The sequence below is a fragment of the Mus caroli genome, unplaced genomic scaffold (genome assembly GCF_978045245.1).
Source record: "Mus caroli unplaced genomic scaffold, Mus_caroli_1 scaffold_10, whole genome shotgun sequence".
In the NCBI taxonomy this organism is placed as follows: Eukaryota; Metazoa; Chordata; class Mammalia; order Rodentia; family Muridae; genus Mus; species Mus caroli.
In genome coordinates this window covers 32,786,716-32,858,804 of record NW_028227265.1, presented here as the reverse complement: position 1 = coordinate 32,858,804, position 72,089 = coordinate 32,786,716, and positions in this window count along the sequence as shown.

Sequence of the window (72,089 nt, the reverse complement as noted above, 5' to 3'; positions counted from 1 at the left end):
TCGGCAAAACCATCAAAGAAAATGCAAAATGCAAAAAAAATACTAACTCAAAACATGCAGGAAATCCAGGACACAATGAGAAGACCAAACCTATGGATAATAGGAGTAGATGAGAATGAAGTCTTTCAACTTAAAGGGCCAGCAAATATCTTCAACAAAATTATAGAAGAAAAATTACCAAACCTAAAGAAAGAGATGCCCATGAACATACAAGAAGCCTACAGAACTCCAAATAGACTGGACCAGAAAAGAAATTCCTCCCGACACATAATAATCAGAACAATAAATGCACTAAATAAAGATAGAATATTAAAAGCAGTAAGGGAAAAAGGTCAAGTAACATATAAAGGCAAGCCTATCAGAATTACACCAGATTTTTCACCAGAAACTATGAAAGCCAGAAGATCCTGGACAGATGTTCTACAGACACTAAGAGAACATAAATGCCAGCCCAGGATACTATACCCAGCCAAACTTTCAATTACCATAGATGGAGAAACCAAAGTATTCCAGGACAAAACCAAATTCACACATTATCTATCCACGAATCCAGCCTTTCAAAGGATAATAACAGAAAAAAAATATACAAGGACGGAAACCATGCCCTAGAAAAAGCAAGAATGTAATCCTTCAACAAACCTAAAAGCAGACAGTCATAAGAACAGAATGCCAACTCTAACAACAAAAATAATAGAAAGCAACAATTGCTTTTACTAATATCTTTTAATATCAATGGATTCAATTCCCCCCAAAAAAGACATAGATTAAGAGACTGGTTTCACAAACAGAACCCAACATTTTGCTGCTTACAGGAAACCCATCTCTGGAAAAAAGATGGACACTACCTCATAATGAAAGGCTGGAAAACAATTTTCCAAGCAAATGGTCTAAAGAAACAAGTTGGAGTAGCCTTTCTAATATCTAATAATATCGACTTCCATCCCAAAGTTATCAAAAAAGAGAAGGAGGGACATTTCTTACTCAAAGGTAAAATCTCCCAAGAGTACCTCACAATTCTGAATATCTATGCTCCAAATGCAAAGGCAGCCACATTTGTTAAAGAAACCTCAGTAAAGCTCAAAGCACACATTGCATCTCACACAATAATAGTGGGAGACTTCAACACACCACTTTAATCAATGTACAAATCATGGAAACAGAAACTAAACAGGGACACAGTGAAACTAACAGAAGTTATGAAACAAATGGATTTAACAGATATCTACAGAACATTTTATCCTAAAACAAAAGGATATACCTTCTTCTCAGCACCTCACGGAACTTTCTCCAAAATTGACCATATGATTGGTCACAAAACAGGCCTCAACATATACAAAAATATTCAAATTGTCCCATGCATCCTATCATATCTCCATGGACTAAGGCTGATCTTCAATAATAACATAAATAATAGAAAGCCAACATTCATGTGGAAATTGAATAACACTCTTCTCAATGATACCTTGGTCAAGGATGTAATAAAGACAGAAATTAAAGACTTTTTACAGTTTAATGAAAATGAAGCCACAACATACCCAAACTTATGGGACACAATGAACACATTTCCAAGAGGAAAACTCATACCTCCGAGTGCCTCCAAAAAGAAACTAGAGAGCACACACTAGCTTGACAACACACCTAAAAGCTCTAGAACAAAAGGAAGCAAATTCACGGAAGAGGAGTAGATGGCAGGAAATAATCAAACTTAGAGGCGAAAACAATCAAGTGGAAACAAGAAGAACTATTCAAAGAATCAACCAAAGGAGGACCTGGTTCTTTGAGAAAATCAACAAGATAGATAAAGCCTTAGCCAGACTCACTAGAAGGCACAGGGAGAGCATCCTAATTAACAAAATCAGAAATGGAAAAGGAGACATAACAACAGATCCTGAAGAAATCCAAAACACCATCAGATCCTTCTACAAAAGGCTATACTCAACGAAACTTGAAAACCTGGATGGAATGGACACATTTCTAGACAGATACCAGATACTAAAGTTAAATCCGGATCAAGTTAATGATCTAAACAGGCCTATATCCCCTCAAGAAATAGAAACAGTCATTAATAAAAAAAAAAAAAGCCCAAGACCAGATGGGTTTAGTGCAGAGTTCTATCAGACCTTCAAAGAAGATCTAATTCCAGTTCTTCACAAACTATACCATAAAGTAGAAGTAGAAGGTACTCTACCCAACTCATTCTATGAAGCCAAAATTACTCAATAAAATTCTCACTAACTGAATCCAAGAACAGATCAAAACAGTCATCCATCCTGACCAAGTAGGTTTCATTCCAGGGATGCAGGGATGTTTTAATATAAGGAAATCCATCAATGTAATCTACTATATAAACTAACTCAAAGACAAAAACCACATGACCATCTCCTTAGACTGGGAGAAAGCATTTGACAAAATCCAACACCCATTGATGATAAAAGTCTTGGAAAGGTCAGGAATTCAAGTCCCATACCTAAACATGTTAAAAACAAACTACAGCAAACTAGTAGCCAGCATCAAAGTAAATGGTGAGGAGCTGAAAGCAATCCCACTAAAATCAGGAACTAGACAAGGCTGCCCACATTCTCCCTCCCTATTCAACAGAGTACTTGAAGTCCTAGCCAGAGCAAAGGAGATCAAGGTGATACAAATTGGAAAGTAAGAAGTCAAAATATCCCTTTTTGCAGACGATATGATAGTATATATAAGTGACCCTAAAAATTCCACCAGAGAACTCCTAAACCTGATGAACAGCTTCAGTGACATAGCTGGATATAAAATTAACTCAAACAAGTCAATGGCCTTTCTGTACACAAAGGATAAACTGGCTGAGAAAGAAATTAGGGGAACAATACCCTTCTCAATAGTCACAAATAATATAAAATACCTTTGCGTGACTCTAACTAAGGAAGTGAAAGATCTGTATGATAAGAACTTCAAGTCTCTGAAGAAAGAAATTAAAGAAGATCTCAGAAGATGAAAAGATCTCCTATTCTCTTGGATTGGCAGGATCAACATTGTAAAAATGGCTATCTTGCCAAAAGCAAGCTACAGATTCAATGCAATCCCCATTAAAATTCCAACTCAATTCTTCAAGGAATTAGAAAGGGCAATCTGCAAATTAATCTGGAATAACAAAAACCTAGGATAGCAAAAACTCTTCTCTATGATAAAAGAACCTCTGGGGGAATCATCATGCCTGACCTAAAGCTGTACTACAGAGCAATTGTGATTAAAAACTGCATGGTATTGTATTAGTCAGGGTTCTCTAGAGTCACAGAATTTATGGATAGTCTCTATATAGTAAAGGAATTTATTGATGAATTACAGTCTGCATCCCGGTTCCCAACAATGGTTCAGTGAATGGAAGTTCAAGGATCTAACAGTTACTCAGTCTCACACAGCACACAGGTGAAGGGGCAAGAGCAAGCTTCTCTTCTTCCAATGTCCTTATATTGTCTCCAGCAGAAGGTGTTGCCCAGATTTAAGGTGTATTCCACCACACCTTTAATCCCAGATGAAAAGTGTAGCCCATATTATAGGTGTGTTCCACCACGCCTTTAATCCCAGATGATCTTGAACTCCAGAGATTTAATCTTCTAGAATTCATAGCCACTATGCCTCAAGATATCCCTACCAAGATCCAGATCAGAAACTTCTATCTCCAAGCCTCCAGATAAGGGTCACTGGTGAGTCTTCCAATTCTGGATTGTAGTTCATTCCAAATATAGTCAAGTTGAAAACCAGGAATGGCCACTACAATACTGGTATAGCGACAGACAAGTAGACCAATGGAATAGAATTGAAGACCCAGAAATGAACACACACACCTATGGTCACTTGATCTATGACAAGGGAGCTAAAATGATCCAGTGGAAAGAAGACAGCATTTTCAACAAATGGTGCTGCCACAACTGGCAGTTATCATGTAGAAGAATGCGAATTGATCCATTCCTATCTCCTTGTACTAAGTTCAAATCTAAGTCTATCAAGGAACTCCACATAAAACCAGAGACAGTGAAACTTATAGAGGAGAAAGTGGGGAAAAGCCTCGAAGATATGGGCACAGGGGAAAAATTCCTGAATAGAACAGCAATGGCTTGTGCTGTAAGATTTAGAATTGACAAATGGGACCTCATAAAATTGCAAAGCTTCTGTAAGGCTAAAGACACTGTCAATAAGACAAAAAGGCCACTAACATATTGGGAAAGGATCTTTACCTATCCTAGATCAGATAAGGGACTAATATCCAATATATACAAAAAGCTCAAGAAGCTGGACCCCAGAAAATCAAATAACCCCATTAAAAATGAGGCTCAGATCTAAACAAAGAATTCTCACCTGAGGAATACTAAATGGCTGAGAAGCACCTGAAAAAATGTTCAGGATCCTTAATCATCAGAAAAATGCAAATCAAAGCAACCCTGAGATTCCACCTCACACCAGTCAGAATGGCTAAGATCAAAAACTCAGGTGACAGCACATGCTGGTGAGGATGTGGAGAAAGAAAGACACTCCTCCACTGTTGGTGGGATTGCAAGCTTGTACAACCACTCTGGAAATCAGTCTGGTGATTCCTCAGAAAACCGGACATAGTATTACCGGAGGATCCAGCAATACCTCTCCTGGGCATATATCCAGAAGATGTTCTAACTGGTAAGAAGGACAAATGCTCCACTATGTTCATAACAACCTTATTTATAATAGCCAGAAGCTGGAAAGAACCCAGATGTCCCTCAACAGAGGAATGGATACAGAAAATGTGGTACATTTACACAATGGAATACTACTCAGCTATTAAAAAGAATGAATTTATGAAATTCCTAGCCAAATGGATGGACCTGGAGGGCATCATCCTGAGTGAGGTAACACAATCACAAAAGAACTCACATGATATGTACTCACTGATAAGTGGATATTAGCCCAGAAACTTAGAATACCCAAGATACAAGATACAATCTGCAAAACCCATGAAACTCAAGAAGAATGAAGACCAAAGTGTGGACACTGTGCCTCTTCTTAGAATTGGGAACAAAACACCCATGGAAGGAGTTACAGAGACAAAGTTTGGAGCTGAGACAAAAGGCTGGACCATCTAGAGACTGCTATACCCGGATATCCATCCCATAATCAGCCTCCAAAAGCTGACACCATTGCATACACTAGCAAGATTTTGTTGAAAGGACCCAGATATAGCTGTCTCTTGTGAGGCTATGCTGGGGCCTAGCAAACACATTAGTGGATGCTCACAGTCAGGTATTGGATGGATTACAGAGCCCCCAATGGAGGAGCTAGAGAAAGTACCCAAGGAGCTAAAGGGATCTGCAACCCTAAAGGTGGAACAACAATATGAACTAACCAGTACCCCCTCAGGTCTCGTGTTTCTAGCTGCATATGTATCAGAAGATGGCCTAGTCGGCTATCATTGGAAAGAGAGGCCCATTGGTCCTGAAATCTTTATATGCCTCATTACAGGGGAATGCCAGGGCCATGAAGTGGGAGTGGGTGCAGGGAGGCGAGTGTGGGGGGAGGGTAAGGGGGGATTTTGGGGATAGCATTGGAAATGAAATGAAGAAAATACCTAATTAAAAATTGTAAAAAAAAAAAATCAGAGACACATTTATTCCTTCGCTCAGGAATCCCAAGAAAACCCTAAACTGGAAGCCATAATATTCACACAGAAGACCTGGTGCAGACCCATGCAGACCCTGTGCATGCTGCCTTAGTCTCTGAGAGCTCATACCAGCTTTGATTATGTTGATTTGAGGGCTCTGTTTTCTTGTTGTCCTCCATCTCCTGTGACTCATACACTGTTTCTGCGTCCTCTTCAGTTGCCCTGAGCCCTGAGGGAGGGATTTGATGGAGACATCCCAAACAGGACTGAGTGTTCCAAAGTCTCTCACTCCGCACAAATGTCTGGCTTGGGTCTCCATATTTGTTTCTGTCTGATGCAGGAGGAATTATGTTGTATGATGGCTGAGCAAGGCACTGATCTCTGACTGCAGCAAAACGTCTCAGGAGTCATTTTGTTGCTATGATTATATATATATAGTTGTATTTGGCTTTATCCTAAATCTCTGGGCTATCTAGTCTCAGCTTCTTAGCTACCTAACCAGTGTTGGGCATAGGTTCCATCTCATGGAGTGAATCTTAAGGCAAATCAAACATCAGTTGGTTTCCTCCACAAGTTTTGTGCCATCGCTGCTCTAGCATATCTTGCAGGCAGGATACAACATCTTTTGAAATGTTTACTCCACTGGAGATGCATACTGACTTTATCCATCCATATTTTGATGTATACCTTGGGATTTTTCCTCTATTAGTTATTATAATTAATGGTCCAGTGAACATGAGTATGTAAATACCTCCTGGGGACACTGATTTTGGTTTCTTTGGTGTGTGAATAATGGTAGGATTTTTGGATTGCATATAAATTCCATCTTTATTTTTCCAAGAACTGTCCATACTATATTTTGCTGTGCTAATTTACATTGTTACCATGAGTGCTTAAAGCTCCGTTTTGACCTCAACATCATGTTGCTGTTTTTCATATTTTTGATAACAGCTGTTCTAACCAGTATGAAGTGGGATTTCATTGTGTTCTTAACTCACATTTTCCTCCTGAGTTGTATTGAATATTTTATCATATATCTGTTGGTCATTTATATGTCTTCTTTGATAGATGTCAACACAAGTCACTTTGCAATTCAGGTATTTGTTTTCCTACTGGTTTGCTGTTTGAGGTTTTATGTATTTTAGTTTCTGATTCTATCAGCTCTATGGTTTGCACATGTTTGCTCCCATTTAAAGATCATCTATTGATGAATTCCTTGGCTGTGAGAAAATCTGAAATTTATACATTCCATTTTTCTTTTCCTTCTTTCATTTTTCTTTCTTTCTTTTTTTTTTTTTGTTGGTTGTGTTCTTGGGATAGTAACAAAAAGGAAAAAAAATCATTGCTTAGAACAACATTAATCAGCCTTTTTTCCCTTTTATATTTGTTTAGCAGTTTTATAGTTTGAAGTTGTTTGCATTTAACTCTTTAATCCTTTTAGAAATCTGAGTTCTTTTTTAAGATTTTATGTGCACGCATGATGTGTTTAAATGTTAATGTGTGTAACTGTGTACGAGGGTGAGTATGCATGAACGTGATCTGTGTATGGGAGTTGCAGGACAGCTGTAGTTGTCAGCCCTTGCCTTCAGTGTGTTTGAGACAGGTTCTCTCACTTCATGCTAAGGCTCACTGGGATTACAAATACACACAACTGCATCTGGCTTTACAGGGCTCCTGGAGATCTGAACTCATCCTCATCACCTCTACAGAGCAAGGCCTGATTGCTTTGCTCTTCATTTTAACACTCTGCCAACATTTATTGAGGCGACCATCTTCCTCATTATGACTTTTGTCATCTGTCAAAAATGAATGGCCTCACATGTATGAACCTATGTTCTAGCCTCTGGTTCTTTTCCATTTCTTTATGGTTTTGTTTTTATGACAGTACTGCAGTGTTTGGGTGCCTGCAATATCATAGTAGCTTTTGAAATCAGATGACATGATATTTCTAGCTATATCTTTTGTACTGAATGTTGCTTTGATTTTGAAGTTTGTTCTGTGGTTCTGTATAAATTTTATTTTATCTTTCGATGACCAAGACACAGGATATTTATTCCACCTAAAACTTTGATGAGTATAAATTATGATAAATGCAAGTAATTTTTAAACAAAAAATATGAAATTAATTTCAGTGGGACATAAATAAGAAAAGTAAATAATGTGGAATACTGTGCACATAGTTAAGAAACATACTAATGATAAAAATTTTGACATTTTATTTCATATATATTTACTTCATTAAGACAATACATTAATTAACAGTTTCAATGTGTAAAATGATATTGCCTCTAAAATTTAAGGGTGTTAGGACAGTTAAAGGATAATTAACAAAGACCTAAAAGTTTTAATATTTTTTGAAGAATATAGGCATTGTCCCTCTTAGGAATAAATGTGTATATCAACCCTAGTTAATCAATAATAGAATCGTGTATGGTACATTACCACACAACCATACATATTTTAGTTAAAATTTTGCTTTATTTATTCCTGGATTGCAACCTTTTCTTCCCATTTTGTTCACCTCCTTCATTTACAACATAATCACAACTAGAAGGCATGCATAGTGTCAATTCCAATTCACATGTGAATTTGAATAAGAGAAATTTCAAAAGGTCTCATTCCCACATGAAAAGATATAGGCTATCAATGGCTGCTATGGCAGATCGAATCAATCTTCTCAAGAGACGAGCTCCATCAAATGTGGTCAGCACTGAAAATATGTGAATATAAGCAATAAAAATGGACTAATCACATTGTCTTTACATGCATACATACATACATACATACACACATACATACATACATATATACATACATATCTTATATGTATATGTGTATGTCAAATAATAATCATTGAATCAGAGATCTTGAATATGGGAGAGAGTGGTGCTAGAGAAACAATATGGGAAGAATTGGAGTCTAGAGAGAATGGTTGAAAAAATGTAATGTAGTATTCCTGTATGAATTTCACAAAAAATGAAAAAAAAAACATGTAATAAGATAAAACAAAACTATCTATTCAGAGGTAGACAAGACAAATGCACAGAAGAATGAGCCCAAGAGAAGGCTCAAGAATCAGAGACACACTTTTCCCACACTCAGGAATCCCATGAAAACACTAAACTGGCATCATAAAAGTATACATAGAGGACCTGGTGCGGACCCATGCAGGGGTCCTACGTTTCCTGCCTCAATCTCCGTGAGTTTAAATGAGCTTTGATACTATTGATTTAGAGGGACTTCTTTTCTTGGTGTTCTTCATGTCTCTGGCTCTTACATGGTTTCTGTCTCCTCTTTAGTAGGGTTCCCTGAGCCCTCAGGGGAAGGATTTGATGGAGGCACCCCTTTTAGGGCTGAGTGTTCCAAGGTCCCTCACTCTGTGGCTAATGTCTGTCTGTGGGTCTTTATATTGTTTCCATCTGACTCAGGAAGAAGCCTCTTTGATGATGGCTGAGTAAGACTCTGGTCTGTGAATAGAGCAGAATATCGCCAAGAGTCTTTTATTGAGACATACTTTTCTTTTTTAAGAATAGTAGTATTTGGTCCTAACCTAGGTCCTTGGACTATATAGTCTCAACTTCTTGGTCACCCAAGAAGTGTCAGATATGAGTTTTATCTCCTAGACTGAGCCTTAAGTCAAATCAGATACTGGTTGAGAATTCCTATTGCCTAGCATATTGTGCCAGCAGGACACCATTGTAAGACAAAAGGGTTTGTGCCTGGCTTGTTTGAGTTTCTCATTCCACAGTATGGAGATTAACTTCTTACACCAAGGACAATAGCTGTAATTGTAAAAGTTCTGTCCAGAAACTTGGAGAAGGCCAAGAACTTAGCTACATGGTATCTGTATGAATTTTAAATAGTCTTTCCAGGTTAAATTTATTCACCTATGGGTTTTAGCCTGAATTTTATCTTTTAAGAGAACGTTTATTTTTCTGTTCATATGATTTTTGTTTTTTTTTTCATTTTATATACATAAGAGCTATACTTTTATAATTGTTATAAGCCTACTTATATCCTATTTTTTGTTTTATAATTTTTGAGATTTTGCTATCCATGGTTTTCTGTGCTTTCCCTTGATTTTCTGTGCAGTTGACACATTAGTTTACCTGAGAGCTGATATAGTTACCTCTACTAGTTGAAAAGAGGTGAGTGGTTCTCTTTGCAAACTTGGGAGTAATCTACCTTCCTAAGATCTGTTGTAGCTGAACTTTTGGATACTTTCTGGGTTCCTTTTTCTTATAGCCTTCTCCGCCCTTCTTCTTCACTTTTAACCCCTTAACACTAGGAAGGAGAGAAAGAAGGACAGAGGGAGAGAGAGAGAAAAAAAATTCCCTGAATAAAGCCAGGGATAGGAAAGGGATGGTAACATCATTAGACTACTTCCTGCAGATTATGGATGTTGAGTTACTTGGGGCAAGTTTGATATTTGCTGTCAAGATATCTAATTTCTGCTTCTAATCTCTTTGTGCATGGCTATTTGTCAAACTGCAGCAAGCCAAATTCAATCACTAGCCAGTCAGACATCCCATTTTATAGGGACTCTAGCATTTATGTGTCCTCTGAAAGGTTTCCAGAATTCCAAAGTCACACACTAACAGAAACTATCTTCAGTTGTCAAAACTATGCTTCTGCTAGAGCACGAGGCAAATCATAGTCAGCTGCTATGGACAGTCTGAAGAAGCTCCATATCCCACACCTGGGATTAAAATGAAAACACATTCTCAAACTATTTCTGTGTATTTCAAAGAAGCCAAACTTCTCACTACAAACCATAATTTAAAGTATGCCACAGTTACTCCATTCATGTTTTGTTTTGTTTGTTTTGTTTTGCTTTGCTGTTTGATTGTGTCCAAGGGCAGTTAATTTTTTTTTGTAGATAATTGTATATGATGATGCAGTAAGTCTTCCTGGCTTCCAATACTTATCTTTACACTCATTTAAGTAAGCATGGCCAAACTATGTGACCGAATGAATGGCATGAATAAACAAACTACAGGGATTTTTAAGTGATTGTCTTAACACTGCAAACTAAGAAACCTTATGATACTAACATAAATTTTCTTTTTTCTTTCCTGTCAAAATATTCTCACCTCAATATTCTTGTGCCTCTGATGAATTTGCAGGCTTCTGAAATCTCTTCTGCCACTCTAGACAAGGGCAACAGGACCATTGTTATGATGGTTTCATTTGCCTTCCTTCACATCCTCTGCCTAACTCTGAGCGTGAGAGTCAGCAGCAGGTCACCCATTTAAGACGAGTGCTTTGCTAGAGATGTAATAGCTGCAAATGGTAGAGCAGAGGAACACTTGTATCATGCATTGTATAGAAGGAAGAAAAAAGATGTGTAGCCTACCTCACAGCCACTTTTAAAAAATGTCTATGAATGAATTGGTATGAAATAAAGCCTGTCCTAGATTTAATCATACAAGGAAAGAATTCCGAGTGTAACATTTTCTTCTCTAAAGTGACTGATTCATCCTATTCAGAAAATTAATACATTTGTCATTTTTTCTCAAATGCAATTTACGAGAGGGCGAAGGAGAAGGCGAATGCGAAGGAGAGGGAGAGGGAGAGGGAGAGGGAGAGGGAGAGGGGGAGAGAGGGAGAGGGAGAGGGAGAGGGAGAGGGGGAGAGGGGGAGAGGGGGAGAGGGGGAGAGGGGGAGAGGGGGAGAGGGGGAGAGGGGGAGAGGGGGAGAGGGGGAGAGGGAGAGAGGGAGAGAGGGAGAGAGGGAGAGGGAGAGGGAGAGGGAGAGGGAGAGGGAGAGGGAGAGGGAGAGGGAGAGGGAGAGGGAGAGGGAGAGGAGGGCTCATTTTTGCAAGTTAGAAAGCACAGGCATGCAGAATTGTGGCCTCTTTCTAGAACTGTGGCTTCACCAATGAATGGTTTGTCTTTGCAATGCTTTCCTTTCCTTGATAGAGATGGCTTAAATAAGTCTACGGAAGCAGCTGCAGTAGGTGGACAGGAACAGGTTTCCTGCTCTACAGCCCTGTCAAGTGAGGCCCCGTAAAGACTTCACAACTAATCCAATGGCGCTCACTGAGCAGCCTCCAACTCATTTGAGGCCAATCAAGTAACTTTAGTCCATGAGCTGACCTTTGCACAGCTGTCATGAATGCTGTGCATCAAAAAAGAAACCAGTCCAGCAGGGCTTCAGCATACCAAGGCAGTGCACTCTATTTCCTTTGGGAGGAGCAGGTCTTTCTGTCCAGCCCTGTGGGGACTTCAGATGAGCAGTGCTTTCTTAAGCAACTGAGCTGATATAAATATTCGAATTGGTAAATTTGCTTGCTGATACACATAATGCTAATAACAGACTTAGCAATGAAATTAAGCTTGCTTTATTAATTTTTCAATATTAAATTTCACTAAGATGCATTAAAATTATCATCTTTATTATGCCAACTCTAATGAAAAGACATACATCATTAGTGATATGTGTATAATGTAAAATATGTAAGAACATTTATGAGGAGAAATCAATAACCTCATTAAATGTGTTTATATTTGTTTCTACAAGTCAATTATCTTCACAGTTATTAACATATCCATATTATGACATGCAACCAATAAATAGCATTTTATGCAGTGATCTGGTCTTGTCTATGTCTCTTTAAGTCATTCATGTTTTATAATTTTTTATATGTAGAATCATAACATTAAAAATAGTTGCTAATTGGGCATGAATAAAAGAATTAGCCTACACTTGAGCTGAATACTTACAAGACATCAAAGTAAGTCCAAAGCTACTGCTTACATTATAATGATGTATGTGTGAGTGACTTAAAATGTTAAATTCCAACTGTAGAAAAAGTTAACTTGAATTGGATAAACTGGCTATATTGTTAAGTTTTTTCATTTAATCCAGAATCAGAAACTAGATTAATATTCTATCATAGTCTCAAGACTTGGGATCTTAAAAGATTACCGTCCCACTGTATATTAATTTTTTAATATTTGAAAATGAAATATAATGTTTTAAACACAAGTTCTACAATGGTTAAAACACTAGATGGTTGGAACAGTGGTATTATGTTTGTTTTTTTTTTTTATAATTTTCAAGCCTCCTTACTAATAGAATTTCTAAATTTTATATAAAATATACCTTTCACTCTAGTTCAGCTATCTACATCTGTCTGTCTGTCTATCTGGCCATCCATCCATTCATCTACCTGTTAATACGCTAACATCTCTATATGCTTGCATGGAAGGGTGTTTAGGTCTCAGTAGTTTATATTACTAAGATTATATAGTCACATGCACTAGATGATATTTACTGTGCTCATACAGTCACAGTCACTAGTTTGTATTACTGCAGTCACATACTTATGTTTGCTCTTTCAAAGACAATGTCCTAATATCCTAGTTATTTCTTTTAATTGCCAAAGATTGATTTTGTGCTCAGGTTAAATATCGGCCTGCCAGGCAATGTAACAATAAAGTGAGATAAAAAGCAGAATAATGGTGTCAGTGTAATTTTATATTTAACAAAGACGGCAAGAAAATGTCAGCTCAGACACTGTAAGAGGTGAGATTAAAGATGGACGTACAAGTTAAATAAACAAAATGTGTCACAAAAACAAAACAAAACAACAACAACAAAAAACCCCAAAACCATAAACAAAATTACTTGACTGATGACTCATTAAAGTCAATGAATCTTAAGGAATTTGAAGTTAGGGCACAGACCTCCAAACTAATTCATGGTTATAAATAATCTAATATGGAACACCCACAGCTGTGGTCCCTGGAAGGGGTCACAAAGGAGATTATAGCCAGTTTGTGAGCTATAGCAATCGTGCTGCAGCTGTGTCAAGTCCCCGGGACACCTTCTGTGAGGGGTGTTTTAGTGACACTGACTGAAACTCTGAAAGACCCAGGGGCAGATACAATCCCCTCATTCCGATGAGACCAACAGGAAATGTCTTATTAGCCTGTTGTATTTTCTCAAAGTGTATTGCCTTGCTGAAGAATCAACCCTGAACGTTTCATTTATAAACCTAGAGTAAATATTATGTCTTCCTTTTACTTTTCTAAGCCTTTTATGCCTGCCTTTTCCTGAAGCATATCACAATAGAATGCTAGATTTACTTAGAAAAGAAAAAAAAAATAGAAAAGAAAAAATCCCACAAAAAATTTTTAAATAGTTAAAATTTCTCCTGAGATATATTTTTTTTTAAAGTTTAAAGTAGATTAAACCTAGAACAAAAATTAAATCAAATTATATTCTGTATGCTCAATTTTCTGTAGGGGAACCAAAAGCCACTGGAGTGTAAAATTCTAATTAATTATGTGGATTGCTAATGGATTTTAAATTAAAAATACGTGCTGTTTAACATCTCACTCCACACCATTTTGCAAGTGGATATTAGGATGAAACTGTCCTGTAAAATCTGAAATTCATAGAAGGTATAGCTGTCAGTTTTCCAATTTAGCCTACAGAGAAGAGCTGAATTCTTTATCAAAGGGGCACCTGCAGGCATCCAGGTTTGTCATTCCATTTGGTGAGGGTTTTAGTTTACAGCACACGATGTTGGGGATCGACCTCTGATGTTATATAAAAGACACACATTTGTATTATAACTTTGCTAATTTCATAATTTTAAATACTACTTTGACTCGCAAGTGTGGAAACTAAGACTCTTCATGTTTCTAATATTCTGGATTTTATAGAAAATAATGGCCAGAGCTGTAAAAAAGCCAGGGTTGCTGTTCCATGTTGGGTACTCAGTAAATCACAGAGTGCTCAGTGGACATGATGCAACAGAAACAGGCTATTTTTTTAATTTAGTTTTAATTGAGAAAAAAAAAAGATATGTGTGCATTGTGGAATGGCTAAGTCACACTTCTTAATGTATGATGCTTCACCTTCCATATTCGTTTTCTAAGGTTACAAGAACAGGTAAAATCACTCAGAAAGGTTTAAATGTACAGTGTGTCAGTATAAAAGGGACTCATCATGATGCATGGCTATCTACTGAACTTATGCTCCCTGTCTGGTTGAAACCGTGGCTCCTGTGAGCAGCCTTTCTCCAATCTCATACTAAGCCTATTCTAATTATCATTTTGTTGTTGTTTCTGACTGCAAAGTGATGGCTTTCATCATGGTGCTTTCACATATGCTCTGTTAATCCTCCTTCCCTCTTCCCCTGAAATGCAGGGCCACCCACTCCCATCTGTTCTCCCTGGATGGTCCCTATCCTCCCCTTAGTAGCCCTCTTCTGCATTCAGGTCCTATGTAGTCTGCTACCATCATTTCCTCTTCCCTGGGTCCTTGAGATTTCTCTTTTTTCCTCTCACCATCCCCTTCTAGTTTCACGACATATGCCCACACCTCTGCCTTTAATAGTCCCTGTACAAGTGAAATCAATCCATGTTATTTTCAGACTTCATCTGGAAGCTCTTTACTGAATCATTGCCTCTGTCCCTCCTAATTCTGACCATTGGACAGGGCTCTAGAAAGAAGCCTGAGACCATCTTTAGTCAGGATAGCCAATCTTACTCATTCATTACTTTGTTCCTTTTTCAGACCATATTTACTTTGTACCACAGGTATTTTACTTTCTGAAAAATAAACAGGGGATAAATGAAAAAGTAAATTTCCCTTTGGTAATGTAGAATCTAGTTTGGGAAGATTCTAGACAGAAACATTTGTCACCTCATGCTAAGAATTAAAAAGCAAAACATAAAGATAAAACAAAAACAAAAAGATAAGGATGTGGTACCATTCCATCCTGGGTGGTGAGAAACATTCACTGAAAAAGAAAACATAAAACAACAACATCATCCTGAGTGAGGTAACCCAATCACAAAGGAACTCACACAATATGTACTCACTGATAAGTGGATATTAGCCCAGAAACTTAGGATACCCAAGATATAAGATACAATTTGCTAAACGCATGAAACTCAAGAAGAACGAAGACCAAAGTGTGGACACTTTGCCCCTTCTTAGAATTGGGAACAAAACACCCATGGAAGGAGTTACAGAGACAAAGTTTCGAGCTGTGATGAAAGGATGGACCATCTAGAGACTGCCATATCTTGGGTTCCATCCCATAATCCGCTTCCAAACGCTGACACCATTGCATACACTATCAAGAGTTTGCTGAAAGGACCCAGATATAGCTGTCTCTTGTGAGACTATGCCGGGGCCTAGCAAACACAGAAGTGGATGCTCACAGTCAGCTATTGGATGGGTCACACGGCCCCCAATGGAGGAGCTAGAGAAAGTACCCAAGGAGCTAAAGGGATCTGCAACCCTATAGGTGGAACAACAATATGAACTAACCAGTACCCTGGAGCTCTTGACTCTAGCTGCATATGTATCAAAAGATGGCCTAGTCAGCCATCAATGGAAAGAGAGGCCCATTGGACTTGCAAACTTTATATGCCCCAATACAGGGGAACACCAGGGCCAAAAAGTGGGAGTGGGTGGGTAGGGAAGTGGGGTGTGAGGGTATGGGGGACTTTTGGGATAGCATTGGAAATGTAAATGAGGAAAATACCTAATAAAAATATTAAAAAAAAAAAACTACCAGCACCACCAACAACAAATCCACAACATTTCCTTGACACCCTTTGGGCATGAAAGAGAAACACTGGGATGAAGAAAGTTCTGGGAAAATTCTAAACACAAAGGCCTATGGGGTGGAACTTTTTTTGTACTCTGTGGGACATACAAAGTACAAGGGATTAGGGAAAAAGGCAGAATAAGGTGCTGGTGATCACATGGGCAAAAGCAAAAGGGGACTGAACAGCAGAGTCAATGAACAGGATGGAGTAGACAAATTTTTCTGTGTTATCTTCAGGTTAAAAGAAATAAAGTGAGTGTGGGCTGCTGCAAGGGGAGGTTAGTTCTCATGTCTGGGAAGCAATGACAACTATGGGGTAATGGGACAGACAGGACCACCTGCTCACATCCCAGTGACACTTCTGAAGAAGCAGGCTCAGTCTCAGACTAGTTGGCTGTTTCAACGCTATAAGAGATAATTTTGGAGAGGAGGTAGATGATCTGGAGCCCCTGGGCACTGTTGGTGGGGGCTAAAATGACAAAACCATTGTAGAGAATAAAATGGAGGTATCTCAAGAAAGTTGAAGAAATTCATGCAACTACCATATTAGCTGCATTTTAAAGAGATTGGAAAAAAAAAACGCTTTCAATAACTAAGCTGTGGCTATGGTAAGACGGTTGGTATTCTGAAATGTTCAGGACTAACGTCAGATGGTGCAAATGAGTATGAGTTATTTTATCCTTTCCTGGGCCACTGAGACTCAAACTTCATAGCTTGGAGGAAAGGAAACACAACTAGAGTATTAAGTTAAGGCTAAGAAAAAAGTAACAAGGAACAAAAATCATTTGTTCTAGAAGCTGAAATATAAACAGCAGGAACAGATGAGGCATTGTAACATAAAGGGGTGTGTGTGCTTGTGTGCATGCATGTGTGTGTGTGTGTGTGTGTGTGTGTGTTTGCATGTGTTTGCGCACACACAGGAACACACAGATCTACACACACTGTCGATTCACATTTCACATATGTTGTATGGCAGTCTGGGCATGTGACTTTATTTTTGACTTGGCTTCATTCAGTACAGTAGCTTGTAAACTGCCTCTAACTCTGTCATCAAAAAATATAACTGGCCCCTGTATAATAGTCTTGAAATGCCACTTCCACCAAAAGACACCAGAACAGGTAATATGCAGGCTGTACCTGAAAACAATCTACCAGATTCAATGACACTATCACAGATGACTAATGTCAAAATGACCTTGCAGGTGACTCGGTAGGACATCCACTTACAAATGGGACATACCAAACAAGGAGAACAAACCACTGAAAATAATCTAAAGCCTCCAAGACATATTTAAATCTACAAGTTCAAAATGCCATTTAAAATAAATTGGTTATCTCAATAGACTAAATTTGACAAGCAAAATATCAAGCATTCATTTATTTATTTTTCTCCTTATGTGAACAGCACAATCAAGGAACTAGGTGCTGCACAGAGGTGGGTCGGGGTCGGGGGTCGGGGGTCGGGGATCGGGGGTCGGGGGTCGGGGAGCATCTCATAAAACTTTTCCAAATAGTAAGTGATAGGAAAAACAATTTTGTAGTAAAATAATGGAGGCAGGCACTGGGCTTAAACAGCCACCAGAATCACAAAAAAAAGCCAGGCTGGCAGTTACGACTTACCTCCTCATAGCAAAATCCACACACAGCCTGTGTTGCCGCCAAGAGGACTGAACACATGTCTCATCAAAGTCTTGAGCCCATCTGTCAATTTTCAAGAAATACAAGGAAATCAAAACAAGCTATCTAAACCACAGTATGGAGTGATGAAAAAACAGACTATGACAAATTGCATCAGTCAAACACCTTGGGTTCTTCAACAAATAAACTGTAAGGAAAAGAACAGGATGATGGAGGACCATTTAGATGGCAGGAGACGTGAGAAAGACAACAAATGTTTGAAATTGGCAAGACAGAGCCACTGTAACTATAGATGGATACTCGCTTGATAAGGTTGTAAAATACCTTGTGTTATAGATTACTTTTAAATTAGAATAACGGTTGTTTCTGTCAGAAGAGAGAGAACTGTGCTTGGGCAAAGTTTTCTTAGGCTGCTGCCAAATGTATGTTTCTTGCAGTGAATTGAGATTTCAACAGTGTTCATCCTGCCTTAGGATACCACAGTGACTTACACTTTTTTATGGCCACATAGATGTATTGGTATGTGTAGGTGTGTGTGTGTGTGAAAAAATATACATGTAAAAAAATCAGAAAGATTTTACTTGGGGAAAGGAAGGAGGAAGAAAGAACCAGAGAGGGTGAAATGGTTAGAAAATAGTAGAAAATACAATATATATGTATAGATACCACATTGAAGCCTATCCTTTAATGATAAAAAAATTAAATACAGATTTATTTATTTATGTATTTATTTATTTATTTATTTATTTATTTATTTATTTATTTATTTATTTATATTTCACTTGCTCTCTCATTGCTGGGCTTAAGAATCAATAGTTTGAGTTACTTTATTTTATTTCTTCTGCCTAAATCCCGGAATAGCGAGTTTCTTAGTCCTGGAGTGGCCTTGAAAGTTAAATCCTCTGGTGAGAATGAGTAGAGATGGTGTTGAAGTATTCACTTAGATTGGGCATGAAAGCAGATGGGGACACTTGTGTGTGGGGCTACTCTGAAGCAATGCCAATCTCCCCATCTCTGTTTCCTGACATGCTTGAACCTGCACGTGAGGACGTTATTCACGAAGGAAGCGTTCAGCCCGCAACTCTGGGAGAATGCCCATCTATATACAGCTCCGGAACAACCAGCGAGAACTAGTGATGGCTTGAACACTATGCATGGCTATGCCTCTGAGAGCGAAGGAGCTTTGAGGTGCCAGTTGGCAGGGAAAGAGTGGGAGGTTCCCTGCCAGCTCACTGCTCCCATGGCCATGTTGGAAACCTTCCCCGGATTCACCCATTGTGTTCAGCCAGCTGGCAGGGGTGCGATCATTGGGCTGTGAGCTGCTGGTGATGATTGCCATGTGAACCCCATGGGCGCTCAGACACATGCTTGATATGGCGGGCACCGTTTTCTCACACATAATTATTTGGTTATTAGATCAACATGGACATTGTCGGTAAATTCCTGTAAGTATAAATCTTAACCAATTTATTAACAAGCGGTTTTTTTTTTCAGGCTGAATCTTATTTAATAAAATTATTTTTCTTAGGTTTATTTATGTATTTATTTATTTGCCAAATTCTGAATACAGCTGCAAGTCAGCTTAAGAAACAATGCCATTATAAAAAAAATGGCTACTCAAACATGGGCATGGATTCTCAGGGTTTTGGTGGGCTTACCATGGCTTAGTAAAACTCTCACTCAAAACTGGCTGGTTGGTGGCCCTCTATTGATGATACATTTTAAGCCAAATGTTATTCCTCCTTAATCATCCCTATTTTGAATGTTTTAAACCTATATCAGCACTGTAAAATTCTATTTCTATTTCATTAAGAACTTCAAAATTACCACTGCACTTTGATTCAGGAATAGAACATTCAAGAATCTATTCCTCTTTAATAATGGGGAAAAGGTCAAATATATGCTACAACTTTATTTTTATGTATAAAAATAATCAAGCAATAACTTAAATGTATGATGAATTAAAAGTGGTAACATTTTGATACAATCATAAATGAAGATCAGTCATGTTTTAGTTCTATTTAAGAGGATTTAATTAATTTTTAGAAAACCTTATAACTTTATTTTGGAAGTTTTTCATCTAGTTATATTCAATAACATAAGCATATGTTTAAAAGGTTTTTTTTTTGAAAAAGCACCATAAATTCTCTGGATGTGGAGTTGATATATAAAAATTATTTCCATAAATTTTCTTTATCTCGAGTTTCCGTCAATGATCATGCATTAGTGTTATCATTCTGGGCTATATAATCTTAAATAATAACTTTTTAAATTATATATGAACACTTAATTCATATATACAGTCATATACATATCTGTTCAAAATTATACACTAATTTGTATATGAGTGCACATTGTTTTCACACTTACCCCAAGGTAGCTTAGGAGATGGACTTCATTTTTACCCCCTGACGGAGAGGCTGTCATGCTGCAGGAGGCTCAATCATATACCTGCAACAGTTACTGCTAATTTATTTAATAATGTGCCCAAGGCTATCTGTCTATTTTGGGACTAAAATGCCAATTCTCCAGTTAGCATGAGGAGAAATAAGCAGGAGTCAGCCTGGCTCAGTAATGCGGGGAGAGAGTAGCAATTCAGCTGAGACCACTTTATTATTGCTATATTAAAGAATTATTATTTAATTTCTATATTTCCTAATACAAACACAGCCAATCACAATGTTTTTATTAGGAGTCTAATGAAATTTCACATTTTGTTATATACTTTAGTACCCAGAGCTGATCTAGCCTACTCCTTGTCTTAAATACACAACAAGGTTTTTAGCAAACGATAAATACATTATTTCTTAATTTGTTTAATTTTCTCAGCTTATTACTAGCTTTAACCTTTTAATTTGTATGCATATTACATCAGGTAAATAAATACTTGGAGTGACTACAGTATACTTTGTGCTAACTACTTTTTAATAATCTACTACGTGTCTTTATAAAACTAAGCAGCATTCAGGGATTTTACTAGTAACAGCTTGGTATTTTATTAATAGTGTGGGGTTTTTTTTTTGTAGGTTAGCAATAAAGACTAAATATTGCTATTTACTTATATTTTGTACCAACTATAATTTTATCAAAAATGTTTAGCTTTTAAGATCAAATAATGTCTTTTTTAAAAGTCTCATATAACAAAAATATAAGCGTGATTTTCCTTTTCTGTCTGTGAAAGTGTGTTGCTTGTTAGCTCATAGTCTCATGGTGAGAGTTGTTGTCTCAAAGTTGGAGTGCATAAGATGAGGGAAAGGGTTTTCACAGGGTCTTCATCCAAAACTACTGAACAAAGGCACATTTTAAAGAAACTAAATTTTGGATTCATCACATACATCTAGTATTCATTCTAATTATTCCTTTTTCTCAAAAATAAATATATTTAGTTAAAATATGATTATATAATCTCTCTCTCCTTTCCCTCCTTCCTACCTTTTTCATACCCTCCTAGTTCTTAACCCCAAACTTTTGGTCTCCTCTACCTAACCATTGTTATTACACAAATGTTAAAGATCCAGCATACACATACAATATCCATCCTGAGTCTATTAAGCGTTGCCTGCCTGTATATTTTTAGGAGTGACCCTTGATATTGGAGAGCCACTCCAGATATTCATCTTGATAATTGCTGGGGCTTCCTCTCTCAGCAGTTGCTAAGTTCTTACAGATTTTTCCTTCCCATCTGTGTTGGAATATCAACTGATGTTGGAATGTTTGGGGTCTGGTTTAAACAGCCATACTGTAGAGATATCATAGCTGCAGCTTCTCTCTCATTGCTAGAGAGCACAGTCCCCCAGCCGACTTCTCTCTTCTCTAGGTTTTACAGTCTTTCTCACCCTCTTCTTGATGTTCCCTGAACCTTGGGTGTAGCAGTTCTGTAATAGATGTATACGCTTGGGATGTATACAACCCACAATCAATTATTCTCTGCATTTTGACTAGTTATGATTTTATGTGGTGTTCTCCTACTGGGAAAAGAAGCTACTTGGATGGAGAGTAAGGTCGACATTCATCTGTGGGTATAAAATTAAATATTTCGAATAAAGAGAGGGTATTATTAGTTCAAGAGAGTGGCAATAGTAGGTTCTTCTCTACCATCCATGACTTCACTAGTGACACGCAGTTGGAAATATTTTCTTTTTTATTAGATATTTTCTTTATTTACATTTCAAATGCTGTCTGGAAAGTTCCCTATATCCTCCCCCCCACCCTGCTCCCCTATCCACTCACTCCCACTTCTTGGCCTTGGTGTTCCCCTATACTGAGGCATATAAAGTTTGCAAGACCAAGAGGCCTCTCTTCCTAATGATGGCCGACTAGGCCATCTTCTGTTACATATGCAGCTAGAGACACGAGCTCTGGGGGTACTGGTTAGTTCATATTGTTCTTCCACCTATAGGGTTGCAGATTTGCAAAACACAAGAAAATCAAGAAGAAGGAAGAACAAAGTGGATACTGCATTCCTTCTTAGAATAGGGAACAAAACACCCATGGAAGGAGTAACAGAGACAAATTTTGGAGCTAAGATGAAAGGATGGACCATCCAGAGACTACCCCACCCAGGGATCCATCCTATAATCAGCCACCAAACCAAGACACTATTACATATGTCATCAATATTTTGCTGAAAGGACCCTGATATAGCTATCTCGAGTGAGGCTATGCCAGCATCTGGCAAATATAGAAGTGGATGCTCACAGTCATCTATAGTATGGAACACGGGGCCCCCAATGGAGGAGCTAGGGAAATATTTTCTTTATTCATGTAACCAGTTGGTGAAACTCTATCAGAAACTGGGCTGAATTGCTTGGTTTAATAGCAATGATTATGTGTTAGTAGATCTTGTCCCACGTTCTGAATTTAATAGCTAAGATTCTATTTTCTAATGCAAAGCTGGCTGGGGGAAGGGCTCCTGAAGTCCCTTTACCAGATGAGGAACTATGGGTTATGGGTGGCTCTGCTGGTATAGGTAGAGTCAGTTCTTGTCAGGTATGTAGCCACTTGAGAGGCTATTTATGCTTCAGCAGACGATTCTTTACCCAGAAGCCTACAAACAACATGAGAGGATATTGTGAGAGGAAAGAGGATAAACTGGGGTGGTGGTAGCTATGATCAAAACACATTATATGCATGTTGCAAGTTATCAACAACTCCCACCCCCCAAATCATGTTGATTTTAGACTAGAAGAATACAGTCCATGCCTGTCAGACTATCATTCTGGGAATTAGGAATGTGTGGTGATTTGTATAACTATGGACCCGTTGGCTCATGTGTTTGAATGTGTAGTTGCTAGGGACTAGCACTATTTGAAAGGATTGTAAAGATTAGGAGGTGTGGCCTTGTTTCAGGAAGTATGTCACTGAGGTTTCAAAAGCCCAAGCCAGTCCAGACCCAGTCTCTCTGTCTCTGTCTTTGTCTGTCTCTGTCACTCTTTCTATCTATTTCTCTGTCTTAGATCAGACAGTATTTCACAGCGACTGCTCCAATGCAATGCATGCCAACATGCTTCCTGATAGGATAATAATGGATTAAGCCTCTGGAACTGCAAGCCAGCCCCCAGTCAGATACTTTCTTTTATAAGGTTTACCTTTGTCATGGTGTCTGTTCACACAAATAAAACAGTGACTAAGACAGAAAACATACTGATTGATGAAACATCTCAGAAATGGGGTGGTGTGGTGTTAAGCTCCTCCTAGTAGACTCCTTTATAACTTATAATTCATGAGGATTAACTGAGTAGGAAGTGCAGAGCACATCACAGCCTTTGAATTTTCTGGATGACTTCACTGCATATCCTTTACAATAAGACACTTAGAAAATAAGGCATTCTCTTTCATCGCAGCCTTTCATCTTTCACCCAGGAATAAAGCCTTGCACAAAACAACCCTCTCAGTAAATCCCATGTCTGCCTCTTGTGTCTCATTAGACTACAATATGGTAAACGTCCAAACGCTGGGAACCAAAGGGGGCTGGCTTCTGTTCTTTCTCAAAATGTATAAAATTAACTTTTTTTGTGTGTGTGTGAAACAAGAATGAACACAGTTTCTTTTTTTGCCAAAGTCAGCAGAGATAGCCCTTAAGAAAAGTATTATAATTTATTTTATTTGAGTGCCAATAAAGTCTCCTATTATACTAGATGACCAACACATTTAATTTCATGAACAGGTTGAGCATAATGAGAATCCCATCTATTTGAAACCTGTTATTAACTGGTAATAAAGTTGAGATATATCTAACCTGTTAAATAATCCATGTAAACTCCCCAGTCTTTCAAACGTATAGTCTCCTCTTCATGTTACTACTACATTGTTTCTTAAGAAAGCCCATAGCACCATATAGTGGCTTATCAATGTTTTATTCACTTAACTGCTTCCATTCTGATTTCAGCTGTGTATAATATATGATATCTTATATACTGGTGATACTTCTCTGTAGCTGATAGATGGTCCTATAAAATGTAATGACAGCACAATTTTAAGCAACTTTTGAATGGTAACCAGGTAATACAAATGGATATTATTCTGATATCAACATTTGTCACATCCAGTTATCTCATATTACTGATGTCATAGTTCAGCTTCAACATCATCTTACTTTGATGCTCTTCCTTGTTTTAAAGACAGACTTGGCATCATTCCAGCTTTTCCCACCTAAGTGACACACTTTTCAGTTAGACGATTTCCGAGTTGCATCCTCTTCAAAGAAAGGATGCAAGTTTGCATTCCCATGTGCAAGAAATGAGAAAAAAGCATGCTGGGACTGTCACCTCTACCACCACACACTCAGCTTAAATATACAGTAATAGACTCAGACTCCAAGGAGGCTTGCTGGGTTTGTTTGCAAACTAGTATGCAGTACTTACAAGTCCGTGGTTTTATTGACGTGTTCCTTTCCATTCCTGTGGTTTTTAATTGAAACCCCCACTGCTTTGCCTGGCTTCAGGAGTGCAGCATATAGGAGTTTTACATTAACTTTCTGACACAGACCGGAGGAACTCAGAGACACCAGTTTGTATAGAGAAAACTGGATTTGAGTGTGCTTTCCTGTCTCTAATAAAGCCTTCACTTATGTGCTGGGGATTAATGGCTGAATTAAATCTAGTTATGAGCAGATTTTGGTTTCAAAGTTTTCTATGTGTGCAGTTATCATTCCCTGTTGAGTGGGACCTTGGTTTTGTTCCCCTCCGCCATTTATAACTATTTTTGAATGAGCATTGCTTTACAGCAATTGCTTGCATCCCAACATGCCAGAAGCACCATTTCTCTCTCTTAAATATTCAAGTTGGCAACACCGTAGTGGTTATTACTTAGCCCCAAGGAACCTGCACTATTTGGCTTTTATTACTTCATTTCAGGAGTGTAGGGGCTTATAACATTCTTCTTTCTCTTTCTCTGTCTCCTATTTTGGTAAAGCAGAAATGAATATTTAGTTTTCATAACAAATCTATCAAATACCTAACAAGCTTCACAAGGTTTTAACTTTGCTCTGTTTTCTCTTTCTTGTTTCTTGATGCCAGGAAAGTAAGGCTTCAAATTCCTTAAAAGTAAAGGAGAATTTTATTAAACACCAGATCTCATGAAAGCAGAAAATTCATACTAGAAAGGGCAAATATAGTAACCAATTTAGGTTTAATGATAAACTGCTGCTTTATAGAAAAAACCCAATGTCAAAATGACTATATAATTTGTATCTTTAAGGATATGAAAATATTGATACTTAGGTAGATGTGATTAAAGTCTGTGAAGGCTATTTGTATTGACAATATTCTAGATATTTGGAGGTCAGATAGACAGGTTAATTTTACCTTCAAACTCATACGACTTCCCTTTGAATGATTGTATGAAAAGTGGTGCTCAGTCATTGCTGTATCAGACCCCAGAGTCCATTCTATATATCAAAGGTGCACTTAACATCATTTACCCCCTGTGAAGCAACAAAGACAATTGAGAAATACATAGTGAAATGTAAAGATGGATCTGCTGTGTGGCTTAACAGTAACACAGATATCATCAGTGTGAAGTGTATATCCAGGTACCATTCTTCTCTATTAAAATGAGAAAGAGAATGATAAGTTGGCTCATTGTGCAAGAGCACTTGTTGGGCAAGTAGAAGAAACTGATTTTAGATCCCCAAAGTATGTGCAAAACAAAGTCTGGCTGTATTGAAGATGTCCAGGTGGGGTGTGAAGTCGGGAAGAATGCTGGAGTTTGCTGGCTAGCCAGCCTAACCACTAATATAATGAGCTCTGGGCTCGGTTTGAGACAATGTCTTAAGGGAAGGACATGGAGAGTGGTAGAGAAAGAGTACCTATAATACTCCTATGGCACACACATTCATGTGTACCTATGCACACGGGGGCACACATGAGGGATAATTCTAGATATTTAAATATTTTAGGTGAATATTGTTATTAATTGCTGATATAGACAAAAGCTGGCTAGTCCATTAAAATCAGTAAACTGTTTAGACAACATTTAGGAAGAAATATGTCTATCTGTATACATATGATATGCATATATACATATAATAAAAATTAATAAAAAGAAGCTATGAATTTAAAAGCAAGCAAGGAGGTTTCTATAAGAGGGCTTGGGAGGACATGGATGTAGTTTCAGTGGGTTTGCCCATCCCTTTTGTTACTATATAACTACAGGGTATTTCAATGCTCTCTTTAGCCTATTCTAGTTCCCGAATAAATGACACAAATATTTATTCAGCTTATTATCAAGCTTTGAGCACTATGACTGGGTAGGCTCTAAGCTATTCTAACCCTCTGAGCTATCAGTATCCCAGATACAGGCCTGTGCTTCTTGCAGTTTGAGTCTCACCCTACCTTGCTATGCTCCATGTGTATCCTCATGGCAAATCTCTTGGTGACCTGTTCATCATTACTTCTCCTGGATTCTCAGACTCATGGCCACCTTTTCTCTTCCTGCCTCGTGATTCTTCTCCTAAACCCTCGCTTGCCTTGTGGTGGCCTTCTTCCTCCTCTTCTCCATCAGACCCCTGACTGGTATCGGAAGTCTAGCCTTTCTGTCTCCTCAGCCCAGACATTGACATTCGTTCAGTCCTTTATTATCCAATCAGAGATGACTGGATAGCATTGCTTTCACAGTACTGATATAGGAGACTCTTCAATATTCATCACAATGCCCGTGTAATGACTGTAACTAGATCTTAGGGCACTGGAATCAGCATCTGAATACATAGAGCACATGATCCTCCTTCAAAAGAAAGAGGAATAAGAAAGGAGAAATTATATATTATCATCTCAAAATATTTTTTTAGAGAAGAAAAGCATTGTACTACTGTGATATCACACTTACACTGAAGAGCAATGATGTTTCTAAAAGAACCCGGTATAGGTTTTTTGGTTTCGTTTTTGTTTTTTTTTAGGACAGAACATAGACAGCTTACAGGCAGTTCCACTAGATATCTCCTTGGGAGTTAGCAATGGCTTATGTCATCTACTGCCATCACCTGCTGCCATCAGGTGTGGGTGACATATAGAAGGACTTCTACCCACTTCTAGTTCTCTCTGTCTGTTCCCATGTGTTCCTGGCAAGTCTCTCTCTCTCTTCCTTCCTGTCCTTCTCTGTACCATCTTTTCTGCCTTCATGGCTCTGCTCCCATCTGTCTGCCTTTCCCCCTTCTCCGGACGTTCGCTCCCCTCCCTTCCCCAGGTAAACACCCTTTATACTAGATCTGTTGCATAACATGATTTTTCAGGTGATACCTTGGCATGGGCCTGCCTGGTATCACCTTACATGCCCTCACAACATTTATTTTATAACTCATAGAATATAGAAAATGATCAATAACTATTAATTCACATTAAAATGATAAATCATCATAGTAAGGATAGTTTGATATTTCAGAAATATCAGCATGTGAAAAAAATTGAAGGCATCTGTACAGACAATGGAAAAAATTCATACCTCTTTTTGGAAAATGTAGCAACTTATTTCAAATTTCCATAGAGTAGTATTCATACTTGCACTTTAAAAGTGCAGAATGTTGATTTCTAAGACCGCCACATCAGAGGAAAATCAATGTTTTCTTAGTGCCTGAAGCCTCGAAACCTGTTTCAGCTAAAAAACAGATTTTCAAATATAGCATCTGACCTCAAATTGTATATGTATATGTATGTGTATGTGTATATATGTGTGTATGTATACGTGTGTATATGTATGTGTGTGTGTGTGTGTTTATGTTGCATTTCTTACTAAAGTGGAATGGATTAACTTTCACAAAATAGGAACTGGATTTTGTTCACTCTTTACCAAGAATCTATGGCAAATCCCCCTTCTTGTATGGCCCTGTCCTCCCAAAGTCATCAGAATATTCCCTGTTTAGAGGAAAGAGTCTCTAGTGCTCATTTGTGTTTTAGCCAATGTTAGTCAGTAGAATCTTAAAGTATGCTAAGTACATCCTACATGTTCCTCTGATTTCTCAGCCAAAAGTCCAGCTAGAGACAAGAACAGAACAACAAAGCAAAACGAAACAACAAGGCAAAAGTCCTTTGTCTTAGTCAATGTTCTAGTGCTGTGAAGAGCAATCACAACTAAGGCGACTCATATAAAGGAAGTCAGTATCTGGAGGCTTCCTAACAGGGTCAGGGGTGTAGTTCATTATTATTATGGCAGAGAGCAGATGGGTATGGTGCTGGAGCAGCAGTTGGGATTTTTGCATCCTGATCTGCAGGCAAAGAACTGGGGTGAGGGAGGGGGCTTTGCAATTTCAAAGTTCACTTCCAGTGACACAACTCCAACAAGATATACTTCTGAATTCTTTCAAAACATTTGCCAACCAGTGTCTAGCATGCAAATAAATGAGCCTATAGGGGTCATTTTCATTCAGCTCACTACATTCCACCCACTCCCTAGACCCCATGGGTTTATAGCCATATTATAATGCAAAATATACTTAGTCCAACTTCAAAGGTTCCTACAGCCTTTCAGTCATAAGACTGTTTAAACTCCAGAGTCTCTTCTGAGACTCAAGGCAATCCCTTAGTTGTAACCTCTCTGAAATTCAAATGGCAAATTACATACTTCCAACATACAGTGACACAGAATGTACATTATCATTCCAAAAGGGAAGAAAGGGGGGGGGGGATGCTGGATCAAAGCAAGACCAAAACCAGCAGTGCAAACTCCAAAATCAGCATCCCTATGTCTGATGTCAAAGTGCAAAGTTCTCCAACTCATTTCAGCTTTGTTGACTCCAACTCACCTCTCTCTTTTGGCTTGGTTACAAACCTGGTCTTCACCTCTTTTTTTGGCAGGTATTGCACAGCTCTGGGATCTGACATCTCCAACATCTTGGGGTCTCTAAGGAAAGTTAAATTTCACCTTTACAGCTTTGTGCAATAGCCTTTTTGGGCTTCCATGTAGGGAACGGCCTGCCCAATGCCTGGTCTTAACAGCTTTTCTAAACCCTGGAGAAAAATTCAGAACCATGTGACAAACGTTGCCAAGCTCTGCTTGATGGGCCTGAAGCTGGGGTCTTGACATTAGTTTGCAACAGCCTTCTATTGTAGATGGTTTTCTTCACTGATTACGCTCTGCTGTAATTCCTTTTGTAAGCCTATCTAGGTGGAGTCTTATCCTAAGTGTAATACTCTTAATTCCATTTGATTCACTTCATTTAAACTCTTTTTCTTTTTCTTTTGTTCTCGCATATATTACATCCTCCCTCTTCTCCTCCAAGTATCCCACACATATACTTCTTCTCTACTCTCCATCCACTCTTCCTCCATTTCCCTTCAGAAAAGGGCAGGCCTCCCAGGCATATGAACCAAATAGGACATATCAAGTTGCTATAAGATTAGGCACCTCCCCTCATATTAAGACTGGACAAAGCAACCCAGTAGGACAAAAAAGGGTTTACTCATAGCTGTCTGCAACTCCAGTTCCAGATAATCAGGTACCCTCCTCTGCCTTTGGCAGTTACTACATGCTTACGCTGCACTTACATGTAGGCAAGACACCCATAAACACAATAAACAAGCAAATAAATAAACAAAATGGTAAGTAAATACCTTTCTTTAGACTAGCATTATATTCTATTGGCAGACTATAAATGATTGCATTATTTTAATTGTATATAAATAGTAAATACATTGTAAGGCAGCCATTAAGTCACATATCAATGCAATCCTAAATCATACCCTAGATTCTTTCATCATCCATTTAACGCACAAATGCTGAAATGAGAGACTTAATGTGAATAGTAGAACTTTGATATTATTCTTCCCTCGTTTGTCCTTTTACATTTTTTATTTTTTGAACTTTGTATGGGTTATTTTATTTACTTACATTTCAAATCTTATCCTTCTTCCTGGTTTCCCCTCTACACACCTTCTATCCCATCCCCCTCCCTCTTGCTTCTATGAGGGGCCCCCCTATCAACACATCCACTCCCATGTGACTACCTTAGCATCCCCTAAGTTGGGACATCAAATCTCCACAGGACCAAGGGTCTTTCCTCCCACTGATGCCAGATAAGGCCATCCTCTGCTACATAAGCAGCTGGAGCCATGGGTATCTCCATTTGTTGTCTTTGATTGGTGGTTTAGTTCCTGGGAGCTCTGTGGGATCTGGTTAACTGATATTGTTGTTCTTCCTATGGGGTTGCAATCCCCTTCACCTTCTTCAGTCCATCTCCTAACTCTTCCATTGTGGTCTTTGTGCTCAGTCTGGTGGTTGGCTGCAAGCATCTGCATCTGTATTGGTCAGGCTCTGGCAGAGTCTCTCGAAGGACAGTCATACCAGGGTCCTGTCAGCAAGTGCTTCTTGGCATCAGCAATAGTATCTGGGTTTGCTGTCTGCCGATGAGATGGATCCCTAGGTAGGGCAGTCTCTGGATGGCCTTTCCTTCAAACTCTGCTCCACTCCTTGTCCCTGCATTTCCTTTTAGACACTAACAATTCTGGGTTAATATTTTTAAGATGGGTGGGAGGCCCCATTCCCCAACCAGGGGCCGTGACTAACCTCTGGATAAGGTCTCTACCAATTTACATTTGGTTAGTAAGTACTGTGTGTCCCATCTTGAACATATAGCATTCTGGATAAGCATATTATTCACAGTATCTTAGCAATAAAGCTATCTTTCCCCTTTGTTGGGTATTTCAGCTAATGTTATCCTAACAGTATCTTTCCAGACTGCTGTCCATAGTTCCATTGCTGTAAAGTTTCTGATATGCATTCTCAGTACCTTGAAAGCACCATGTGCTTCATCTGTTTTAGTAAACACTAACTTTTGTGTCTAGACTATAAGCTTTATGGAAGTGGCCTGGATTTATTCTGTTTATTTCATTTATTTATAGATAACTTTATTCATAAGATACTGTGAATAATATGCGTATTCAGAGTGCTATGTGTTCAATATGGGACACACAGTAGTTACTAACCAAATATAAATTGGAAGAGCATTGAGTAATCTGGAAAGAGATGTGTATGTTTTCAGTAGTTCTGCTTACAGGGTGCCACCAAAGATCTGTTATGTGTTGAAGTTGTATTCAAGAGTTCAAATAAAATATTTTTTCTGGTTCTATAAGAGGATTGTGATAGAGGCGGCGCCATTTTCGGCTCCAGACAACCGGCCACCTTCCTGGTCAGAGCACAGGCGTCCACCCGGCCTGAGAGGCTTCTGCCTCAGGTTCTGCGGGAGCCACCTTGGTTCTGGGACTCTGCAGAAAGTAGTCTACACAGGTTAGAGTGTGGACTACTGAAACAATGGCTTCTGTGACAGGCCAAAGCAACACAGCTTCTGGGAAAGATCCAGTTTTGGGCCTTCATCTTCGGCCAGGAGGAGGTCCAAACACCAGATAACTGTGCACCTTCCCTGAAAGAGGAGACCTTGCCTGCAGAGACTGCTCTGACCACTGAAACTCAGAGGAGAGAGCTAGTCTCCCAGGTCTGCTCATAGAGGGTAACAAAATCACCAGAGGAACAATCTCTAAACAGAGACAACTATAACAACTAACTCCAGAGATTACCAGATGGCAAAAGGTAAACGTAAGAATCTTACTAACAGAAACCAGGACCACTCACCATCATCAGAACCCAGCACTCCCACTTTGCCCAGTCCAGGGCACCCCAACACACCTGAAAAGCTAGACCTGGATTTAAAAGCATATCTCATGATGATAGTAGAGGACATCAAGAAGGACTTAAATAACTCACTTAAAGAAATGCAGGAGAACACTGCTAAACAAGTAGAAGACATTAAAGAGGAAACACAAAAATCCCTTAAAGAATTGCAGGAAAACATAACCAAACAGGTAGAAGACATTAAAGAGGAAACACAAAAATCCCTTAAAGAATTGCAGGAAAACACAACCAATCAGGTGATGGAATTGAATAAAACCATCCAAGACCTAAAAAGGGAAGTAGATACAATAAAGAAAACCCAAAGTGAGGCAACTCTGGAGATAGAAACCCTAGGAAAGAAATCTGGAACCATAGATGCAAGCATCAGCAACAGAATACAAGAGATGGAAGAGAGAATCTCAGGTGCAGAAGATTCCATAGAGAACATTGGCACAACAATCAAAGAAAATACAAAATGCAAAAAGATCCTAACTCAAAACATCCAGGAAATCCAGGACACAATGAGAAGACCAAACCTACGGATAATAGGAGTGGATGAGAATGAAGATTTTCAACTCAATGGACCAGAAAACATCTTCAACAAAATTATTGAAGAAAACTTCCCAAATCTAAAGAAAGAGATGCCCATCAACATACAAGAAGCCTACAGAACTCCAAATAGACTGGACCAGAAAAGAAATTCCTTCCAAAACATAATAATCAGAACAACAAATGCACTAAATAAAGATAGAATACTAAAAGCAGTAAGGGAAAAAGGTCAAGTAACATATAAAGGCAAGCCTATCAGAATTACACCAGATTTTTCACCAGAGACTATGAAAGCCAGAAGAGCCAGGACAGATGTTATACAGACACTAAGAGAACACAAATTCCAGCCCAGGCTACTATACCCAGCCAAACTCTCAATTACCATAGATGGAGAAACCAAAGTATTCCACGACAAAACCAAATTCACCCATTATCTCTCCATGAATCTAGCCCTTCAAAGGATAATAACAGAAAAAAAAAAAAAAACAATACAAGGACCTCAACCATGCCCTAGAGAAAACAAGAAGGTAATCCCTCAACAAACCTAAAAGAAAACAACCACAAAAACAGAATGCCAACGTTAACAACAAAAATAACAGGAAGCAACAATTACTTTTCCTTAATATCTCTTAATATCAATGGACTCAACTTCCCAATAAGAAGACATAGACTAACAAACTGGCTACACAAACAAGACCCAACATTTTGCTGCTTACAGGAAACTCATCTCAGAGAAAAAGATAGACACTACATCAGAATGAAAGGCTAGGAAACAATTTTCCAAGCAAATGATATGAAGAAACAAGCTGGAGTAGCCATTTTAATACCTAACAAAATCGAATTCCAACCCAAAATAATCAAAAAAGACAAGGAGGGGCACTTCATACTCATCAAAGGTAAAATCGTCCAAGAGGAACTCTCAATTCTGAATATATATGCTCCAAATACAAGGGCAGCCACATTCATTAATGAAACTTTAGTAAAGCTCAAAGCACACATTGCACCTCACACAATAATAGTGGGAGACTTCAACACACCACTTTCACCAATGGACAGATCATGGAAACAGAAACTAAACAGGGACACAGTGAAACTAACAGAAGTTATGAAACAAATGGACTTAACAGATATCTACAGAACATTTTATGCTAAAACAAAAGGATATACCTTCTTCTCAGCAGCCCATGGTACCTTCTCCAAAATTGACCACATAATTTGTCACAAAACAGTCCTCAACAGATACAAAAATATTGAAATTGTCCCATGCATCCTATCAGATCACCATGGATAAGGCTGATCTTCAATAACAAAATAACTAATAGAAAGCCAACATTCACGTGGAAATTGAGTAACACTCTTCTCAATGATAACTTGGTCAAGGAAGTAATAAAGAAAGAAATTAAGGACTTTTTGGAGTTTAATGAAAATGAAGCCACAACATACCCAAACTTATGGGACAGAATGAACGCATTCCTAAGAGGAAAACTCATAGCTCTGAGTGCCTCCAAAAAGAAACTAGAGAGAGCACACATTAGCAGCTTGACAACACACCTAAAAGCTCCAGAACAAAAGGAAGCAAATTCACCCAAGAGGAGTAGAAGGCAGAAAATAATCAAACTCAGAGGTGAAATCAACCAAATGTAAACAAGAAGAACTATTCAAAGAATCAATCAACCAAGGAGCTGGTTCTTTGAGAAAATCAACAAGATAGATAAACCCTTAACCAGACTCACTAGAGGGCATAGGAAAGTATCCTAATTAACAAAATCAGAAATGAAAAGGGAAACATAACAATAGATCCTGAAGAAATCCAAAACACCATCAGATCCCTCTACAAAAGGCTATACTCAACAAAACTGGAAAACCTGGATGAAATGGACAAGTTTCTAGACAGATACCAGGTACCAAAGCTAAATTGAGATCAGGTTAATGATCTAAACAGTCCTATATTCCCTAAAGAAATAGAAGCAGTCATTAATAGTCTCCCAACCAAAAAAAAAAAAAAAAAAAAAGCCCAGGACCAGATGGGTTTAGTGCAGAGTTCTATCAGACCTTCAAAGAAGACCTAATTCCAGTTCTTCACAAACTATTCCACAAAATAGAAACGGAAGGTACTCTACCCAACTCATTCGATGAAGCCACTATTACTCTGATACCTAAACCACAAAAAGACCCAACAAAGATAGAGAATTTCAGACCAATTTCCCTTATGAATAGCGATGCAAAAATCCTCAATAAAGTTCTTGCTAACCGAATCCAAGAACACATCAAAACAATCATCCATCCTGACCAAGTAGGTTTTATTCCAGGGATTCAAGGATGGTTCATTATATGGAAATCCATCAACGTAATCCAGTATATAAACAAACTCAAAGACAAAAACCACATGATCATCTTGTTAGATGCTGAGAAAACATTTGACAAAATCCAACACCCATTCATGATAAAAGTCTTGGAAAGTTCAGGAAATCAAGGTCCATACCTAAACATGATAAAAGCAATCTACAGCAAACCAGTAGCCAGCATCAAAGTAAATGGTGAGAAGCTGGAAGCAATCCCACTAAAATCAGGGACTAGACAAGGCTATCCACTCTCGCCCTACCTATTCAACATTGTACTTGAAGTCCTAGCCAAAGAAATTAGACAACAAAAGGAGATCAAGGGGATACAAATTGGAAAGGAAGAAGCCAAATATCACTTTTTGCAGACGATATGACAGTATATATAAGTGACCCTAAAAATTCCACCAGAGAACTCCTAAGCCTGATAAAGAGCTTCAGTGAAGTAGCTGGATATAAAATTAACTCAAACAAGTCAATGGCATTTCTCTACACAAAGGATAAACAGGCTGAGAAAGAAATTAGGGAAACAACACCCTTCTCAATAGTCACAAATAATATAAAATACCTTGGTGTGACTCTAACTAAGGAAGTGAAAGATCTGTATGATAAGAACTTCAAGTCTCTGAAGAAAGAAATTAAAGAAGATCTCAGAAGATGGAAAGATCTCCCATGCTCATGGATTGGCAGGATCAACATTGTAAAAATGGCTATCTTGCCAAAAGCAATCTACAGATTCAATGAAATCCCCATTAAAATTCCAACTCAATTCTTCAACGAATTAGAAAGGGCAATCAGCAGATTCATCTGGAATAACAAAAAACCTAGGAGAGCAAAAACTCTTCTCAAGGATAAAAGAACCTCTGGTGGAATCACCATGCCGGACCTAAAGCTGTACTACAGAGCAATTATGATAAAAACTGCATGGTATTGGTATAGTGACAGACAAGTAGACCAATGAAACAAATTTGAAGACTGAGAGATGAACCCACACACCTATGGTCACTTGATCTTTGACAAGGGTGCTAAAACCATCCAGTGGAAAAAAGACAGCATTTTCAACAAATGGTGCTGGCACAACTGGCAGTTATCATGTAGAAGAATGCGAATTGATCCATTTCTATCTCCTTGTACTAAGGTCAAATCTAAGTGGATTAAGGAACTCCACATAAAACCAGAGACATTGAAACTTATAGAGAAGAAAGTAGGGAAAAGCCTTGAAGATATGGGTACAGGGGAAAAATTCCTGAATAGAACAGCAATGGCTTGTGCTGTAAGATCAAGAATCTATAAATGGGAACTTATAAAATTGCAAAGCTTCTGCAAGGCAAAAGACAGCATCAATAAGACAAAAAGACCACCAACAGACTGGGAAAGGATCTTTACCTATCCCAAATCGGATAGGGGACTAATATCCAATATATATAAAGAACTCAAGAAGGTGGACTCCAGAAAATCAAATAACTCCATTAAAAAATGGGGCTCAGAGCTGAACAAAGAATTCTCACCTGAGGAATAGCGAATGGCTGAGAAGCACCTGAAAAAATGTTCAACATCCTTAATCATCAGGGAAATGCAAATCAAAACAACCCTGAGATTCCACTTCATACCAGTCAGAATGGCTAAGATCAAAAATTCAGGTGACAGCAGATGTTGGCGAGGATGTGGAGAAAGAGGAACACTCCTCCATTGTTGGTGGGATTGCAAGCTTGTACAACCACTCTGGAAATCAGTGTAGCGGTTCCTCAAAAAATTGGACATAGTACTACCGGAGGATCCCGCAATACCTCTACTGGGCATATATCCAGTAGATGTCCCAACCGGTAAGAAGGACACATGCTCCACTATGTTCATAGCAGCCTTATTTATAATAGCCAGAAGCTGGAAAGAACCCAGATGCCCCTCAACAGAGGAATGGATACAGAAAATGTGGTACATTTACACAATGGAGTACTACTCAGCTATTAAAAAAATGAATTTATGAAATTCCTAGGCAAATGGATGGACCTGGAGTGCATCATCCTGAGTGAGGTAACCCAATCACAAAGGAACTCGCACAATATGTACTCACTGATAAGTGGATATTATCCCAGAAACTTAGGATACCCAAGATATAAGATACAATTTGCTAAATTCATGAAATTCAAGAAGAACGAAGACCAAAGTGTGGACACTTTGCCCCTTCTTAGAAATGGGAACAAAACACCCATGGAAGGAGTTACAGAGACAAAAGTTGGAGCTGTGATGAAAGGATGGACCATCTAGTGATTGCCATATGCAGGGGTCCATCCCATAATCAGCTTCCCAATGCTGACACCATTGCATACACTAGCAAGATTTTGTTGAAAGGACCCAGATATAGCTGTCTCTTGTGATACTATGCCGGGGCCTAGCAAACACAGAAGTGGATGATCACAGTCAGCTATTGGATGGATCACACAGCCCCCAATGGAGGAGCTAGAGAAATTACCCAAGGAGCTAAAGGGAACTGCAACCCTATAGGTGGAACAACAATATGAACTAACCAGTACCCCAGATCTCTTGTCTCTAGCTGCATATGTATCAAAAGATGGCCTAGTCGGCCATCACTGCAAAGAGAGGCCCATTGGACTTCCGAACTTTATATGCCCCAGTACAGGTGAACCCCAGGTCCAAAAAGGGGGAGTGGGTGGTTAGGGGAATGGGGGGTGGGTATGGGAGACTTTTGGGATAGCATTGAAAATGTAAACGAGAAAAATACCTAATAAAATAAATTAAAAAAATATTTTTTCTAAGGGAGTGTAGATAATAATGATGAAAAATGGGCATGGGTAAATTCTAGATTGTATTTTATTTTTTAGAGTAATTTTCCTTTCTTCTACTGTGTATATAATTTAAAGTACTGGGACTTAGACTCTATTCAGATTATATCCTGTGAAGGACATTGTTGCACATACTTACTAGGCACTGTGTCCCTATATAATGTGCTTAGCACTGTAAGAAAGAAATGAGTACTAACATGAGGCTCATTCAACTCACCAGAGCTGCAATAGGAAACAGTTTTCCATTGCCAAGTAGACCACTGAAGAAACTTAGTGGAAGGTCTGTTGGCAATGGCCCTGGCCAGGTGACAGGGAAAGTCTTGCGATGTACCCAAAAACCAGAAACAGTAGGGAGTCAGGGAAGGAGACAAATCCAGATCCCCAGAGCACTCAATTGGATTGTGGTCATCAGTAAAACCTCTGGCCAGGTAAGTATCCAATTGTCTGTCTCACTTTACCTTCCTAATATCTTTGGAGTTTCCTGTTGCCTAAGTCTAGCTGGAAGTCAGAGACCTAGAAAATAGTTCAGTGCATAGGATGGAAGAGCAAAGAGAAAATACTAAATGACAGATGGCAATGGCAGGCAATAGGTTGTCAAGAAGCCGGCAAGTCTTTTCTTTCTTTTCCTTGTTTAAAATAGGTCATTTTAAAAATAACACAAACCACAGTTTCAATGTCTTTATATTTGGATGATTTTCCTAATGTGATAAACTAGACAGAACATATGCCTAGAAGAGCTCCATCCCTTAGAACACACTACTTTTCTATGCAGTCATTGCAGTCATACAAGTCAAAATAGAAGTATTTTTACAATGTGAATAAGAGGTTTATTGTTGCCTTTTGCCATCTTTCCTAGGGTAAAACATTATGATTTCCTTGTGTTATATAAAACAAAATAAATCAAAACAAAAGAACATAAAAAAAACCAAACACACTCAATGATCTTAGTATTTTAATAGTCACATAATATAGGTCAATGTGGCTTTTTATCACAGACACACACACACACACACACACACACACACACACACACACACACACATGTCGTTGTGTATGTGTGATTCCCTCCTCTTGCCTCTCTAATCAACAGTTTTTGAAGTGATAAACTCAAATGTCTTGATTTTTCTTGGAATCCTACCTTCTGGAATTAAGCAAGGAGGACATCACCTTGACAGCATTTGGAGCTTTGTGTAAGTGGGGAAAATGCCCCTTCACCATGCATGAGTTAGCTTCATAAAGGTCAAGGATGAATTGAGAATTTTCACACAGAGGTGAAAATTTTGGATTATTTCAAAACAAAGATTCAAATATGAAATGATATTTTTTCTGTATGATAGTAGAAATATCATAATGTGAGGAAATTGCAACTTACTTCTTTGAAAACTAGCATAGTTCTGTACTTAGAACAATTGCCTAACTGTAAGTTATATGTTTTTGTTGTATGAACTATGATATGACAGACAATTCTGAAAGTTTTAAATATTTTGAGAAGCTAGCCATAAATCCTCCATTAGAGGATACTGTGTCTTTCTTTTCTTTTGTGCCAATCTTTAGGAAGAGAGTAAAGAGACTATACTTCATATGGATTGTAAGATATTATCTCAAGTATTTAGTGTATCATGTATGCCACATATATGTTAGTTCTTCCATAGAAACTTCATTAAATAACAGCAGCAACAAAACCCAAAATATTAGGTAAAAGTCACCATATAAAGAAACTGTGAAATTATTATCTTGATCCAACCATAAAAATATTGGTCATTTATATTGCATAATTTATATTGTAAAACCATCTTATTGCATGTCCATAGTTCTGTAACTTCTTTAGCAATGGTCATAGGAAGTCAAAGAACTACAAGAAAATCTTTGTTGATATGAACATCCAGCATGTATCTCTTTAAAAAAATGGGAAAACTTCCAAACGCTGACACCATTGCATACACTAGCAAGATTTTGCTGAAAGGACCCAGATATAGCTGTCTCTTGTGAGACTATGCCGGGGCCCAGCAAACACAGAAGTGGATGCTCACAGTCAGCTATTGGATGGATTACAGGGCTCCCAATGGAGGAGCTAGAGAAATTATCCAAGGAGCTAAAGGGATCTGCAACCCTATAGGTGGAACAACATTATGAACTGACCAGTACCCCGGAGCTCTTGACTATAGCTGCATATGTATCAAAAGATGGCCTAGTCGGCCATCACTGGAAAGAGAGGCCCATTGGACACATAAACTTTATATGCCCCAGTACAGGGGAATGCCAGGGCCAAAAATGGGAATGGGTGGTTAGGGAAGTGGGGGAGAGGGTATGGGGAACTTTTGGGAGAGCATTGGAAATGTAATTGAGAAAAATATGTAATTAAAAAAAAGTAAAAAAAAAAATCTAAAAAAATCTCAAAAAAAGAGAACCCCCCCCCCAAAAAAAGAATTGCAATGGTATCATGGTATCAACTAACACAGACCCTCAGAGATCGCAGCCACTAAGCCACCAACCAAAGAGCATAGTTGGGCTGGCGCCTGGCCCCTGGCACATATGTAGCAGAGGACTGCCTTGTTGGACCTCAGTGGGAAAGAATGAAGCTAACCTATAGAGACTTGATGTTCCATGAAAGGGGGATGCTGGGAGGGGGTGAAGTGGGGGTGGGTGGATGCATGAGGAGGGTTGGTGGGTGGCTGAGGAAGCAGCTCCTCAGAGGCAAAGAGGGAAGGAAGCAGTGGTGAAGAACTCAAGGAGTGGGGACCAGGAAGGGGGGCAACATTTGGAATGTAATTAAACAAAATAATTTAATAAAAATTATTTTCTTCAGTGAAAAAAAAGGGAAACATCTTTCTAAATGAACACAATGCCAATGGATATGGCAACATTGTAGTAATTGGCCATGACACAGGCATTGATGAGAATTCTTCGTTGAATACAATTTCTGTATTAGTCAGGGTTCTCTAGAGTCACAGAACTTATGGATAGTCTCTATATAGTAAAAGAATTTATTGATGACTTACAGTCGGCAACCCAATTCCCAACAATGGTTCAGTCACAGCTGTGAATGGAAGTCCAAGGATCTAGCAGTTACTCAGTCTCACACAGCAAGCAGGTGAAGGAGTAAGAGCTGTTGAAAACAGCTGGTGACAGAACAAGTGAACTGTAAAGAAAGGTCATCTCCTGTATAGACATCCTCAGTGCAGAGTAAAATGTGTCCTACCTAAATGGGAACACACAGGAGAGGGGTTCACATGATCCATATTTGTTAACTGTCTACTGAATGCACATATGGATAAAATAGTTATCACACCAATTACATCCTGTGCACAAGACACGAGGAAAGCCAGGACATACAGGGGTGGGTGGGTCCTAATGTGAACTCTGTAGCTGAACAGTGAAGTGACATTTTTCTATCTGAAATAAAGTCTTGGTGTGGGGAAATGATTGTGTGAAATGCTGTATTTTTTATTTCCCACCTGTTTTCCTTTATTTGTCGACTGAATATTTGAAAATGTGACACTGCAATTTGTCACTTACTGTGTCAGGCACTTCTTTTCATGTTAGTTGTTATTGTTACTGAACTCAGGAAGAGTGAGGCTTATGGTTCTTGCTATACAAATTTTCTGGCTTGGGGTAAGATACAAGTATCAATTTGCTTTCTAGTCTTAGTCTTTGTTATACAAGAGGAAGCAAAGTACAGTTGGATATGAATGTTGCCATTGGGGTTGAAATCCTACTGCTACCAATTACATGGGGAATCCATTTAACCTATTTTGAAGATTAGTGATGGCTGTTAATTCTCTGCCTCTATATTAAAATGTAGAGAACAATTTTTTTGACCAACAAGCTACAGCAGAAGACAGTGCAGGGGTTCTTTTAAAAATATTAATTTTCATAATTCTCTGCATTATAGGATAGAATTAAATATTTTGTTAGTTATATGCAGTGTATAATAATGTGCCTGAGCTAACAAACATATCATCAACTCTCATAGTCATCTGTGTGCAGTGTTTGTCTCTGTACCCATGTCCTTGCAGTGATGTCCGTTCCTAAGCCCACAACTTAAGGACTAGCAACATCTATTTTTTTCTCCATTGCTTGCTTCCTGAGAATTTAGGGTATCATGTAGGAAATCAGACTATTTTGTGATCACAGAGCTGGAAAAGACATGTTTAGGATCTCTAGATGACATTTCCAGGATGCTAAGCATTTCAGACATGCTTACCAGACATGATGGATGAGCTAGGGAAGCCACTCTGGATCCTGGAGGCCAGCCCTCCTCCAGTTGAATTCAGCTAATTGACCTCTAACAACGTGACTGACAAAATTACTCAACCCAGACGTGTATAAATTTCTGACTTACAAAATCATTAAATGTAGTAAAATATCTGTTATACATTTAGAAGACCTAACATAATTACTACATTGTGGAGTTTTCTGAGAATTAAGAAAATAAATGTAAGACCTTTTTATAAATTCCACTTAGGGATTTAATAAGAGAAAGATGGCTCTGGATCTGGAAGTCCCTATATCTTATACTAATCCTAAAACAACTTTATAGTATTCTGATTGCAATAATTTGTTCTAGAGACTCTGATAGAAAAACAAAACTCAAAACAACAAAATTTAGGAAATCTTGGGAAATGAAGCACAGGAGCTGGCAGCTGACTCTATGCTTGAAAGCTCTGAAGTGGTGAGAAGGGAGGCATGACTTCTGCTGCAGTCCCTGAAAGAAGACATGCCTTGTTATTCATCTGCCCAGCACCTCCTATGTCTAGATTGTCCCCCAGTGTGAGGCAGGTAGCATCTATTCCCATGTACTGGAGTGGCTGCTCCCCAAAACAGCTCAAGACAAGGTTCTTGTCCTGGAGAATTAAAGCTCTGTCTTCTATAGTTTTAGTGATATCTCATGAGACTTGTAATTGATCCCAGGCTTAGTTTCCTTGAGAGAATTACTAGTCTCCAGGCTCTCTTAACACATCCAAAAGTGCTGGCATGTCAGAAAATCCCCAAAGCTTGGAGAAATTGTGTGGAGTGCTGATACCCCTGCCACCTTCTGGCATCCAAAATGATTTACTTTTAAAGGTGTCATTGTGTGAAATCATCGATTTAACTGTCCACTGCAAAGGGACTTTGCAGTTGGAGCATTTTTATTTAAAAAGAAGTGACTCTCTCCATAGATAAGCTAGGAAACCATTTACACTTAAAAACCTGAGTTACTGAATGATTTCTGAGCCACATTAGTCTTCTATTACTTAAGAAAAGTTTAAAAAGATGGGGAGGGACAAAAGTATTGTATACATTTACATTTTAAATTGTGTAATCATGTTATTATCTGAAACTAATGCCATGCTGTTAAAATTTAGATAAAGTGTCCTGTAATGCATACAAAATGTTCATTTGTTGAAGGCCATTAAGTTAATTTCCTGGCAACAAGATTAAATGCAAGGCATTTACATAATCATTAGTCGTGAGGTGTAGAAAAGATAATTAAATATTCCACCACATTAATTTATATTTAATTAACTGTGCTTTAGTGATCCTTCTGTCTGAATATTAATATTGTGTAAATAAACAATTAGAATGCATACTGATTTTATTAAAGGCTTATTCTCAAAATTAGGTAAAAGATGCAATTATTAATTTGATTATATCTAATTTTACATCCTAATCATGTTAATAGAGTCTAAAACGGTCCATCACTGGCTTGGGTGATGACATTCTTACATTTTATACTTCCAATGACAACCTTGCTTAGAGACTTAAAAATGCATTCAATTAGTTTATTCCAATAGCTAATTGCTTTCATGATATTCTCTGAGGCTTTCTTAATTCAAAGCTAACATTTTACTTTTAAAGAATAAAAATTGTTTTTTTGTGCATCCACACCACATACAGCTATGGTCATCCTCTTCTGGAATATGATGTATCTCTGGTAAATATTATATGATATATACAAAAATAAAAATTATTAAGAAATCTTAATATGTTTAAGTGATTTGAAATTGTAGTTAAGGTTCATAGCTAATTAAAAGTTTAATAGTAAGAGTTAGAGATGTAAGCTTGTATTACTCTATAGTCCTAGTTTGGCATGTACCAAATATCTAGATGGCTCCCCATCACCTCATGGAATCAGGCATGGAGCAAACACCTGTGAACAGCCTTCTGAGGTGAAGAAAGGAAGATTTGTATGCATGGTTATTTAAATAAAAAGTAGAATCTACTAGGAAATACATTTTTGAAGTTTTACTATTTCTTTGTGTGTTAAGAATTTTCTTTTTTGAGGTAACTCATGTTACTAGGATTGTGTTTCTAAGAGTTTTTCTCATTCTTAGGCATTAGACTTTGGTAGAGTGTGTAAATTATAGGAAAGAGAAATCTAAGTGACAAATTCTCCAAATCTTATTGCTGCCTTGATTATGCTTGATTTGCAAGTCAATAAATGAAAATACCTAGGGCTTCATTAAGTATCTACCATAGAAGAAACAAGACATGAAATGGAACAAAACAAACAAAAGATAACAAAACAGAAATATTCTTTCAGACTCATGAGAATGAATTCTTCCCTAAAATATTGCTACAGAATTTGTCTACTAGGAGAAGTTATTTCTCATTAATTTGTAACATCTCAAGCAAAACTCTTTGTGTTTTCCATATGAAGTATTTATTTGTGTCAACAATTCCATATCAATTCTAACTGTCTAAATGTAAATTTCATGGAGAGGGATGTGTTTCAAAAACACATATTGCTTAATGGAAACTTTAGTCCCTACTACTTTTGAAGGGGGATAATATAGTAGTTTTTGTTTCTCTTCAAAGTCACTGGAACTTGTCTGTTTACAGTATGATGTAGACTTCCCCTGGCCTGGTTGAAATACGTTTCCTCTTGTTTGTGACTATAGCTGCTCAGTAGATTGGAAGTTTTTATGCTGGGGTGGAGAAGAGGGTGGCAAAAGTATGCTTCTTTTCCATTCTGCATCTACCTGTAGCAATATGTATGTGCCTACTTTCAAAGACTAAATTATGAACTGCTTTTCCCACTTTTGACACTGCTAAGACATATGACATGCTTTATAACTTGGGAAAGCCTTAATGCGTCCATATATATGCATATATATGAATATTATGAAGGTAAACAAATACAGGTGAATGGTTATAGGTCCTTCTTAGTCATTAACAAAACTCCCCATCTCTGAGATCGGAAGAGGGTATTTAGATTTCTGACAGGGACATCAGAGCATTCCCTTTGGAAAGAGGAAATCTTATCTTTTGGACTTCTTAAAGGATGATATCTGTTTTGACAAAGAAAGATTATGAATCCAAAATAACAGAAACTTCCTTTTGGAATCATGCAAGGTTGCACTATTGTTGCTCAAGGGTGGTTACAGTTCTCTTGGAACAGGTGTCTCACTTTACAGGAGATGCTCTCAGTTTCCCTTTAAAATGCACAAAATATTGCAGAAAGCTAACTTATAAGAATGGGTCTTAATAGTCAAGTCTTCTTCCTTTTGCAATGTAGCTTTTGTTGTCTTATTGTCACAGGAACCTTAGTGAAGCTATATTTTACTTGTATGTTATGAAGAATGCGATTTCCAAGTTAAAAATTAAAAACAATCACAACATAACAACTTTATCCAATGTAGCCAAATTCTTCAATTATTTTCTTTTTTGCTTAAAGTTGCATATGTATGGTAACTTTGACTTTCAGCTTCTTTGAAAATGAAATTTGATTTATTCTAGTGAAATTGTGTTTCAAAATTCCCAGTTTTAGTGGTACACATACCTTGGTGGTAACCAACTATCTAACTAGGCTTGAGGCCCACTTAGCCAGATGGAACCCATGGTGGGTAATGGAAACCTAGCTAACTCCCTGTGGCTGGCATGGTAATGGATGTCGGAGAAGAACACACATCTGGCATTGTACTAAACAATCAAATTACTAACTACATTCTGAATATTTATCTCCACATATAAGTGTAATTCTCACCTGGCATCAAAGAAACTTCTCTTTGCAATAGATGGGGACCATTACAGATTAAACTGAAGAGAACAATCCGGTGGTTCCCCGTTCCAACTGATATATCAAAACACAGTTCCTGCACTTAAAGGTTCAGAGATAATCACAGAAAAGCAAGCATGCAGAAAGGCTATAAGACAAGGAGGAACCAGAAGATTTATGTAAGATGTGTCTTCTAGAAAAGTCAGAGGCTACATCCATGAAGTCACATCAACATGGCTCCCTAAGCCAAGACCTGAACACTAATAACACCAGTTAACATGATAATGTGGAAGGGGGAAAACTTATAGATCTTCAAGTCTAGACAAAGATCTACAGGGAACATAAGGAATGCCAAGAGTCAGGAAGATGGTCTTTCCAAGGGAAGAGCTTTCCAATATCAAATGGTCTGCCCTGAGATCATACATACACTTATAACATTATATGGACTGAGCCAGTTGAATTTATCTACTTAGAGATACGGGTGTTTGCGTTTGTTTGTGTGTATGTGTACATGTGTGTGTGTAACAATAAAGAAAAAGATTATGAATTTAAAAGATTAAGGTAATGAGTTGTGTCAAAGAAGTTGGAGCTGTTGGGAACAAAAAAGGGGGGGTCCCAGGGGTCTCTATGGAAAAGTGGAGAGGAAAAATATGCCTTGTCCTGCCAGAGTTCCCCTGTGCTCTGGGCACCCGGACAAGGGGAGACTGCCAGACATTTTTCCACTCAGCCCTGGGTGAGTATGCCTGACCCATGAGGCAGAGAGTGGAGAAAGGGGCAGCCCCTGACTGAGGACCCCCACTGGAGCTACTTTGCTAAAGCCACCAGGGTTGTAGGAGAGAGGGAATAGAAGTTCCCAACACTGACCTTTTATGGTCTTCACTGTTGCTAGGTAACTTGGGAGGAGTTTAGCCTGAAGGTCAGAAGCTTGGGCCATTGCTTATGTGACTACTGACCAAGCCTCTCTTGTCTGGGCTGTGGGAGGTGGTACCTTAGGCAGGGGCTGGAGTGCCAGGAGCATGAGGGAATGCCTATTGTGTCATATAGGTGAATTAAGACCATCGGGGTCAGACCTCAGCTCAACTGGATATTAGCCTGCAATTCCCCACAGGAGGGAGGAAAGAAAAGGGGGGAAATTATATAATTATAATTTACACAGACACACAAACACACACACACACACACACACACACACACACACACACACACACGGTTATATATAACCATGGACTTTTGAGTATTCCAAGGAATCTACTGCTCTTGTAGAAAATCTGATCTGTACTATCCCTTTGTTTCTGAATAACTTTTTCTTGCCACTTTGAAAAAGAAAGTTGAATATTTTTAGTAATATTAACTTTCACCTTCTCTGAAAATTGAATTTATTTATTCTGTGAAGTTCTATTTCTGAACTTGTTATTTATTTTATTTATATACTCATATGTTCATGTGATTTCCCTATACATATAGTTATCCATATCTTTATTTTATTAGCATATTAATAAAGTGATTTTGGTTAGAAAAGACAGATTTCTCTAAACATTAAAAGCTAGAGATGATTAAGATGGACTTGCTTGGTGGCATATTCAGAAGGCTGATGATTGCAAGATTGGGGTCTGACTTGGTTGTATAATAATACCCTCTCATAAACAAACAAACACGCCTAGGATAAAATGACAAAAAAAAAACCTCAAACTCTGAAAATTCACAGGAATCGAATGGCAGAAATATTAGAATAATAAAAGTATAGTTCTAATGAGTAGAAGAAATGCAACTTTCTATTTATTCAGATCCTTTTAAAATTTATCTGAAAGCTGGGTAGTTATACTATATTAAAGATCTAATAGCTTAGAGAACGTACCCAAGGAGCTGAAGGGGTCTGCAACCCTATAGGTGGAACAACAATATGAATTAACCAGTACCCCCAGAGCTTGTGTCTCTAGCTGCACATGTAGCAGAAGATGGCCTAGTCAGCCATCATTGGGAGGAGAGGCCCCTTGGTCTTGCAAACTTTATATGCCCCAGTACAGGGGAACGCCAGGGTTAAGAAGTGGGAGTGAGTGGGTAGGAGAGCAGGGCGGAGGGAGGGTATAGGGAACTTTCTGGATAGCATTTGAAATATAAATAAAGAAAATATCTAATTTAAAAAATGAAAAAAAAGAAAATCAGTAACCTAATCTTTCCCCTAATGGTTAAGACAGCTAATGGAGACTGTGGGAGAAAGGGCAGGTGTTGGAAGGGACAGTGTAGGCTCTGAGATACACATCCATGTTCAGCTGACTATGAATCAGAGCCTCATATGCCATTCAAGGGCTCCCTAAAGGAAAGGATAAATGAAGCTCTTGGAGAAACAATAACTGTGACCATGAGTCTCTGAGAGGGTAAGAGTACTGTATGCCAGATCCTTGACTATAGAGAAGAGCTGTACTTAGGGGACAGTCTGTTGCCATATACTAACACTTAGCACTACATACTTTATTTGAACTGCTTGAGATATTTTGAACACAAAATAAAGGAATGAAGAAAAATAATAAAACATCTAGGTAGCCAGATGTTAACTTTGATATATGGACGTTACCTCAAAACAAGTTTACATTTAAAATCTAAGATTTCATGCCTAACCGCTGCCCTCAATTCTCTGATTTTCCTCAAATCTCTATTTTTAAGATAATCAGGTAATTACAATAAAAGATGTCTGTTATCCACATTCTCTAACAGTTTCACAAGCTTCATGATTATTTTTAAATTATGTGACGAGAGGATGATATAAAAATACCCTGAAGCTTTGCACTAGGCGGAGCCTGCATTTTAACAATGTTTTGATGACTTTTATTATCTGCCTTTCTGACAGTGACCTGAAACAACAAGTTCATCTTTGTGTTTCAGTTTCCACAGTGATAAAAATGAAGAGATTGAACTAGTCAGACAGTTTTACATCTGATATTCTAAATTATTTAACCCCATAACCCAGGCTTGACTATTACATTGAGTTATTGCATATACATAAATGTGTATATATATATATATGAAATATCTGTAATTTGGAAAACTGAGTTTATTTCTCCATTAAAACTTGATTTAACAAAATTTCGTTAATACAATTAGAAAGTGGGTAATGCTTTCTAGATTATGATTTCTCCATATATAATTATAGGAGAAAATGAAGGGAGAGACCAATTTTCCAAATGACTTCAATTTGAATAGGGAATGGAGGCTGGAATAAGTGGCAATCCCTTGTACACAGAGCTTCCTAATTTAAAATAAAGTGTAGGACTAATTTCAGTGCTGTCTAATTTACTTATTCTTCCCATGGTCAAATAGGTAGCAAATCAAGGAAACAGAAGACATGATTAATTTTAAATGGGAAGGAAGATGCATGGCAAATTTGAGAAAGGATTCATTACCCATGAGAAGGTTTGAAGGGTGTGTAGATATTTGAAAGCCTTGAATCAAGTCAAAACTCACTCTCTCTCTATTCTTATATTATTAAGAGGAGATGAGGAGAATATCTGTAGAAAACTTTTGGGTCATAACTTTTCCTCAGTTTCCCGTTGTTCAGCATAACTAATTTCTAGCAGGCTAACCTCAGATGAGAGCATATTTCACGCTATTTGCCATCCCCTGTGATACTACAATGAAACTAACTCTCTAATAGATAACTGCTCACTGCATTTTTTTCTGTGCCAAGTTATCAATGGTGATGTTTGCAATGATCCAGGAATGTTGAAAGATGTCTAAAGACAATAAAAAAAATAAGGTTGGGTGATAACTTTCTGTTTAAAGAGACTGGAAATCTGATGTTTTGCTAAGACACATTCCAGTTTGCTTATTAATGAAGATAGTATAAATTTTATGAAATCTCTAATTCCCTTGAGATACCAATGCATCATATACTGTGTTGCCAAGTTTCTTTAATTAGGAAGGCATTAATGTAGATGAAGTTAAACTATTTAAATGTCCATGGAGATTTGATAAAATTAATTGAGTTCAAAATACATTGAAAATGTTGAGTGATTATGTTATTATAGTAATATATGCAAGCAAGCGTAAGTACAATAAAAATGAAGTGATACAAATTATAGAGTAGAAGACAGTGCTCATGTCTCCTGGTTCCTATTATTTGCTCTTTAAAATTTTCATGGAATTACTTTTAACAAAAGGAAGATGTATTAAAAGCTCATAACAATATTTAAATTGGTTTTATGTTCTGGATTTCTTACATGAAGGAAGATGTTCCTGTTTTTTTATTCTAATTTTACTTTGCTATCATGTTTAGTGCTCATTTATTATTGGCAGGACAAGGCAGGGGAGTGGGGATAGAAGATTGACATACAATCCTTTTTTCCTTTGAAAGCAGAAGGTACCTGAAAAAGGATGTTTATATACATTTTAATTGATGGATGTGGTAATGAAAATAGACCTCAAATAATTGCTTTAAAAGGCCTCGTGGTTACAAAGAGTGTTGCCCATCTTGGTTGTTGCCCTATGAACATGTATTTCAACTATATATTTTCTATAGCTGATACTTTTGCCATACTATGTCATTTATCTCTGAGGCATTAGGATGGAGAAAAACCTTGCCTTATATTCAGGTAAAATAAATTTCTACCTGTGAATAATATAAAGACTATGACTTGAATTTGTTGGTTCACGTCTTTTCTTCTCCCTTACCTTTTAGCTCTTCCCCATTTACTATTCTTTTTCTTTCTTTTTTTTTTCTTTTTTCAATTAGTCATTTTTACTGGGTACTTTATTTTCATTTCAAATGTTATCCCCTTTCCTGATTTCCTCCCTCAGAAACCCCTCATCCCATCCCCTCTCCTCCTGCTTCTATGAGGCTGTAGCCCCAACCACCCACCCACTCCCACATCCCAACCCTTACATTCCCCTACACTAGGGCATCGAGACTTCTCAGGGCCAAGGACCTCTTCTCCCACTGATGCCCAACAAGGCCATCCTCTGCTACATACACGGCTGGAGCCATGGCTCCCTCTATGTGTACTATCTTTTTTGAACTCCCCTATTTCTCCACTTCTTCCACTCTCTCTTTTCTTTCTGTGGGCATTTTTCTCTGTCTACCCTTTCATAAGGTTTATTTTTATTTGGGGTGTGAAAACCCAGTCTCTGTTTTTGCACCTAGATTTGAATGTGTACACATTTGCAGACAACGGGGTTTGGATGCCTCCCTTGGTCCTTCACTGAGCTTATTCTTCAAGCTGACTTATTTTGTTTATGGGATCATTCAGGTGCCCTGATTGTATCAAATGATGCAATCACTTCTCATGTATTTATTCATGGAAGCTGGTAGTCATCTAAATATTGATGACATTAAAATGAGTATGTGTTTATTTACTTAATCATTCCTCTATGAATTTGTATGAACCTGGGTTAGTAGCTGTGGAGATATAAGTGAAAAGTCATTGTCCTAGTCTGGTGGAATTTGAACTCTATTAGAGAAGAACATCAAATAAGCAAGTAATTACAGCACAGCATCATTCATGTGGTAGATGTCATTGACACAAGGAAACATCCTGTGGACATGTAGAAGTTTGCACAATTAGGCGAGTTACCCAAATACACTTTGGAAATACTATTCTAGCTGGCATTTCAGATTTCATTCTTGTCTTATGTCAGAAGGTGATATTAAAACTGAGATATGAAATATGAGTTGGTATCTTAGCTTCTGTTCTCTTAGGACAGAAATGGGAGCTTAGAGGAATCCTGAAGCTTTTCACACAGGAAAATATTAATGAAGAAATGGGAAGAAGAATATTGGGAGAAATAGAAAGTGTTACAAACAACAGCAATGATGACCAAAACTTTAAACCATGGGCACTCATGAGAAGGTATGATCAATTGCTAGGAATCTCTCTCACCATAATAACAGAACAAGTCCAAGACAGATGGATAACATAACTAGATGATCCTTAAGACATAAACATCACTGGTGAGATGGCTCAGGTCAATGGCATTTGCTGCCAAGTTTGATGACTTGTGTTCCATCCCTGGGCCCCACATGGTAGAAGGAGAAAATCAACCTCCATAGGCTGTCCTCTGACTTCCATACATAATACCATATGTGGTACATAATTCCCTCCAAACCCCAATAAAAGAGTACTTGTTTTTTTCCCGCCCCCTTCAAAAGAGTATATCTTTAAAAGAATGTGACATAGTTATCCTTGTGCAGAGAATCCAGCCAGTGGTAAATGCACCATTTTGAACCGTTCTTTGTGTTTTCATCTAGTCTATTCATATGAAGGGTTTGGATAGAAGTGAAGAACAGAGTGTAGAACCTCAATGGAATACATGCTTATATTTTTCTCTCAAAGAAATCATCACAGTGCATTGTGAATATTTAAATATTTTTAAATGTTTGTAAAGTGGTATGTGTCAATACAAAAGTATCACACAATCTTGATTCTGTATGTCAATTAAAATCCAAAGAATCAAATACTACCATCATCACTACCATAAAATAACAAAAATTCATATTCTTTTTAAATTTATTTTTAATTAAAAAAATTTTTTTTCAAGACAGGGTTTCTCTGTATAGCCTTGGCTGTCTTGGAACTCACTCTGTAGACCAGGCTAGCCTCGAACTCAGAGATCCACCTGCCTCTGTCTCCCAAGTGCTGGGATTAAAGGCATGCGCCACCACGCCCGGCTTTCATATTCTTTTTTATCACACTACTTTTTGTAGGTGGATTTTTGAGCTTATGATGGAGATATTAACATATTCCAGAGAGGGAGGAGATGAAGGATTTGTCTACTAAGAATTATTCAATGCCACTTTAAAATTATGGTGAAGGAGATTATTTTCAGGACCATTGCTATATACTTATAAACCAGAGTGATAGAAGTTCACAGTGAAGTCAAGAGCTTGGACTCAGTTTAGAATATGAGGTAGGCAAGTGGGAAATTTTAAGTAAATCATGGTGGACTGAATTTACTAAGAGGATGATATGTCAGAAGCTTTCTACCTACTCTTACAGAACCTAACTACTGAGAAAAAAATCACTTAAAGTAGGAAATGCTTACTTTGGATCATAGTTTTGTAGGTTCAATCTATGGTACTTGACCCCACATGCTAGTAGTGGCCAAAGCAAATGGAGCATGGGATTCTGGGGCATAGGAAGCAAAGGGCAAAAAATGTGACTGGGGACAAGGGAGAACCTTCAAATTTATTCTCTAGTGATTACTCTTTCTAAATACATCATGTCTCAGCATGTTTCCAGAATTTCTTCCAAATGGTGCCACCATCTAGGGAATAAATGAGCCTATGAGAAACACATGAGTCTGTGGATGACATTTTGTATTTTAACCACAACAATTGGTAAGGGGTAATTTGGTTTAACCAACCTACTCAAATTCTGGTTAAGACAGACTTTGGTGAATGGCCATTGTTAGGGAGAAAGTGTTAGGTGTAGAGTCTAATCAGTGTCCAGAATGATTAGACACTGAAGGCTAGAGGAAGCATCTTGATAAACAGATTTAGCAAGATTATCTATTAAAACTGTATTTTTTGGCTAGGTGTGGTGGCTCACCTACTAATCCCTGCTCTTGTGGGGTAGAGCTGGAAGGATCAGGGTTTCAGGCTAGCCACAACTGTATATCGAGTTTGAGGTCAGATTGGGCTACATGAAACTCTTCATAGATGGATCTATCTGAAGGTTCAGAGGACCTAATCAAGTTTACCCAGGCAAGTTTTTTTCTGAACACTATAGTGTGGATGGTGATTGCAATAAATAGGGTAGAAATTCAAGAGTATAACTATTTAGATACTGACCTCCTTTCTGTACTGATATGTATTTCTGTCTACAATAGTAAAATGTCTTCTACTATCAGTCATATATGTTATCATTTTCTGCACACTATTGTTCCACTTTCATGTATTCTTAACTTTACACCAATGAGTCTTGGAACCAGTAAACAGATAGTGATTAAAACGCTAAAGCTATGGTCTGAGGTGACAGAACAACACTTTTTGTGTGTTGTTAAAATAAAACCAGCCCCATAATCACAGACATAAATGGAATATGCAGTCACAGTCTTGTCCCTCAGATACATTTTATTCCTGGTTTTCTTTTGGAAGTTAATAATTTTGATTACTAAGCAGTTAAGTTATTCAAAGAAATCATAGTTTATCTGATGTCTTTGAGATTTTTTTTTCCCTGTAAAATAAATTCTGAATACATTGACTATTTGGCTTCAGGATCTTAAAAAAATAGTGAATTACTTCCTTGTTTCTTCAACAGTTATCATCTTCTTTTATCTCTCGGCTTGGAGTTCTGTGTATTTCCTGAAGCAAACAAACAAAAATTACTGCTATATGGTAAATTGCAGATTGTGATTGATAAAAATAAATGCCACCTCTAGGTTATGCTTATTTTCTTCTCTCAGGTAAAAGTTTCTAGGTTTAGATTAAAGCACAAACACTTTGCACATTAATTTAAAATAGAGCATTCACTGCAACCAAGGATTTCAGTTAGACTTTACACTAGTTGATTCTTACACTGAAAAAGTCTTATTGAAATTAAGTCACCAAATCCTTTCCAATATTTGGCAATACATATCTTATAGATATAGTTTCATTATGTAAGCATTTCCCAATAAGCCTTACTGACTAAGGTCTAATCAAATATGAGATTGTCTTTCTATTTTCCTATTTATAATTTAAATAAAACCAAAACAAGTCTCTACTCCTGCTGACCTTGGCTTGCCCAATTCCACTTTAATGTTTCAGACTTTTGACTTTGGTGGTGGTTTGAATAAAAGTGGCACCAGAATCAGCAAAGAAAAAGTCCCATCACTCCTTGCAGCTCCAGTTTTTCTTCTCCCAGTGAAGTGTCTTTGCGGAGATGATCCAATCCACTAAAATCATGCTATCCTGAAGTGTATAATTGATTGGACTGATTATCAACTTGACAGGACCCAGAATCACTCAGAATCTGAGCCTTCAGCACACTGTGAGGGTTTCATTAAAGTAGAATAAAGGATTCAGGGCTTGGGTCTAAGAATATATTTTATAGAAGAACTAGGTAAGCATTCATTGCTCCCTGCTTCCAGACAATGACTAGCTGCCTCTTCAAGCTCTTGCCATTAACACTTTGCTACTATGATGGACCCTAGCCTGGAAATATGAGCTGAAATAAACCCTTTCTCATTTAAGTTGTTTTGTCAGGTTTTGGGGGTTTGTTTGTTTGTTTGGTTGGTTTGTTTTTGCTTAGTTTGTTGGTTTTTAAATCACAGCAACAGGAAAAGTAAGATAAAATGTAACAACTCTGGAGTACTTTTTTTTCGAAATCAGATTTATCTCCTGCAATCTAGTTCTACTATTTATTTCTACCTACTTCATATCTTAAATGTCTATTGATATCTCTAACTTAAAAGTAACCCAAGTGAGCATACATTCACTTTGTATCGTGTATCTTCCCAGTTGAATTTATTGGAATCTTTAAGTAACAAAATCTAGGAATCATAATAGATTCTTCCCATGTCAAAAAAAAAAAATCAAATATGTGTTCTAAATACTATTACTACATTTTTCTATTTTTCTTTCTTATTTTATTGGTTATTTAATTTATTTACATTTCAAAGGTTGGCCCCCTTCCTGGTTGCCCCTCCACAAACTCCGTATCACATCTCTCCTCCCCCTACCTCCACGAGGGTGCTGTCCTACCCACATGCTAACTCCTATAACACTGCCCTGGCATTTCTCTACACTGGACCATCAAACTTTCACAGAACCAAGGGCCTCCCCTCCCATTGATGCCAGATAAGTCCATCCTCTGATATATATGCAACTGGAGCCATGAGTTCCTTCATGTGTACTCTTTGTCTGGTGGTTTAGTCCCTAGGAGCTCTGGAGGGGGAGTCTGGTTAATTGATATTGTTGTTCTTATGTGGTTGCTACCCCCTTCATATCCTTTAGTCCTTCCACTAGCTCTTCTATTGGGGTCCTGTACTCAGTCTGATGGATGGCAGTGAGCATCTGCATCTGTATTGGTCAGGCTCTGGCAGAGCATCTCAGGGGACAGCTATAACCAGGGTCCTGTCAGTAAGTGCTTCTTGGCATCAGCAATAGTGTCCGGGTTTAGTGTCTGCAGGTGGGATGGATCACTAGGTGGGGTGTTCTCTGAATAGCCTTTCCTTCAGTCTCTGCTCCACCCCTGCATTTCCTTTAGACAGGAGCAATTCTGGGTTAAAATTTTTGAGATGGGTTGGTGGTCCCATCTCTCAACCGGGGCCATGTCTATTCACTAGATATGGGTTTCTATAGGCTCTCTGCCCCCTTTGTTGGATATTTTGGCTAATGTCATCTGGAAGTTTCTATTGGCTACTTTCAGTTCCCCATCCCCCACTGCTATACACCTCTGTTCAATTTCCTGACCCTCTGTACGTCCCCCCATCTCCTCCCACACCTGCTTCTGCCCCCTTTTACCCTCCCTTTCTTCTCCCCCTCCCCAATCCTTCTCTCCCTCTCCCTCCCTATAATGTGTCATTAGACTTGACTAAAAAGAATATGGTGGGGCAGTTGAGATAGTTCAGTGGGTAAAAGTACTCACTATGAAGGCTTACAGCATAAATTTATCACTTCTTAAACACATATAACTGACTCAACACAGTCCTTTGTTAAAGTCCAAATCTTCTGAGCTCTAAATGAATGCTAGGGCCTGTGTGCCCCTCCAAATTGGTAAACACATGGAAATTAAACTGTTAATTATGATTTCTTTTCTAGCCAAGGAACTGTTAATCCAATTCTTCTTTTATATTTTTACCATGTCTTTATAATAACTACCTTTCAGCAGTTGTGTTTCTGCACAGATGCCTGCATATTTGTATCATGGCCACTTAGACATCTAGCACCTGTATTGTGAGGTGCTCCAGTGACTAAAGATACCTCTCTATTGATACTTCCTGTGGATGGGAATATTTGATGTCAGATGTAGAGCTATCTGATTTAATTGATGCCTAGTGTTCCACTATCTGGGTGCATTACAAATCCCAGTTTGCCGTTCTAGTTTCTACTTCCTCGCTGGGGTGGGGTGTCCATGTGCTGCTATATACCAGGTTGAGAAGATTGGAGCAGAGCTGAGTTCTGCAGTCTACTCTTTTCCTCAAGGTGTCCTGATACTGCTTCACCAAGCAGGAAAGGATAAAGTGAAATCCAGAAATTGTTGGTCAGCAGGTCTCTCAATTAGGCAATGAATATGTGAGGGGAGAAGGTCTTTTCTGAACATTTCAGTATTATAACTCTTTTAGGTGGCATTCAATGAAACAGCTCTCTTATATGGTATTCAAACAAAAGAGTTTGTGTGCATACATGTTATTTGGGGTGAATAAAAGGCTATATTTATGAACTTGGAGAGTGGGAAGGGGTTTTTCTTAGGGTGTAATTTTACTGGCTAAGGCCTAAGGTTTTGGGTATACCATATTTGCATGGGGAGGCATTCCAAGAAGTTGAACCTGTAATTTCTCCAAGGATTGTATGACATTCCTCAAGTAGAGCATTGGGATTGGGCTCGACAACACTAGACAAGAGGAAGCCCTGCTGAGAAAAGGAATCCTTCATTTGCTCAGCAGATTTGCTCAGCAGAGCTATATGAACACATTAGACTATGACTCTAAATAGCAGACTCTTCTAACACCCGTTAATACTTTCCTTCAGTTATTTTCATGTTTCTTTGTTTCAGATAACACTACAAATTATACACTCTGATGATTTGCTAACCCTATTTCTAATTATAATTTTTATTTATAAACTATACTTATTAGAAATATTTAATAATTAATGGTGTTTTGTTTTACTTCAAAAAAAAATCAGGAAACAAATGTGTTTCCTAGCCCTTAATAGAATGTCAACACTTTTGTAGAAATGCTTACTTGGTGCATATGGTTGGCTAGACAGCCTCACAAAATAACTTGCCATCCTTCCTTTATATATATCGCTGATTGGAATATTGAGAATGTTAATGCATGGAAATTCAATATTTAGTAAAATATTTCATTTAATATTAATTCATATTTATAATGTGTTTGGAACAAGTCCAACCCCTACTATCTCTGCTTGAATTCCTTTGCTAATGGAATTCCCTATCGCATTTTCCTCCCAATTTTATGATTGTGTTCTCTCTCCCTCTTTTCCTTTCTTCTTCTTCTTCTTCTTCTTCTTCTTCTTCTTCTTCTTCTTCTTCTTCTTCTTCTTCTTCTTCTTCTTCTTCTTCTTCTCTCTCTCTCTCTCTCTCTCTCTCTCTCTCTCTCTCTCTCTCTCTCTCTCTCTCTCTCTCTCCTACTCACCCAGGTCTCTTCGTAGCTTGCCCCGTGGGAATGTAGTGATCACTGCAGTACCTACTTGATTCTACATATTCTATGACTTCAGTATTTGGAATCTTCTGAAGCAGGGTCTCACTATCAAGTTCTGGATGGTAACATGAGCATGACAGTAGTCTGTTATGTTTGTGAGCCTATGCAACACAGAAAAGTAATATAAACCTATGCACAGGGCTTTTGTCTGATAGCTTACAGCATTTGGGATAAGGAATTGCCCACCATTACATGATACCTCCTTTTAAATATTTCTTGATCCATTAGCATATAAAAGGGCTGTTCTTAAATTCTTTGTATAAAACATGCCCCCCTTTGTTGTAAGACCAATCCATGCCTCTCCATTAATGTTCTTTCTTTGGTTTTAGAGATAATTAATAGAGAACACCAGGAAATACTTAATACCAATCTATTTGAACTTCAGTACCCTGGTGACACACAACACAACCATCTAAAATGGATAAATTGTAAAATATACCATTGTAAATCTTCCTTCGAAGAGGTACAACTCCCAACTCTCAGAACAAGTATGCTTCAGGCTGCCCTCTCTAATAACTCCGTTTCCCACCGAGCATAAAGCTTTTAGTGCATTGCAAATGCTGCACTATTGTTCTTAGCAGCCCAATCCCCAAACTCTCATTTCTGATATGCTTCAGGATGCCACACTCTGACCCACTCGTTTAGCGTATGCACTCACGCCACTAAAGTGAAGCTTTCCATTTTGACATTTAGTTGTTTCAGAAAATGGGCATTTGATTCATGGGACATAAATCTTCATCTCCAGAGGGCGGAATGTAGAGCAGCATAAGGTGCGGAAACACTGTGTGTTTTGTAAACTCTTTTACTTCAGTCATCGGTTAACACATTTAAAATGATAAAGTATATGGCACAGATTTTCCTTTTTGCCACGTTTCTCCCCAGATTTCCTCTTTGTATCTTCCTCTCATTTCTTCTGCATTTTTTGAGGGCTACCTTTCTTCTAGTCACTCGATCTGTTTTTATTTGCTTCAGCCATGACTGATTCAATATCCCATCACCAGCTGTAACAATGGCAGTGATTCTCAACAGACATCGCTTCTCTGCCTTTAACCATTTCTCTGCACAATAAGAAGGTAGTATAATACATAATAGGCTTCTGGTCAATAGGCTGCTAATAGACTTGAAGTAGGGGGTGCCAATTATATAACACATACATATATTGCACGTATATAAGCTTTATATATTGCAATATATATATATATATATATATATATATATATATATATATTTAATTACAACCAGCTCAGAGCATAATGTCACTTGTATGTATGTTTTTAGAGCTGAGTATTTTATCTTACTGGATAACCAATTGGTGTGATCTTCCCTATTCCTTCTTCTCTCAGCATCCTCCCATTGGTCATGTTCATTGGTTCTTTGTGTAGGGTTCCGACCTCATAGGCTTTTTATCTGGTCTTCTTTACTATGCCCGTTGTTGGCCTTGTTCTATTCATGTTAAAAACAGTCATGATGGGTTTTTAAGACAAGTTAGTCCAATGTTTTTTAACGTGACTTTGACTTCTTAAACCTTTAACAGGGCAGGGAGGCGGAAATGGGTGAGTGGGTGGGGGAACACCCTCATAAAAGCAGGGGAAGGGCAGATGGGATAAAGATTTCTGGGGGTGGGGGTACAGGGAAAGGGGATAACATTTGAAATGTAAATTTAAAGAATGTCCAATAAAAAAATCGATTTCTACGTTCCTAATGTCTCGAGTGTTACTCTGGATGGCTTCATGTATTCATTGTTCTGAACTGTACTCACTACAGGCTCACTTTAACTTCAATTTGTTTTTTTCTAATAATTGTTTCTTTCTCACACAGTATCTCAGTTATTCATTACTTCTTACATGGTCCTTACACCCCACCTTTCCATATTTTCAGCAGTACATTTGCCAGTCTTTTTAAATTTTCATTTTTTCTTCATTTATACTTCTTGGGACAAGATGCTATTATTCCCCATCACTCTGACATATGTTGTCATCTTTATTTTTCTTAACTCTATCTACAGGTCTCTACAGTTCCTTCCTCAATAAACCCTGGTTTTTAATCTCCAGAGGTGGAGTTTTTTATAGGCTCCTAGGGGGCATTACTCTCTATATAGAGGCCCATTTTACTCTGTTTTCTCATGGGTCATTACTTGTTTATAAATCTCAATAAGCTGTAAACTCTCACCCAGTGTTGGCGATATATGTTTCTTAGGGCTAGAATAGGTCTGCCACATACAGAGAAACACAGCAGTTTGTAGAATCAAAGTACAACCATGCAAGTGTACTGTATAATTTTCATGTATTCGCTTCTCTCGTTTTGAGGTCCTCTGAGCAGATCTACCTACTTCACACTATTCTATATTCCTTCTTTCCTTAGTTGCTCTGTTACATAAATACTACCACACCTGCCCAGTGCATTTCCACAAAACAAGGACCCCAGTGAACAGGTGCTTAGATTACTCCAAGAATGATGCTAGGACACAAGGATGCAGGAGGGAAAGGTCTGACTTGAGGTGTTCAGAAGGTAATAGAAGAGGCACACTGTAAACATGTACAGGTGTGGTAATTGTTTCAATTTTATAATAAATATATGTGGCTATAAAAAGCTTTTAACAAATACAAAAGCCTAGAAAATGCCCTTACAATAAGGAAGTGAAATTAGGAGAGCTACGATTATCTACACTGGTGTCAATCCTGATTGACAGGAATGCCAAGTAAAACCCCCAAATTATCATATTCAGAAATTTTGAATTGCATTCCCACAGTTTATAGAAAAACAGAAAAAGAAGGAAGTGAATAAAGAAAGATTGGAAATAAGGAAAAACAATATCCCATTGGTCCTTGTCTCTTTTTTCCTTTTAATATTTTTATATTTATTTATTGTTAGTGTGCATGGCACACATGCTGACAACTTGTGGATATTCCTCTCTCTTTTTTCACATTTTATTGAGTTATGATGCACAATATTTAATTTAAATTCCATACAATTAATTCACTTCGATTAAGGCAGGCTATAGTAGTTCTCACCAATAATCCCAGTGCTCCTTTAATCCCAATATTTGGGAGGCAGCAGTAGGCAGAACTCTATGAGTTCGAGGCCAAACACATTTACTAAATGAGTTCCAGGACAGCCAGGGCTACACAGAAGAACCCTGTGTTTAAAAATGAAGTAAAATAAAATAAAACAACAAGCAAAGAACAAAACAAACAAACAAACAAACAAACCAAGCAAAGGACAATACAGCAGAGTTGGTCTCCTCTTTTATGCCATGTCTCTAGTGCATCAAATGCCATCTCTTAGGGTTGGCATGTTCACATGGTGAACCACATTACAGTACTTTTTTCCCCTCTAATATATTTTCTTCCCTTCTACTCTGCTACCTCTGCCTGCACTCTGAATACACCTTGGTTTATTAAAAAGCCAGGCTTAAATAATCTCCCACACTCTGCCCCTGCCCCAATTTCCTTGATTAGTTAAACCATTTACCTAATAGTAAACCCTTTTGAATCCCTTTTATATCTCTATGTCCAATCCAATGCACACAGACATAAAAAACAGAGGCAACTTTAGCATTCCCTTTGTTATCCAGCATGGTTCCATGTGTCTCAGTGTAGGAAAATGTGGTACTTTAGGAAGCATGTCATCTTTTGGCTTGCTCTCAAGCCAATACACTGATTTAAGTGCAATGAGTCAAATTATTGAGATAATCAAATGTGTACTGTTCAGTCAGCCCTACAGCTGAGTGAGAACTACTGATGGAAGAAGTGGTGGAGTTTAAGCCATCCGGAGGGTTTAAGATAAACAATTATTTGACAGACTCTATTTAAAGAACAGATAAATTTGTATTTTCAATATTCACTCTCTCATCTTATTTTACACATGTGAAATTGCTCATAGTTGTATTTATTTATTCCTCAGCTTGTTCTAAAAAAGAACTTAAGATAGCTTATGGAGATGGCTAAAATACATCAAAGTAGCATAATTAGAAATAGGTGAGAAAGTAGAAAAACAGCGAGACTAGGAACCTAAAGTCGAATAAAGAAGCAGACCAAAATATTCATATACTGTCACAAAAGTTTTATGGACTTGTGGCTGTGAGAGTTTTCATCAGCCCATGTTGAAGGAAGTGAGTCTGTTATCATGACATTCATGATAATCAGTGTAACAAATCAAATGAACTCCTGAAGACGAGGGGATATAAAGAGTAGAGGGTCCTCTCCTGATAGTTCTTGGGAAAGACCACAAAATATAATGAACAGCATTCTCAACAATATCCTCAGCCTCCTTGCAGTAACTATGGTGAGATTCATGATATCATCCCATGTGACATTCTTTCTGGCCAGGATGATGACATTGTATTAAAATAAAACCCAGCTTAAGGCAGCCTTGTGTTGTTCCACAGAAACTGAAGGGAAAAAAAAGCCAGTGAGTGGCTGTATAATGGTATGAATTATCTGTGGCTTAGCATTACAGAGCATCAAGAACATGGATTGTTGCTGTTTTCTTCAAAAGATGCTCAACAAATGTACATATAAACTTTGACTATATTTTGGAGAGAAATAAAAATTATCTTATTTAACTGATACTCTAATCCTTCAGTTAAGAAAGGACATGCCTTGTTTGTGGTAAAATGGACCAAGGCTGTAAACAATTAGTGATTTTTAAACAATCGATCAAGTAGAAATGAGAGAACACATGTGTCTGAAGATAATAAAAGAAATACTGGTAAAGTTATCAGAAAATAAGTGTTTACTTGAGTGGATAAATTTAAAAAATATAGCACGTGGGGCAGTGGATTGTGCACAAACAGACTGGTTCCTGATCGATCGAGCAAAGGTCTGAAATCCCAGTGACCCGATGGGTGATGACTCCCACCTGCATGGGAAGGCAGGTGTTCAGGCATGCCTCCTGGGTCCTTGGCTCCTGTCACATAGCTAGAGCCTCCCACAGCACGCCCCCCACCCCCAGAGGTATATGGCCATCAGTCCCGTAGGAGCAACACCAAGCCCTGTCACATGCAAATAAGGTTTCCCCAAAGCTCTCAGACCAAACCAATGAGAAGTACCTGTTGTCAGACCCGTACCCAGCCCAAAACTGTATATAAGAATCCTATCCGGAAGTGTGCGTCAACTACTCCATTGTCTGAGCCTTCTGTACAAAAAGCTGTAACAGTTGGGAAGAGGTCCACTCTCCCAATATTCTGCCTAAAGCTCTCCCACACTTCTCACTGGCTAGTCTGCCTTCAGTAGACACAGCGGGACCTGACTCAGTGCAGAGAGGCACAGAGTAGCCGAGTAACCTGGAAGGTACAGCAAAGAAGGAGATGGAGCCCACTGCTGCAGTGGAAGTGGTGGAAGCAACCTCCCCTCCCTGCCCACACTCTGGAACTCTTGCACCAGACCGGGCCAGAGATCTCCATGGAAAGCCTCTGGTACACAGGCCCACAATAACATGCATGTCTTCTTTCTTTCCTTTTCCTTTTCCTTTTCCTTTTCCTTTTCCTTTTCCTTTTCCTTTTCCTTTTCCTTTTCCTTTTCCTTTTCCTTTTCCTTTTCCTTTTCCTTTTCCTTTCCCTTTCCCTTTCCCTTTCCCTTTCCCTTTCCCTTTCCCTTTTCCTTTTCCGTTTTCTTTTTTTTCTCTTTTTTTTGAGTATTGTAGAGGTAAGACTATTTCCTGTTGAAGTTTTGTTTGTGAATCATTTTATTTTTATTTCTGCTAATGTCTGATGTGACCTTTGAGGGGTGAAATGGTAGAACTCACAATGTAGTTCCCTGTAGGTACATGCATTTTACATCTAGAAATGTGCCAAGTATGATTTCCTTTAAGTCTGTAATGAGTGTCTTGGTTCTGCTATGTCAGATCACTTCACTCTTTCCAACTTCCATCATCTCTTGACTGTATTGTTAAGTGGGCCAGGATATTGACATACAGACAGTTTCTTTATGGACACAGACATTCACTTCATTCAATCAAATGAAGGAATTAAATCATATTGAAAATATCACTTGAAGAAAATATCGGGTTTGTAACTGTTTTGCTCTTCAGTGTTGTACCATGATTCCATTATAAGCATGAGGGGACTACTCTTTCCTGTGACAACTAGCCTTCTACATTTGAAAAGCTTTGCCTTCTTTATGTGATTTCTGTAGGGAAAGGCACTCTTCTTTAGTGGGATCAGACCTCAAAAATGATTTGACGTGGGTGGCCTTCTGAGTCACAGAGAGCCCTAACACAAGGATTATGAGGTGGATTTCCTTTCTCTTCTTTTCTTAAAAATTCATAAACTGAACTTTCCAGGGTAGGGAAAAGCTTTTGGCAAATCCAACATGCCTTCATGATAAACACCCAAGAGAGAACAGAAGTGGAGGAGACAGAACTCAATATAATAACTGCTATGTAGGATCAACACACAGTAACATCATCCTAAATGGTGAACACTTCAAAGCAATCTCATTTAGGCTCCTTAATTCTTTGCCGACCTCTGTGTCCTGCTCTATCTGTTTCTATCATGTCACACGAAACCTGGGCTGTACTAACTTAGCAGACCATTACTTCCACCATCCCCAAAGTTAAAAATTATCATCATGACCTGGGTCATATAGCAAAGATTTTTCCCTTTTACACAGCCCACCTACCTGATGTTCCCACTCATCAATGGTGCCTTAAGATTTGGATGGTGCCTTAAGATTTCCTTTTGTGTATAATTAAAAATTTCTTATATTGAACATAGCATTTAGAGTAGTTCAAATCCATGTCTCTGGCCATGGTCACTAATAATTGTCTCTAGAATAAACTATTTCATATTCTCTTCAAAGTGTGAGCTGTAGTTTTGGTCCACAGTTTTACCTACAGAGAGATCATAATTAAGTTCAATATTTATTTTTGATATGATGAATTAATTATAGCATAGTTATTTTTAAGGGTTATTATAGAAAATGTATATGAAGAAAGTAATCAGCTGATGAATATTAATTTTGTAACAGCCTTGTTGATAGTTAACAATAATCACAAAATAAAGTAGAAACACAGGCATTTCCAGGAGAGCTAGAGACATATTTTAAAATATTATGCATCTGAAATTATGTTGTCAATGAGTGATAAGAGGACCCACCCCTACCATGTCCTACACTAAGCTCCCAACCCTTTCTTTGTCATGGAATGCCATTCTCTTTAAGACTACACACTTAGTCTTAAATTTCATCCCATTTCTAATTGTAGGTATTTATCAGCTTAGAAAAGGAAAGTTGACTATTAAAATTCTAATAATAAAGAAATGATGGTTATTAGATTAGGATATATTATAATGTCATTCTAAATTGTGTTTGGTTCATTTTGATAATAGATAATGAATTATAATCTTGCTGGGAAAGAACTCAATGCAACTCCTCATTTAATGAAATGGCCATTTCTCTGTGTGACATTTCATTACAACACCACAATCAAGGACTGGGGAATTTATTTTCTTCCTATTATTCAAGAAATATTACAAAATGCAGTTCTATCGTCATTAGGATGTACTTAAACTACCGGGTGTTATAAGATCTAATCTCTTGGATAATGCTTGCATTCAAGAATCTATGTCAGCTCAACCCTTTCTCTTTCCTGCGAATAATACACAAAGCCTAACTAAATGGTCTTTAAGGCAGCAATAAAAGCTTTCCCTGTTTTACAATTTCTCATTGCTGCCTTCTGTTCTGATGAGCTCTCAAAATTCCACAGCCAAAACTTTAGAGAAATGAAAAATACTCCCCCCACCTGATACATACAGGTTTAAACTTATTCAAGTATTTTAATCCTTTCTCAATAATAATAATGAGACAGTACACTTTAAAGACCTATGTATTTAAATCTCTATATGTCTAGTCAAAGTAGGACAAAGTCTCTAATCAAAAATACTGTCACCTAAAGAAATACGAGGAGTGAATACATGACAGAAAACATTTGATTAAGAGGCTAGCTTGTATGGTGAATAACAGTCTTTCTTGGACAGAAATTTAATGGTGTAAGAACACATTTGAAGGTTAAGAGCCTTGTTGAATTAATTTCTTTTCTGTGGTTTTGAAGAAGACCTATTCGGTTGGAAAAATAGGACAAAAGGAATCTGTAAATGGAGAGCTTTGGTAATTGCCAGGACACACACACACCTGTATTAGGTACAAAAAATGTCTGAAAGATTAACATATATGTAGCACCACTTGCTTCTGATTCATTTCCCTGTGTGCCAAGCTTGTCAAGTCAGTAATAATGTTCTATTTTGCATCAAGCCCCATTCCTAGGAATATTTCATTTTACCTTTGAGCTTGTCAAGTATTTATTACAACATGGGGTATTACAAAAGGATGATATTTTACTCCCTGTAATGAGGAATCCCTAAGGGGAGTCTTTATTGTCTTACATAGCCAGAAAGCAATTTCTTTTTCAATTTTTATAAAGTATCACAAGGCCTAAATGCAGGCAAAGAGGAAAAAAAGTCTAATGAATTAGATTTAAGATCTGTCAAGGGCTGGGCTGGAGAGATGGCTCTACTGTCTGTGCTTGCAGAGTAACTGAGTTTGTTTCCAGAACTCATATTGGGTGTTTCACACCATATTCTGGACCCTATTGGTATCCACTATGTGTTCATACACAGACACACAGATATACACATAAATACATAAATATCAATAATGATAAACTTTTAAAATATATTACTTATGTATCATTTATCCATCATTTATGTATAGAAAGAAACCTCAAGTAGCCTGTCTTATTGATACAGCAGTACCAGCTTTCTATATGCTGCCTATACACACAACTACAACCACAAGCACCACCACTACCACTGCCACCACCACCACCACCATCACAACAACAAAACAACAATAAAACAACTACACACATTATTATTGCAACTTGTTTAACATGAGTCATTGCTTCAGAGAGTCAGTAAAATCAGTCAGATCAAATCTCTGGAAAAATAGCCATCATCATGTTCTTTCAATGGTTATTTACTAAACTTTTACTGTGGGCTAGAAATCCTACAAAAGTTGATGAGGAGCAAAGTGAAATGGACTTTACTCCTGTGTCTCATATCCGAACAGTCCAGAGATATGTACAAGCTGAAACATCATAGGACAGAAAATAATGCAGAGCATGAGGGTAAAATATTCTATGGATAACTAGGGGCAAGCTTGTAACGAGTTTAATGGAAAGGTTAATTATAAAAAAAATCTGATGTCAAAGAAAACTTTCATAATTCATTTATCAAGTACTATAATTTGGAAATGAACGGACAGGAAGATAGATGTGCTCATAAGCCAGATGTATACTCTACTTGTAGGTCACTCTTTGAATGTGATTTTGAATGTTCATGTGTAATTTGGTTTGGAGATTTTGTACCTAACTTTGTTTAATCATTATGATAATAGCCATAATCTGTTTTGAGAAGGGCAAAGTTAACAGTGGTCCTTCAGCTGCAGTACTTCTAGAAATCAGCCTTCTGCTCAATCCCAATCTATGTCCTCTGGATAGATTCCAGCCAAGGAGCAGAATGATTCTACATCTAGACTCTTTCTGTCTAAAGTTGTACCCCTTGTATGCCAACATTGTGTGAGTCTTTGTCATGGAGTAGACAAAATATTCCCAGAGCTTCTGTTAGTTAGCTTTCTCTTGCCTGAGCAAGTCAACTTGAGGAAGAAATAATTGCAGCTTGTCCTGGCATGGTTGGCTAGCTTTGTTTCTAAAGTCTGTTCTGAGGCAGTAACATTATGCAAGAGGGTGTCAGTGCAGAACTACTAACTTCATGATGGCCAGGTGGCACAGAGACACAAGGAGTGGGTACAAGATAACATGTTGAAAGGTACATCTGCAATCACTTTCCTTCTACCAACTCTATATCCCAACATCCCTTTTGGTGTGAACCCATCAATGGATTAATCTAGTAATGTAGTTAGAGATTTCATGATGCAATCACCTCCCAGTAGTGCCCACAGCTGAGGGCCAAATCTAAAATAAGTGAGTCTTTGAGAGACTACTTCATAACTAATCCACAACAAAACTATATCACCATCAAAGGCACTCCCTGTCCATTATAGGTCCCTCTGTTTGATTAAGAAGCATCAACTCCAACTAATTTCTGGGAATCTTTCTTTTAGAAGACCCAAACTGACCTATATGTAGCCTACATAATATTTATTAAATGGTAAGGAGTCTCATAACCACAGTGAATTGCTGTACTGACTGGTTTTGTGTCAACTTGACACAAACTGGAGTTGTCACAGAGAAAGGAGCTTCGGTTGAGAAAATGCCTCCATGAGAGCTAGCTGTAAGGCATTTTCTCAATTAGTGATCAAGGGGGAAAGGCTCCTTGTGGGTGGTGCCATCCCTGGGCTGGGAGTCCTGAGTTCTATGAGAGCAGGCTGAGCAAGCCAGGGGAAGCAAGCCAGTAAGTAATATCCCTCCATGGCCTCTGCATCAGCTCCTGCTTCCTGACCTGCTTGAGGTCCAGTCCTGACATCTGTTGGTGATGAACAGCAATGTGGAAAGTGTAAGCTGAATAAACCCTTTCCTCCCCAACTGCTTCTTGGTTATGATGTTTGTGCAGGAATAGAAACCCTAACTAAGACATTTGTCAAAGGCACAGACCCCTGTCTAAATGATTTTTCTATTTTCACAAAACTAGTGATAGCAAGGGTTCTTTAGGGATAGAGTATGTATGGTTCTTAAATACAATTCTTATGCTTAAAGTGGCTGATTCTGATATATATATCCAATATATCCCTGTGGAATATCATTTTGAGCTTCAAACAGTAAATGTATTCACTTTGAATCTCTCTCAGTTTCTCTTGGTCTCTGAGTCTCTGTCTCTCTGTGAGTCTTTCTCTCATTTCTATATTTGGGTTAAATAATTGCTTATAGAAATATGCTTTAGTTCAACTTGGCTGCTGTTTTCACAGGCTGATCAGCATGTATGTTTCTGTCAACTACTCCTATAAGCTTGATCTCATTCTCCAGGTTCAATAGCATTGTAAACCCAGGTTTAAAGAAGCACATGGACAAGACAGTGTAGCAGCAGCCCTGCAACTCCAATCACTGCCGTTCCTAAAAGTGTAATTCTTTTTTCTCTTGCAGGCTCTTAAGTCAGTGTGATGCCCCAACTCCTTAGCCTCAAAGCCTCATCTGCTGATTCACAGTGGTTTTGTGAAAATGAGAAAGCATCGAGCCACCCCATCTCTTCCTTGGCAATTAAATATTGTTACAGCGATTCTGTAAAGCATTTTATACCCCTGAGCATATTCAGTTTTTAAACCTCCAGATTTTCCTTTCTATCCTTCAGATCAAGGACTTTTTATCAATAGGTCTTTTTTTTTCCCTAGATAATTTTTGCTAGGTCAATCAAGGAAGGATGTTCATATGTTCCCAGTCCCTACAAAATGTAAGTTCTACTGGAATTCTTTACTGACTCACTGAAATTGGTTTGTGTGCCTACTGTTAGTTTCAAAGCCTGAAGGCATGTACTTACAATGGTTAAGAGTAGAGTTGAGTTTAATAAAGTGTCCAGAATATAATAACAATTAAAATGATTTTTCATTGTGAAAATGTCTACTATGTCGCAGGGCTTGGAATCCTGCAATTCTATCAGATTCATCGTTGAATTTTTCTCTTTTAAGAGAGTTTTGCACAGAATTCCTGCTCAACATAAGTATAACCAGAAACATCCATTTTTTCTATTTGGAAAAATAATACATCTCATTAACAGTGGTTGACACTTGCTTAGATGGAAAAGTATATTTGGAAGGAAATGAATGGTCTGTTTTCAATATGATCTATCTCCATGAACTAAAACACCCACAAACCACTTGTATTGTATTAAGGAATTTCATTTTGTTGGAATTGTGTCCTTCAGTGGGGAAAAGTACCAGGAACTAGGACTTGTTGTGAATTGCTATTCTTCCTCAGTCATTAGATCCTAATGGTTTCCAAAAAGTTTTATAGCTATGCCATTAATTGGAATTGAGCCTGAGAATTCACCCATGATAGCATTAGCTTCTTGGACCTCCTTCAGTATATCTGCCCTTAGGGGCAAGTAAATTCCCTGGTGTAGTCATTTGGAGCTTGCCAAAATCTGCAAGTATTGTTAAATTCTCTGAGCGACATCACTAGAATAGACTTTTCTCTAAATAATAAATTTGTAGTCCAGCAACAAACTAGACAACTCTGTAGGACACTTATATCTTTGTGTATACATAGCATGCTTAACCTTCAGAAAAAAAAAAAGATGTTTGGTAAAATAAAAATTTGTTGAAAAAAAAGAATTAAAATATCATCTGCTCTGCTTTTGAAAGAGAAATATTTATAATAGCTGGGAGTCATGATTACGATGATAACATTTTGGGATATGATGTTTTTGCAGTCAGATGTGAAATCAGTGTACAATGGGTCAAGACAAAGACTATTTCTCCTGTAGGCATTTCTAAAAAGGAGGGGAAAAAAAGACCACTATATAGCCTCGATGTCTCCAGTGACCTAAATTCTCCAGGCAGTTAATAGAAGATGAAAATTTTAAAAGAGCATGGGAGAGAGCCATGTTTCATGATTCAGTGATGTTTCTTGGGGGAGTCTGACTGCAGAAACAATATGAACTTCATTCAAAGCTTGCTTCGTCCAACCCTTCTCTCTTGCTCTGTACATTAACTTATAGTAGGATGCACCATAAATGCAGTGACTTCCAAGAAGAAAAGTGGCACATTCTTTTTATAAAAAGGGGAAAATCTATAAAGTTAGAGCTAGGAATATAAAGCCAAAGCACTCAGCGGATAAACTCCAAGTCATTTGTCATGACTCTAGGACTTTGTCCAAGGCAAGGCTCCAGAGCTCATAAAGTTGGCAAGACAATTCCAGTGATCTATGAGGAATGACCAACACCTTTTTTGAACTCAAAGGATCATAAGTCAGAAAAGCATCCCAGAATGGAAATCCTAAATCTGATATTGGAAGAAAACAGTCATAAAACAAAATTAAACTGCAACAGTCATGGTGGTAAAATATTGTTCATTACAGGTTTAAACAATTAGGTTGGGCCTGTCACTGTATTTGAAGAAAGGCAAAATCGACAGCATGCCCTTAAGATCCTTTGAATTCTATTTGGCTTTATTTAATGATATTCTACACTTTTATTCTCTTCCTTTGTCTAGTTATTAAGATTGGCAAGAATTAGGAAATCCTGGATAGCTAATAATTGTAGATACTAAATGCTAATAGTAGGTAGAAATAAACTGTCTCAAATTGATTGTAGTGCAAGGTGAATTCTCATTAAGTTTTAGTGCCATAGGTCAGAATAAAGATATCCAATCTCCAGGTATTTCTTTGTAATTTTTAGTCTTTGGTAATATCATATATGAATGCAGTGTATTTTGATCATATCTACCTACCCTCCCACAGCTCTTCCTGTAACTCCTCTCTGTATCCCTCTCCCAATTTCATCCTATTTTCTTCTTCTTCGATGCATTTCTAAGGATGGATGAGTTACAGTTTCTCTTCTTTGCTTCACATCTGTACACATCTAGAGAGAGAGGAACAGCAGCAGGTTTCATCAATTCTCTTTTAATAATAAGGACCCTTTCCCTTACTTAAGATGGTGATATTGAGGCTCAAACAGCACAAATAAGTAACATACTGAGAGCTGGAGTCAGCACATGCCAGGACTAGATTCCAGGTGTCCATGCATCACTGTCATAAATAATGTCAGGCTACATTATCTGTTAGTTTTAATCTTTTTATTTCCCTAAAGAGAAGTTGACACGAATTCTAAAATCCTTGTCTAGTGACCACACTATGGTAGGTGTTTGATTACCTGTATTTTGTATCTATTAAAACAAGTGTTTACTGATGTCCTGCAGGAAGTAGCTGGTTCTCAGTCTTACATCTACAAAGATACATAATTAAGATATTATTCAAGGTGTAGAATGATTCCATGCCATGGGTTAATGGGTTTGAATCATATTTGTGTGTGTGTGTGTGTGTGTGTGTGTGTGTATGTGCACATGCTATGCATTCACATGTATGAATACAGGCTAATGTGCCTCCACATCATGTCTGTGGAGGACAGAGGACACTTCTGTGGAGCCTATTCTTACCTTCCTCCCTTGTGTAGGGATAAAATTCAGGACATGGAGCTTTTTCA